Below are 70,841 nucleotides of genomic sequence, written 5' to 3' on the forward strand. Positions count from 1 at the left end.
ACGTCACATTTTATATGTGCTGATGAGGCTATTCTTACATGGCGTGGATCTGATTTATGGTGTTGCATAATAAGTTACCCTCAGTGAATCTTCACCTCACACTTACTTATATAAATATAAATACTTCCACTACTACATAATCACAGCACTGAGAAATAAACCTAGTCACAGACTTCCTTTGACACGTGACATTTTCATCCCAGAGACTTGTTTTGTGATGTCAGCCATAAAACTGCATTTTTCAGTGTAAAAAAGGCGACTACAAAAGAAACAAAACCTATCCCCCATGTAGCTTGTTGTAGAAATCTGAAACTTGATGTAGAAAGGAGTACTGGAAGTCCTCGCTTCCTCCCCCTTGGCTGGTCAGTCACTCGTCACTCTTCTAGAGGAGATGTCTGACTATGAGGTCTAACTCTGTCGAACTTTCCAGCCTTATGGAAAAACTAATTTTATTACTGTGATCACATGACCAAACAGACACAAACTAGTTATTGTAGATAAACCTCAGAAACAGAGATCACTCTGCTTCCCCTCCATCTCTCAGTGCAGCTGTAGCACTTTCATGTGTTAACCTAAGCATGATGGGATGTCACTCGCTTCGTTGTTTGGTTTGCTATTTGTTTTGCTTATTTTTTATTCACCTGGTTCAGATAAAAAATACATTTCATAAACAAACCAACTAGAAGCAGTTAAGTGCAACATGTATTAAGATGTATATATATATATTAAGCCTCTTTCTGATGATCAGAGTACAACCCCCCGTGTCATTTTTAGGTCAGTCTGTGCCTCAGTTGATCAGTTGTCAGTCACATCCGACACAGGCAAGCAAATACACAACACCATCATGGCGCAAGACCAATACACAGCACACATACTTGGCAATACAGAACATACTGACTGCTTTTATACAATTAGCCGGATGTATTTCTACAATAGATAACAGGATAGAAGACTGTAAATCAAACAAAGGTGAAAGTGACATACTTCTTTATGCACCAAGACTGCACTGCATTCATGTCGCACAAAACACACTTCCTGTCTATCAGTCTTATGAAATATTTTGCGATTTTCCTTTATTATGTAACTTTAATGTCACAACAACTGAAAATGTCCAAAAGTTGGTGTTATAGTCTGGTGAAGGGGGGTGTTCTTAACAATTAGAGGAAATTCTGGTGTTGTGAACACTCACGGAGATAACTCCTGAGAAAATGGTGCTTCTAAGAAATTACAGCCACTGAATTTGAAATGTGAAATGAGTAGTTTCATTGTAGTCTGCTGACGGTAAAAGGCATCACTGACATTTTTTACTTTTTAAGCAGCAGTTGACCAAAACAATCCTAAGCTGACAGACTTATTATTCTTCTCAGAATAATTAGAACCTCTACTCATGAAACTTTATGTGCTAATGAGTTCAGTGTGATCCGGTCACTGCTACCCCGTCTGTTTCCATTTGCATTTCATTTTCATTGAGAAACACCATCAGGTATGGTAGTCAACTTAAGGTCACTAACAGGCTAACTAATGGAAATATTGAATATTGAATATTTCATAATACATATCAGGAACAATTGCAGATTAACAAAAGCACAAGTCCACCTCAGTGAAGTCACATCAATGACAGTTCAAACTGGTAAGCTTGATAAAATAATCTGAATTGTTCATCTCAGTTATGTTTCATCACAGGTTTTTGTAAAACTTGTAAATACAGTCGTGGCACATTTCTTATTTCTAGCCAGGCACCCATCATAAGCTCTTTGGGCTTGGAAGCGATGCAAACTTACACCTGTAGGGAGTAAACTAGTTAGCCAGGAATGATAATATCAGTAGCTTGGATTACATATTAATACAGTTTGTGCAATTATTAAACCTTTTCTACCTGATTTTAGAAATAGTTAATATTTTACTATATAAATTCAACTAAATAAAAGACAGTTCGCCCTCTTGGTAACGTTATGTAGACATTATGTAGATCAGTGAACACGTCCACAGTGAATTGATCATGATGATGATGATGATGCTGTGAATGCTGACTTACCCGAGATACATTTACATACTGTGAATTTTCTCAGGTTCCTGTTCAAAGTACTATTCAATCAAGCATGCAATATTATGGGTGTTGGCCATTAACCTTACACGTGCAGCTGCTCAGCTACTGTCATTCTAGTGTGGAAAGTTTTGAAATAAATCCACTTCCACATTCTTTTAACCACAATCATACCCACTTTATACAACAGTGAGACCCCCCAAGAGACTCCCTCCCCCACCCACACACAAGCACTGGTTCATATGAAATATTCATTTAATTCTGTGCCATCGGGCACTGCATTGTACCTCTTAATGCAAGAAGAGGAACTAGTGCATGCTTAGTTGACTGAAATGAAAAGAATGTGTGTGTAAAACTCCAAATGAGAGTCATAAATATTTGACAGTAAACATTAATGGACGTTCTTAGTATTACAGGAGTGCAGTTTTTAAGAAATGTCATTTGCTTGGTTTAGTGCGGAGAAGCTTCTCAACTAATTTCCTGCTTAATGCTGCTACATGCACAGTCCTCATGTGAGTCAGTGCGTGTTTTCATTTTTGTGTGCATGTTTATTGAGTGAGTTTTTCAGTTGATTGTTCTCCTTACACTAGGTGACACTGAAAATATAGTCTGACACTTGAGCAGAATGAAGTTTTCTTCACCTGAATCAATCTAAATCTCAAGGTATTTTATTTAGCCCCTATTTCTCAGCTGCTTCTTTCCCCTAATTCTCTTTTCGCTGGTTTAAGCCATAAGTCAGTCAGTGGCTTCCAGCGCATCCAAGATGCTGCTGCTATTTTTACAACAAACAAATAAAACAAGACCATATCACTTGCATTCTTTCCAAAATAGTAACATCTCTAAGATAAGACTGAGACTATTCTTTCATTTTTGTTTCCAAGTAGTTTTTAGTTCAGTAGCTTATACCTCCTTTATGCTCCTTTAACTGTTTCATTGCTAATTAAGTACCAAAAAAATCATGACAGTATCCATAGCTGATACACCCACAGATGTTCACAAGCATCTCGCTGGAAATCAGAAATATGAGCACTAATGTTATTGTGGAGTTTTGTCATAACATTTAACATTAATCAGTGTCGAGTGAATCATCCAGACTTTTACCCTCCATTTACTGCCCCTATGGAATCTCCACATACCGACATGTGACATGAATACACATAGCATGCATAACAGAAAAGACAACATTTTTTCCACAAATCAGGGTCTGACTCACAGCTAAGAATTCTTTCTTCTGTGGAAAATGCTTGAGTCAGTAAAAGCAGTCGATTGTATGCTTTTCCAAATGGCATTTAGATACCTGCACCAGCAGGCCCACCACGTCATCAGTGCTACACCTTTCCTGCCTGGTAAAGATGAGCACACAAGGGAATGGTACTTTTTACAGACACCACAGCAGACGGTTGGACTCCTCAGAGAACATTGACAGGGATGTTAAAATGCCAAAGCTTTTGTTTTCAAAGATTCGGTTTTATGAAATTAGGGATTTTATGCAAAACGTGAAGCGGTCCAGAAGGTAAGCCAGAGAGACTAACGATACTGAGTAGTGATTCGTGTAAGGTAGATGGTCTTAAGTTTAGTTTTTACACGGTTAAAATGTGAAACTTTACATTAATTTGGACAAAAACAATTTATTTTGTAGAACTGATATTGTTAATCAAAAGAGGCTTAAGAGGGACATCCAGGGTCTCATGGTACAAAAAGTAAATGATGAGAAAACTCCTTCAAAAGTCAGGTAGTGTATGGTACAATAATCTTCCAGCTGTTCATTACAGTCACAGTTACAGCTGATACTCAAATCTCTTTTTATTACAGTTGGGAGACTGACCATAAACTCCACCCGACTCTGGAAAACTTGCTACGAGATAAAAGTAAGAAATATACTTTTCTCTTCACCCGAACAGTGCTTATTTTCAGATAGAGAAACACCATGAAATAAAAAAACAATCTGTTCCAAATCCTATTTTAAATTTGTTTTAGTGTGCAACAAATCTCCCCACATGATCACTCTGGTGACATATATCATATGGTTTTTAAATCTCTCCTTCTCTGCAGAATATTTAGCAGCGTTTCGCACATTTCTGCAGTCTGAGTTCAGTGAAGAAAACATTGAGTTCTGGCTCGCATGTGAGGAGTTTAGGTCAAACACCCCACAAGACAAACTTCGCTGGAAAGCACAGGAGATCTACCAGGAGTTCATCCAGCCTGCAGCCAGCAGAGAGGTCAGTCTGTCAGTCACACCGGGGCTGATGGGTCGTGGTACAAAGCGGTACAAATAGCCAGCAGACAGCAATAATAAACTCTGTTGGGTTTTTTCCTCTTTTACCAAATGCAAACTACATTTTCCCCAAATTTTCCCACGCTAGGGAAAGGTCTTATACTCGACATTAGCTTTCCCTGAAGTGCCAAATTCTCTAAAGTTCAGCAAAAAATATCATTTCTGATGCACCAACGTTACAATTCTGTGAATGCTGCTCTCCAGACTGAGGTTTACAGAGATTAGGGAAATTCTAAGTCTAGAGTCATCTATGACTATAATCATTTCTCTACTTTAAGTAGAACAAGCAAATCATTCATTTGTGTGCAAGGAATAAAATGATGGAGAAAGGCAGCAGTCCTGTGGATCCCCAATATTAACTGTAAGTGGCTTACAAAGAAAATGATTTTAACCACTTTCTTCCTGTCTTGCAAGAGGTCAAGACCCTGCCCTGAGTTTTTGAAAAGGTTTCTCTGGAAGTATGTTGCTAAAAGCAGAACTGTAATCAACAAACAATGTGCATACATATGAGGAAGGAGACTCCAGATATTCTAACGCAGTGAGCCAGGCTGCATACAGACCTCTCTTTGTTATTCCAGATGAAACACAGCACGGACGTCTTCAACGAGAGTCACATTTTCAAACATCCCCTTTCAGTTATCTGACCAATTAAAACGAACCAATACATGACTGCTCTTTAAATTGAACCGATATTGAGTTTGTGTTTGTTTCTGCCTCAGATCAATGTAGACCACCATATCAGAGAGAAGATCAAGAAGTCGTTGGAGAACCCGAGCCTCTCCTGCTTTGACGAGGCCCAGAAACAAGTTTACCTCCTGATGGAAAGAGACTCTTGCCCCAGATTCCTGAACTCAGATGCCTACCTGAGTTTAAAGCACAAATCCAGGACTCTGTGGTACATTTAGCTGAGAAGGAATGCTATTGTTCCCATTAAAGCCACATTCCTTTTTTATTCCTCCTATTTTGGCTTTTTACTATTTGGCCTCATTGAAAAGTTATTTCACACTGTGTGAGAGGATCGAAATTGTTTCTGGGCATCTCTAACAGCCTCTAAACCAAAAGAGAAACCACCTTTTTCGCCCTATGGTGCAAGATGATATATTGATTTAATTCTGTTATCACTAATAAAACACAAGAGAAAAGAGAAGGAGCGGTAATGGCATGTGACTGTACAGATGATTAGAGTTTGATGCAGAGGTTAGAGTTGTGGGAAATAATGGATGTATTGACTGAAAGTCTCAGTAAGTGTCAGTGTGTGCAGTAAGTGTGTTCTGTAAGTGTCAGTGTGCAGTGAGTGTGTTCTGTAAGTGTCAGTGTGCAGTGAGTGTGTTCTGTAAGTGTATGAAAGTATGAAAAAGAAGAAATAAATGGTTTCTGATGTGTGGACTGAAATTCAATTTTAAAGAGGCTAATAAAAAGGCATTTAGCTGGGAACTTCACAAAATCAACACTTCTTGATAAACTTTGGATACATTTTGTCAGATGACTGGGGTCATTCCCACTTACTGTCTATAACTATTCTTAATATTCTGACAGTTTCCATATAGTCAGAACTGTGGAACAAAGGTTTATATTTATCTGACTGACTGACTGACTAACATCTGGCGGAGGATGGGCATGAGTTTCCAGAGCTCAGTCAGCAAGGAGATTCTGTTTTTGGCCACATGTCGAATTAGGTGCAGAGATGACTCCACACAGCAGCAATAGGGTTTACCAAACTGGAAAAAAGTAACCCTGCAGTAACCCTTGATCCTACTCTGTTCTGTAAATGGTCTTATTCTTAAAAATTGTGCCTTAAAAAGGAGTAGCGAGGCAGCTAATAATAACTCAGGGGCTTAAACGACAACACTGGAGTCATCAGACAACCTGATGCGTAACAGCTCAGCCTGAATGTGCTGCCTTGTTAGGGGAATAATCTCATCAGCCACAGACAACGATGGTAGAGATGCATAAAAGCTTTACTTAGAGAAATAACCTCAAAGAGTCAGACTTTAGCAAAAGATCATAACGTCACAACAGTTCTCATATTTCACTTTAGTAAAGCTTTGTTTGGGTGTGTTGCTGATCTACACAAGCCTTATCGAACCTTTTCTATTTTTCTATCTTTTTTTGCTTTTTGCCATCTCACCTGCATGTTAACATCAAGCCATAACCCACAGTACATGTCCTGAAGCTTAGAGTAATGCACAGTGTACAAGTGAGAGAATTTTATAAAGACCAGCTAATATTAGATATAAAAAAAAAAACATTGCTTGCTGGCTGCCAGTTTCCAAAACTTTTCTCTTTTCTCCAGTGTTTTGAAAAATGAGTGAAGTGGGAAAAAGAAGAGCTAATGAGCTAACTAACAGTCAGTCAGTGCATTAGCCTGTTAGCTTAGCTAACAGGACACAAGTCAAACAGTATATTCCAAACAGCCGTTTGTACCATGAAAAGTTCAAAGTTAAATGTACAACACAACAAATGTGCTGCAGTAGCTTCCTCCTCACTGCTCTCCAGCCTGTTCGCACTATGTGAAGGGACTTTGGAGGCACAGATGTGAAACATGAGACGCACAAGAAGTTTGTTTTCTACCTAAATTTGACCAGCTAGTTTTTATTTTTAAACATCACCATGTAGATTTTTTTTTTCCTAAACCTTTGCACTTAACCATGAAGTTGAAACCTCGTATCTATGTGAGGTCAAAGGGTACCTGCCAAAGCGTTAGTGTTTGATGCCCCTGGATGACAAAGTGTTTCTAACCCTTCAAAGGTCAACACAATCAAGACCAACAGGTCCTCTAACCAGAACGATCTCATTTGTCTTTACTGTGGATATGAACCTGTAGCATATTCATATAAATATACTTTGCTTCTGTGACTAGATCGTCTGGACTTTGACATTACAGACGATGGTTTGAATCCTGAGAGTGACCTGAGATTGTGGTTTGTTAATAAACTAAAAAAATATGGTTCCTGTTTCAAGTCACTGTTGAATTTTCCAACATTAACCTTGATCACTATCTTTTCCTAACCTCACCCAGGTTCTGTAAATGTTTAGACGTTAAACTGAAAGACGGACACTAGTCACTAGTTATTTACATGTATTTGCATGTATGTAACTGCTCACCTTTTAGCAAAGATATTAAGGGAATTGTTGAGAAACACTTGGATGTTCTTAGAGGAGACCCTATCTGTAAGGAACTGTTCTTTAACTAACTAAGGAATGTCAGGGATTATCTTGTACAGTACCTGCAGTCTTTTCTAGTCTCTCTGTCTGCACACAGAGACATGTAGACAAAATGTTCAGCCCGTCTCATTCTCGTACAGTAAATTATCACCCACAAATCTGTGGGAGTTATTTACCTTCGCCCATTGCCCATGTGAGCTCCAGTACTTGTTAAAACAAGGAGGCCTGGTAAATCATGCGTCTTGGAGGACATACAGAAATTATTTGTGAGATATTTCAAAGAAGCTGGACATTCAGTCTCAACTTCATCATTCTTTGCCGTTCAGCGGATTTTAAAAGCACAAAGAGGCGGCAACAGATAAAAATCCACAGACCAAAATATAAAATATATGTGAATTATCCCTGTTTTGACAGGTTACTGTTGTCCTTTTGTTTTTTTGTTTTTTTGTCCTTGTGTGTAGTATGTATATATGTATATGTATAAATGAGTGCATGTTAGGTTTGCAGGTTGTATAATGACAATTACTCAGTGTGAATATTCCAGCCCTTCCTGCATGTTTTGTGATTTGTGTGATCAGACCCAGGTGGTTAATGAGTTCATGTGGATCACCTTGTGGTCCTGGCTTCTCCTCTGCTGATTGGTCTTTGCCGATCAGCTGATAGTCTATATAGGCCTGTAGATGGACAGGGCCTGTAGGTTCTGCTGGTGATGGTCTTTTGACAGGACTGTTTTGTTCACTTTCTATTAGTTCCTGCACATGGAGGAGGTTTTTTTTGCTGGTTTTGTTGTTTTGTTTGTGAGCAAGCAGCTGCACTATAGTGGCACTATAGTTGGTACAAGCAGATAATGTGTTGTAAGACTGCATATTAAATCTGTTGTCAGTAAGCCTTTTGTGTATTTTATGTGACATTTGTGTTTTTTAACAAAGCTCATTGTTGAATGATGTAATCTAGGCATTAACACTTCTTACAAATTGCATTCACAGTTGTACATTATTACTGTAATTTGGGATTGGTCTGTGGGCTGAAACTGGTATATGAATAAATAAACAGCTTTGTTGGCTTTTTAATATTTGGAGCAGGTCAGCTATTTCAGTGTCAAACGTCAGTGACTCTGAGCTCACTGGCGTGTCAGGGGGTGTTCCTGTTAAATGACATAGGTCTCACATCTCCCTGCATCACATGGCGCACTGCGCTTCACACACAATCTGCCACTGTTTTTTCAAAGCCCAGCACCGTTACCATGGTAACGGCAAGGAAGTGAGTACTGTTGATGGCACGTTGTTAGTCAAGACAGTCGGACTTGGGGAACTTCACGACCAGATCTTGATGCTACAGACTTTTGTACTGCGTGTTATTGTGTATGCACTGTTGTGTCCATCCATACTTTGAGTGCAGACACAGAATAAAATGTAAAGATGGTGAGTGCTGGGAACACGTGCAGCTGAAAGGACAGCTTTCAGTGCAGTGTTTGGTGATTCTTCGTAATGCTTCAATACTTGTAACCATGTTTGGGCAAAATGAAAGCAGGAGTTAAGCCAAGCTAAAGGGCATATTGTTACAGGGCGGCCTGTGGCAACAGGTGGTGAGTTCAAAAGCAAAACTCACAGGAGCTCCCACCTCATGGTGCTCCTCAGTCCTTTTCCTTTCTTCTTCTTTTCCTTTCAAAATTCTCTTCCTGTTCTCTAAATCTATAACTTTTATTGGTGAGGTCATTTAAGAGAATGGAAACTAAATTGGTAGCACTAAACTGAATTCACTTTTCTTACTCTGGAAAGCCAAATAGCTTTTTGTGTATATGTTCAAATCAGTCAACACTGTTGCCTCACAGCAAGAAGGTTCCTTGTTTGAAACCCAGCAGGGGCCTTTCTGTGTGGAGTTTGCATGTTCTCCCTGTGCTTGTGTGGGTTTTCTCCAGGTACTCTGGTTTCCTCCCTCAGTCCAAAAACATGTATGTCAGGTTGATTGGTGACTCTAAATTGCCCATAGGAGTGAGTGTGAGTGTGTGAGGTTGTTTGTCTCTATGTGGCCCTGTGATGGACTGGGGACCTGTCCAGGGTGGACCCCTGCCTTTCACCCAAAGAGAGCTGGGATAGACTCCAGCAGATCCCTGGGACCCTGGTTAGGACTAAGGGGGTACAGATGATGGATGGATGGATTTAAATCAGGTACAAGTCAGATGTTGGATAGCTTTAAGCACTGACCTAGAAACTGTCTGAGTGTGAATTATTTTCATCAGATCCACATGGTTGTGCTGATAAATGTTCTAATTTATTCATAAAACCTAATATTATCCATCGAAGGCAGACGGTGACAGCATTCTTGTCTGGTGTTGTCTGCCTACATAATCCCTTGCTTGTCAATCAAAAGTGGCTCTCACTTTGAAAACAAATGCTGCGTTAAGTGGCCACGAACAACCAGAATAATACTGTAGCATCTATTCTTTGGTACACCTAAAGTCAGATGCAGATGGTGAGACACTGTCCAGTCACACTTCTAATCACAGCCTGAGGGGCTTAAGATGTCTTTCTTCAACTTAACAAAGCAGCTTTATCCCTTTAACATTCAGATCAACCATTTGATAGAGCACATTCTTGTTGAGAAAATGTGTTGAACACAGGACCCATACAAACAGACTGTGGGGTCTAAAAATAGAAAAAATAATAAAAAACTTTTTGTTGTTGTTTTTACTGATTGTTATTGCCCTATGGAGATTAAAAAAAAACATTGTTTTTTCTTAGTGGGGATGTTGAAGGGTTATATATGATGTTTACACCCAGGGAAAGTACCTCTTTAGGAATACCAGTGTGGCAATCCTGAGCTGATTTGAACAGTATGGCTTTCAGTTTTGCAAAAACAGGGTTAGTATTTCTAATATTAGTGCTTTTGTACTTGGAGATGGCTCGTTTGGTTGTTTGGTGGATGCTCAGTTGTTTCAGTGGTGATCTGAGTAATTGTCTGATATCTCCCGACACCTTTCCTGTCTTTCAACTTGGGAATGGGGGCTGGTTTTGACATTTGTTCTGACATCTAATAATCACTAAACATTCACAGCACTGCACCCAGCAGCTAGCTGGCTAGGTGTGCAGAGGTGTGAGAGGTGGCTGGGTTTGAACTTCTCTCTCAGGTTTTTAAAAAAAATTCTTCACACTTCTGTTCACTGTTCCAAGAATGACTAACGAGCTGAAATGTAAAGTGTCTGGTCCATCATCCATGTACCAGCCAGTGCTGACATTTGCAGTGGGATCCCTGTTCGATACTCCTTGGCCATCTCTCTCTTACGTGATTTGATGATGCAGTTTCTTCAGTTTGAAACAAATTAGTCTTATGGTCTAGATTTCAGTATGAGTGTACAGATATTTTTTCAGGAAATCCTGTTTATGTCATTTCCTATAATACTGAATAAATCCCCTGGTGTTTTTGTTCAGTAACTTCACTCCTTGATGTTGTGATGGTTAATAAAACATTTTCCAAGGCTTTTCTGAGAGTTTTCATTTTCTACCCTTCATAAAATGACTTCTGTCTACAGTTTTACCATGTGGGTAGATTTTTGATGATATGGTAATAACTTTGCGGGTGAAAGCAGAGTGGCCATGATGTAACATTGTGATAATCTTTCTAAGTTCCTTTTGCCTTGCCTGAGTCTCTGTTGCAATAAATTTGTTGTTTCCTCTTTCTCACAAATCATGTTGCATGACTTTCCCTTTGTGGGATCAATAAATGTTTAGGTTTATGTTTTTCTTTTTGGCAAAGATAGAAAACCAAAGAAAATCCATTTGTCTTCTGTTCACTTTTCAGTATCATTTGAGAGGACTACCAAAACACACAGCATCATAGGTCACAATTTGCCTATCCCAGTCACTGTTGCTGTCATTTGCATCTGTGGTGCCTGACTAAAAATAATGTGAACACAGCATGCTTTCAGCGACGGCTGACTGTTTGTCTCATCCAGTTAGGAGGAGGGAAGGATCTGCAATAGTGAAAAGAATTGAAAGGAAGAAGAGGCATAATAGGGAGTACAGCATCAAGAGGAGGGAGGCATAAATGCAGTAGTGTGAGTATGTGTTGTTTCTAACAGTGAGGAGGAGGAGAGGAGGAACAGGAGAAGGAGGAGGAGGAGGAGGAGGAAAGGGTGCTTCCTCTTCAGTCTGGGCTGAGCTGCTGATGTATGCCAGCAGCCCCACACTAAGCCACAGGAAACCTTGGTATATAAAGCGGTATTGCAGGGAAACCCTCCTAAGTGTCTCAGCCACAGCATGACCAGGACCGAGAGCCTGAGAGTGTGGACTTAAAACAATGCCCAGCCTAATCATCGAACCACTTAACACTCAGCGCTTCATCATGGACAGTGATGACAGGAAGAGAAACAAGAACATGTGAGTGAAACTTTGCTCGAGCTGGAGCTTCCAGTAAATATGTTCACTGTGTATTTAATGAAATTATTTTTACTTCATGTATTTATTTCATGATGGATGATGTATCCACAAGGGGATGTTTTTTTTTTTCTTCTTCTTAAGTTCTCACAAACAAACCTTTCAGCACAAGAGCATTTATGAAAACAGTTTAAAGCAAACGGTTTTAACTTCACTCCAGCACATGCTTTCTTCTGTTATTGCTAACATGGGCAAAATGCTTTGACAGGTTCACTCAAAGCTAAAGATCATAAATCAAACAAGAATATATTCATGTATTGCTTATCTCTACACAGTGGAAAGAACTTTATGTGCCGACTCCAGTGCATGTTCTCACACTCGTCAAGCTCTGAGAGGTAAGAAGACTTATGGAGTGTTTTGCATACATTTCAGTTTTAAAATAGCCAGCCTGCTTCAATCAGTTCCATCTATGGCATTATGTAAGGATCCAAATCAACTAGAGACACCATGTTTGCTTTGGCACAGCACACGCACACCAAGAAATCCCATCGTTTGACATTTTTGTGTGGTTTTGAAAAGCACATCTGCTATGCTTTCTTGATTAGTCTGTGTTTGTGTCCACGCAGCCCTCCCAGTTTATTCTGGATTTATTTTACCCCAATTTGATTCTGGTTAAGTAATCTAACTTGCATTCTCTCCCAGCAGGCTAAGTTTAGAAGATACCCAACAATGGTCACAGTCACTGGAAAGGCTTCTAGAGTCTAAATGTAAGTTGCTATTTCCCCGAGGACAAGAATACTGCAAGAACGGTCAAATATTCTTGAGAATCAGAGTTTAAAGAGGATAACTGGTTTGTAAAAAATGGGGGTGTTATCTGTGCTTCATGCATGCTGTGTTTTCTATGGGTCCCTTAGATGGACTGGCTACCTTTCGCAACTTTCTCAAATCTGAGTACAGCGATGAGAATATTGAGTTCTGGCTCACCTGTGAGGACTACAAGAAGATCAAGTCTTCATTCAGAATGTCCTCAAGAGCCAAGAAGATATACGAGCAGTTCATCAAAGCAGAATCTCCTAAGGAGGTAAATCCAAATGAGAAATGTCTTTACATTTGCACACAGACATGCTGTCTGTGACTGTGTCTGTGCAATCATCTTTACATAGTTTATTCAATTTAACAATGAAGCACTGACAAGTATAAAGTAAAAAATGAAAAGTGCCTGTTCACATCCCTCACTCTTGGGTCAAATCCCCTCATTCCTGTCTGTGTGCCTCATTCCAGATCAACATCGACTATCACACCCGAGAGCAGATCAAAAGGAACGTCAAGACTCCCACCATGCACTGCTTTGATGATGCACAGAAGATAGTTTACGGGTTGATGGAAAGAGACTCATATCCGCGGTTCCTCCGCTCAGACGTTTATAGAACTCTCCTGGAAAACCTTGCAGCTGATGCCACGAAGGGATAAAAACAGGCAAGGGGAGAGAGAAAGGACCTTCAACCCATAACTGGAATGTTTGCGCTCCTTTGGGAGGGAGTAAGGTGGACCCACAAAGCACATGGACACATACAGAGGCCTCAAACCTTGCCGTCCTCACTAGACCCAGAAATAAACTGTGCCTTTGTCCCATCGTGGGAGGATCCCGACACTGAGCGTCACACGGCTGAAGACTGTGTATCAAGAAGAAACGTGGCTGGCCTCTGACAATGACCCCTGTAGCATGTTTTCACACCGAACATAGAGGTGAACTCAGCAGCTTAACTTTGACTCATCAGGACGTCTGCTCTGACTATGGAGCTGCGTAAGCAAACCATGCAACAGACCTCCTCCGGCCTTTTTTGCAGAGGTGTTTCCTGTGCAGATTAAGATAGAGGATGTAAGATGCAACAGTCACATTTGATTAGTTGTGTGTGTGTGTGTGTCAGTGTGTGTGTAAGGGAGTATTTAGCTGTAGCATTTAACGGCCACTTACACAGAATAAGCTGTCACCTAAAAGCGTTGGCCAATTATCGAATGACAGCCTTAGGACAACAAATCCATAGAAGGGAGAAGACTCAATAGTGATATGCCATCCTTAGTAAAAGGTTGCAGAAGGCCGCTTAGTTCTGCAAGAGCTATTCTGGGATATTTTAAAAGGAGGTTTTCTCTTTATCTCTCTTCTTTTTGTAGATTAGAACAATATGGGGGTTAAAAAAAACTGATTCTGATATTTAATTTAGATTTAGGCTGCTTAAGGTGTCAATCTTTTTTTTTGAGGTTGATCATGGTCAAACAGCAAATAAGTGTTTTGTTTTTTTTTCAATAAAAACACAAGGTAATTATGTTTTAATGACAACAAATGAATCAATGAATCATTTTGTGTAGAATCTGAACCAAATTCTGCACAGCAGCAACTAAGAGCTACCGATTTACAGCAAGTGACATCTAATTTAATTCCTCATTACTGCTGGCCAAGGTCTAACCCAAATTCCTACAGCACTGAAGTGTCAAGAGTTTTGATTCTGTGTAATAAACAATTTGAGTGGAAACATAATAGAAATAGAAATTTTCACTTTGCATGTGTACCCTAACAATAAGCCTTGTTACTGCTTTCTAAAGCGTGTTTGAATGTGTTCTTAGGGAGTTTAAGTTAACTTAAATGTTAAACATGGTGTTATTTATTGTTAGTTGTCACCATTTGAGTACAAAGTTTGTTGCAGTGTTAAAATGCTTGTTAAAATGTTAGAGATTTGAATAATATTAAATTATTTAAATTTCCTACTTGGGAGTAAGTGAACTTTTTTAGGATCACACAACACTACAGTTTAGTTTCAACTCACTCAGGGCTTTTTTGCAGCTTTTAGTGCTTTGTGCTCTGTTTTCAGTCCTCTGGTTTGTTTAAACAACATTGCATTAAAAAATGAATAGGATATTTGCATAATGGTTGTCTATTCTATGTTTGAAAGCAGCTTTATCACACTCTGTGTCATGTTTTGGTGGCCCGAAGGCTTTTTTCACTGGTTTGGAGATACATTACACGCCATCCTATGAAGTGAGAAGGTGTATAAGTGCCTTTACACTTTCTTGGCATCTTTTTTTCTGTTAACTTGAAAATTAAGATGTTAAGTGATGTGCACTCTTTTAAAAACAGGAAGACCTAGACTTTCAGTTTCTTATGAAATCACTGCCAGAAATGAGTTTTTCCACACAACATAATGAAATACTGTACTATTTAACAGAAGTAATGAGAAGCTTTGTTTATTGTTTATTTACCTTACAGTCATTCCAACATAAGAGATGTTAAGGTTATTGATTAGTTCAGGCAGGGCACATTATGAATCACTCTGCCTGCAGACAAAACATAAGAAATTGAAATTGTACTTTTGAGTAGTCAAAATGCAAATGTCTCAAAGCAGTACTGGCAATCTCATTCTACTTTTCCCATTTTTAATAATTTGACTTTGAACAGCACGGAGCTTTGGGGTTCTTCACGGGTGAGAAGAATAACACCAGACAGTAATGAGTGCTTGAACAGAACTAAAACATTGTTTGGTCTCACTCCGTAACACACAAACACACATTCACTTCACATATTAGTGAACGTGCCTGCAATATCACAAACAGTAAAACATCCATATGACATGACTGCAGGAAGCAATAGGTTACTGGAAAAGCCTTTACTTGCTCTGTGAATCTTGCAGCATCTTCTTGTTCTGCTGTCCTTCTGGTAAACTGCCTTCGTACACTGCCCACCCTTCATCTAATAAAGAATGACAGAGACAGGTATCTCAGGTGACCCAGCAGTGATTACCTTTTAAGGCAAAAGAAGAGGCAACAAGCACATAACAAAAGAGGAAGCTGAGCTACTATATATAGCAAACATATTGAAATATTCTGAGGGCACAAAGCCTACGGAATAATAATGATGGCACAACAAGTGGTCATGGGACAAGTCACAGTGTCACGTGTGTGAAGACACAAGAGGCACCTGCTGGTGTGTGTGCCCTATTGTGTAAACTACAGGAAATGTAGCTAATTTGCAGATTACTTGCTGATGATCTGTGTTGTTGGTATTTTGAGAAATATGTGCTTACTTTCCTGCCAAGAGTCAGATGAGATGATTGAAAGAGGTGCCAAAGTTTTAAAAATAGAACCTGCCCAGCACCTGTAAACCTTCCAACTTAATGCAATACATCTAGTTTCAAACCAAAAGCGGAGAAAATAAGTTACGAGTTTATGAGGAACATTGTACTGTAACAACATGGTGACAAGAAAGGCTAACTGTTCCGCGGAGCCTTGACCCTTACTACACCGGGCTGATCGTCTTAGGGTTCTGCTGCAGCTTCACCTTTTGCTTTCTTGCTGAGAGTGAGTTGACAGAATGGAGACATCTATACATAATGTCTGTGCTGTGCAGCCAGAATTTCAGAGTTTACTGTCGTAAGATGGAAGAATACTGCCTGAATACACAAATAAATAATGACGTACACACACTGCCAACTTTCCGCTGCGCAGCAACATGTTGAAATTTGCATGTTTTCTTCAGGCTTCCACAGACATTTTCCACCTTCATAGAAGACATGACATGACATGATTTTGCTTCCACTAAATCAGTGATTATGGGGCCAAGTATAGTGGGCCCTACTTTATTAGCTTGTGCTAACGTTGTTGTCATTATCACCAAAACCTCTAAACACACTGACTATATCTGGAAAAGTGGCAAATGCCAGATACCTGTAGTGTGCTCTGTGACAGCAACACAACAGAACATGTATCTGTCTCCATGGAGATGCTGTTGGCATTTCGAGCATTGCCCGGGGCAGGAAGATATTATCTGCTGTGCCTGTTTCAACCTGCTCGACAATGTAAGATACAGGAAAAGAAGGGCACAGAACGTCACAACACACAACCTTTCGCCACTGTTCTACATGTACAGTCATTCTAATGAGAACACGGGTCAATGCTCTTCTCGCCTTATTGTACAGTTTACACTTCCTTTAGCTGCATGAGGAGGTACACGTCCTGTGTCCTAATTCCACACTACAGCCTAATGCAATAGTGTGTAGTGTGTACCACAACTACAGCTTTTGCAATTTATGCACAACTTTATGTACTTTGGCGTTTTGTACTAACAGGGAACGATAGAGGCATCAGTGAAACTCCAACTTCGGAATAACATGGCCAATTAGAAAAAGAATGCGACTTCAAAGTCTTCTTTATTTGGTTTCTGTGATCTTCCTGGAAGGCTCCCTGCTGTCTCAAAATAGCCTTGATCAAATTATCTCGATAACAAGATCAATCAAAAGCACAATAAAAGCACGGACTGTTCTCAAACTTAAAACAACCATGGAAGTGCACAGTACAACTGGAACCTAGTTTGCAAGATCACCTTGTCTTGTACCAATTTCTGCTGTATTCCAGTGGGTTTGTAAATGGGAGACATTAGAAGTTAATGGAGCATGAAGAAAATGTCATGTAGCAAAACACTGTGCCTACTTCTATGCCCAGTGCCAGATAAAGCAACACGTCTGAATAGCCAGTAAAAGAATGGAGCCTAGTAGCACTACTATTATTCGCTGTGCTCTTTCTCTCTTTCTCTATATATAGTCTACTCTATTGATTCATTGTAATTAACCTAAAACATTCAAACAAAAAGCCTTGCCAGTGATGACTATGTAATAAGTATAATAAGAAGCATGCTAAAAGATGTTTGCAGAATGTGCACACAGAAATCAGATGCAGCTGTAATGCTGGTTTTATCCCACATTTATTAGTAACTTTAATCATGAGCCACAGACTTTGGTGTCAAAATGAAAAGCCTGTTTCTATAGTAGTTACAATCCACTGGTTTTCTTTGATTTCCTTTCACCTGTTAATTTTGCATGAGTGATGTGCAGCAGCTGTAGATCACATGAGTAATATAAGTCTGTAATATATACACTGGTTGTGTTGGTTGTCCATTCTGCAAATTCTGTATGTTCACATTTGAAAATTGATGCATATGGTTTTTAACATCCTTCATACTGTGCACGTTTTTGCTTAAGCTTAAGCTTTATGCTAAAAACAAGCCCAGGAATGGGTCAAGAGTGCAGCTGGACCTTATGAGAACCAAAACTTCCAAATGCACAAACTCTACAAGCCTGTGCTGGGAATCACCTTCTGCGTAAGGCCCTGGACAGACCTCGTGCCTCATTGGAAACTTGGATCTGCTCTTCATCCACTTCTTAACAGACGGCTGCTTACACACAGTCTGCACATCATAATAAACACATGAGGCGAACACCATGTTTTCACCCAGGAGATCTCCAAACTGGTGCAGCAGAGAGACGGAGGCCAGTGTTAATCACAACACAACGCAGCAGGTGACGCAGATGTGTTACAATCTAGAACTAGATGTGATTATTCTTTACATATGCATGTCCTGTTCCTCAACAGAGATGCCCTTTTAGTGTTTCTGGGATTTGATGACAATGTCATTCCATATTGTTACTGGAATAAAAACTTCACTTTACTTACTGTAACTTCCTCAAGCAGAAAATTAATTTCAAAACTGTTCTCAATATTGCACAGTTTTTAGATTGCAGCATGATGCATTCATCACATGTTGGAAATGTGTCTATGTTTTTATCCTAGTCTTTATTTGGCAATCTGCTAAAATCATCATACTGTATTCTCCCCTCCCCTCTTCCTCAACAGAAAGTGTATTACTGTTGATTATTGCATTTATTTTTCCACTGAAGTGTCACACTACGAACTCTATTTACAACAATTAATTGGAAACATGGCAGGGACAGTGCCAAGAGGAGGGTTATTTATGTGCTGTCCATAAAAATACGGATCTACAGGTTTAGCTGAACAGCTATTGCACATTTGATTTATCTGACATCCTGATGCGTCTGCAAAAATAGGAAGAAGCTCAATATACAAGTGCTTGTACCTGTGTAGTTGGCATCTGGCATGTTGATTCACCCCCTGAGCTTTAATCAATGATCATTCCAAAACTATATTTCACATCGATATTTGCTGCCAAAGACTGAGCATTAGGGTCCTATTAGCCGAATAGCTACATGAAGCTACATAGTGATCATCTATATCACTGTGTAGTTATATGTCCAACAATAAGTGCAAGCACTCACATATAGTGAAGAACCCACAAAGAAACACCTCATCCTGCAGCTCCATGAAAAAAAACTCATTCAACAAAGCGTCCACATGGCCCAGCAGCACAGTGAGGTTAGCACTGGTCAGGGATGTATTTAATAAACCGACAGGCAACCAACCACCAGAGTGAATTTTGGGCTTTCGTCTACGTCTAACCCTGAATGCTACCGTTGCTCCATGTCTGTATTTCAACCAGCTTTGATAAGTTGTGCTGGGTAAATGTTCCAGCTTACTGTGGAGACTGTGGGCTCACAAGTTAAAATGCTTTAAACTGCCGAAATATATTGAGTCATCAAGTGAAACCAATCTTGAGTTTAATTATATATTTATGTGATATTTATATAATATATTTTATATTATATATTAATTATGTATTTAGGTGAGATGTCAGTTCATGCTTCACAGTCTAATCAGTCAGTCATCAGCTGTCCGGCTATTGTTCCCCCAACCACCCATTACCCAGGTTCTTTAAGAACGTCCTGAAGAAGCAAAGCTGTTTCCACTAAATCGACCTGGGTAAATAAATCTGTAAGTGTCTCTGACTGAACAACATTTCAAGTAAAGCAGGTTCCAACTTCCCTCTAAAACACAGACATTTACTTGCATTGAAATAAGTCAAACACATCAATATGTCTAAAAATCTTTTCGCCTGCAAAACACCACTAGATGCAGGTACCACTGACTTGACTTGACTTGACTTGACTTGTTAATTCTGTCAGTGCTATTTATGGCCTGATGTTGAAAATGCAAGGATCACTCAGCAAAGCCCATGATTCAGTATTTAAACAATCTAGATCTTACAAACATAGTTGTTCCAGCCGGGCATATGTGGGCATTTCATCATGACAACACATCATGGATCTACATCCTGTGTGAGTAATTTAGTAAATATGAGTGTAGTATGTGTAGTATGCAGGTTGTGTTTCAAAGTGCCAATGAATCAGTTGTACCTGAGAGCTGGTTACGTGTACTACAACAGGCCAAACAGGCTGTGTCTGGTGGGTGTTGCCTTTTCGTATTTTTTTCCACTTCCGAACAGACTTAGTTTACAAACTATAAACTAGGTGCAAAGTAAAAGTATTGATGACCTGAATACTTGTCAAAGTGTCTAAATGCAAATGACAGTGTGGGTAAATACTTTCAAAATGTAGATGAAAAACTTTCCACAACAGAAATATATTTTAAGAATAGAAGCCTTGAGTCTATGTACGTCACATCTTGACCTTACACTTAAACTGGAAGTCTGCAGGATACTCGGGGAGGGAATGTTATGCAGTGACTGCCTATCACTGCCTCAGGCCCTGAGAGTCATACCGGGACAAGTCGACGTTTACACAGCAAGAGCCAATCATGTTAAAGACCTGTCACTGTGGGGCCGCCTCTCCCCTGTCACGTTCTGGATCACAGCTGAAGAGAAACTATAAAGTTTCCTGACAAGTCAAGAGGGAGAGGGAGAGGAGATTAAACCATGAGAGAGAACCTTGATAGTGTGTCATCCCAGAGTATGGCGTTCACAGACTGCATGAGTTCCACTGACCTGTTGGCAGAGAACAAGGGGATGAAGTAAGTTAATGTGGTTTAAATAAGGATTTTTTTTTTAGTCATGATGATCTTGTAAAAGTTGTTTCTCAGAATAACACTGCCATAAAGCGCTAATGAGTGAACTACTTTTTAAAGGAGGAAAAACTGGAGAAACAAATTAGGATTTCTCTTGAAGACAAAATCTTCCCATACAAAAATGCATCCTACGAAAAACAGGTCCTACAGGTAAGGCGCTTCCTTTTTCGAATATGCATAAGATCTCACTTTTGGCACATGCACTGTGTTGTTTGCACTTCATGCTGAATATAATCTATTTAGTATGAGGTGTGAAATGTCATCTCAAGTACAGTTATCTCTAATTATTTATTTCAGGAGAAAACCACTAGGACCACTATGATGTCTCAAATAAATCTGGCAAAACTTAAATTCCCAAGAGTCTGTGATACCATGGAATATCATGTAGAACATTATATCTGCAAATTGCCTATATAAATCAACTATGCAGTTCATTTAATTAAAAAATTACCTCTTAATTTCACAGTATAGTGGAGTGTGTTGTTTCCGATGAATACCAGTCTATGATCATCAATTTAAAGATTCTGCAGTGTTATTTTAAACTTGATTTTTAAGGTAGCAGTTTCCTCTGCTATAATTATCTCTTGTATAATCTTTATCCCTTAGGCCAACAGCTGATGACGTGAATCTATGGGCGCAGTCACTTGACAAACTACTGAGTCATAAATGTAAGTACTGTATCATCCACCGGTGCCCGATTACATTGAAAAGGCTCAAAGGTCACATGGTAACTGTGTGCTGAATGAAGGCAGTTTACTGACCTCAATAAAACCAAACCTGTAATGGTCTTACATTTACTCTACTCTACTTTCAAAGGCAAACAGCATGTGGATGTGTCTGACAGATTATTCTACAAGTCTTGCCTTTAACGCTTATCCATCTCCTCCATCTCACAGATGGCAAAGTTGCGTTTCGTATCTTCTCGAAGTCTGAGTTCTGCGAGGAGAACATTGAGTTTTGGACAGCCTGTGAGGATTTCAGGACACTCACGTCGCACAAAGATCTGGTGTCCAAGGCCAACAGCATTTATGAGGAGTTCATTAAAAGTGAAGCTCCCAAAGAGGTAACAGCTAATGCCTTTAGAGTTTGCTGTAATTCCAAATAAATTAGCTGACTAGTTTTTGCAATCTGATTTTAATTAGATATTTTAATTTTTGCACCCTCAAGTTTTACAAATATATTTTTTATTAAAAATGGATGTCAAAGGCTCATCTTGGATGTTTGTGTTTGGTCACAGATAAACTTGGATTACCACACTAAAGATGCTATAGCCCAGAGCCTCCACAAGCCCACTGCAACCAGCTTCCTAGCAGCTCAGAGGAAAATCTACAGCCTGATGGAGAACAACTCCTACCCGAGGTTTATCCACTCTGACCTCTACAAAGAACTGTACACGAGGGCACTAAGTTCGGGTCAAACTAGACCCTGACCCCTGAAGTCATTTGTTTACCACTGTGACTGTGTGAATAGACAACTGATAGACCTATTTATTTCAGGCACTGCCTGAGGATAATAGACCCAAATGCAAATCCTGAGCATGAACATTAACTGTGGAAAATGCAAAACTCAAAAGCCATTTTTAGTCCACCTGCTGAATAACCATTCCAGCAGTGATGTTCGGGTTGCATGCTACATGATGCTGCAGGCAAAGCATTTCAGCCAAATGGGATTAAGGTCTCCTTCACTGAGCTGTTACCTGCAATGCTATTCTTTGCAATGCTATTACAGTTTGGTGGTTTGAGCAATGATGCAGTTCAAGAAAATGCTGTTGTGGAGCAGCTATGCTGATGTCTATCAAAACACTTCACACCTAACTCTGTATCTCTTACCATCAGTGCTGTCACAATGGGGTTTTTTTCTGTGATATATACTTAAAGACGGTGCAGCTGCAACACAGGACTTCCAGTGTGACCCTGCTTTTTATAGTTGTTTTCACAATAGTTTGCACTATTAATGTAGTGTAATTTAAATGTAATATAACATTAGCAATTTCCACTAACTGCATTTAGCCTGGGATTACTGTGACAGGGCTATATATCAATAGAATTGTAATATTGCATGAGAATGTTGAATGTGAATGTGAAAGTTTGGGGCAGCTGGACTGCTCAAGAAATAAAATGTGTTCTTTAATGCACAAATGTTTCCTATTTGTTTCTTTCCACATTTGATAGAAAAGCAGCTGAGCTCTTTTGATGATGGGACCTGTAGAAACGTGCATAACCAAAATGAATTCAGCTCAAAGACCTGCTGTATTGTTTTCCATTCTCCCACACCTACCAGTCTATATTTAGCAAACCAGTTCTTGATTCCATCAAAGACACAACATCTAATTACTGCTAATTCACTGTTCAGAGGTCTACCTTATGGCTTATTTTAATACCTTAGCACTAATGTACTTCAGATACTTCATTTACTTGAACCCATATTAACTGATATTTTGGCAGCTGGGGCAGAAACAAGCTGCAAACACTGAATGTGACTCACCACCTCTAAAGCTGCCAGGGTGAACATGTAAGCGAACAGCAGTTGACGATGCGTTTTAACTCAGCTATACTTTTCACTTGATATTTATGTGCTATGTCAAAACAAATGCTTGAAAAATAAATGCAATGCATTTTGGGTATTGGTTTAACAACATTTTCAGACACAATATCCTGGGCATTGCAAAAACATACACATTCCCCATCTTCTTAAATTCCTTTGAGCAGCTGATGGCCACTTCATCCCAGCAGAGTTCCCAAACCGTAACACTGGTCCAGGTTTAGAAGAAGTAAGAAGACCTTGACTGACGGCAGAGACAGTTGTCCTCTGCAGGCTGCACTGTAGGTCTGCTCTCTGACACAGGCATTTTGCAGCAGTGAACCCACAGATGGGACTGACAGTGCCCAGACACCCGGACATAGGTCTTGACAGGCTGACAGCTCTGGCTCTCAGCTCAGACCTGTGTCCTGCTGTCATGTTATAATGAGATTGCATCTTATACCAGCAGCCGGCGTACAGGTTAGAGGAGTAGATATGTGATCTGAACGTGAATGACTGGAAACCCACACTCCCTGGGAAAACGTGTGCTATTGTATTAATGAAGACATATTTTATTTAGTATTGAGATTATTATTTTAAGCCTCCCTGGCAGCATGGCCCTGTGGATGTTGGTAGATCCACCACTTCGGTCCAGCTAGAAATAAATTTTGGACTGACTGCCATGTTATTTTCTACAGGCATTACTGATCCCCAGATAACTGTAGCGACTCCCTGACTTTATTGCAAACCCATCATGAGCTTGACATTTGTATGTCAAGTGAAAAAAACAAAACATAAATAAACATACAAAAAACATACATATTCTCTTTACAGTTAACCTTAAAAACTGTGGTGCAACTTTAAACTTCCCATAGTGCACCATTATAAATTTCACTTTGTTCAATGCCAGTAAAACAAATGGCACCTTTACAGCCACCTGTACTTTGTGCCTAATGCTAATTAGCAAATGTTAGCATGCTAGATTGCTAATTAAAAATGTTGGTGTGAGCTGAGTAACTTTAGAACTATGCTCAAAATACAGGAGCCTCTCACAGCTGCTAACATGCTAACTAACTTTATTTTGGATGATAAAGCCCTAATTGCCTCATTTTATATGAACTGCCTACACTTTTTCAGTTTTGTAAAAGCAAGTTTTCGCAGAGTTTTACGTCGAGCAGTTGATAAAAACCTAGTGATGGTCCTTATCAAGCAAAAAATGCCTGGTTCCAGCTTTTGCAAATTTTCAGTTTAGTATTTGAAACACTGTTAAACCAAACAATAAATTAATAAAAATAAATCAGGCCATTAAGCTTTCTTTTCCTGATATTTTTAATAGGTTGAAAAACTAACAATAAAACAATTGGTTGCAGTCCTAATGATAATATTTCATGTACTTTTCCTCCTCCAGCTAGGAAACTACTGCTTTTATGGGCCCTAAAGCCCTTTCAGACACTGTATTTGATAATAGTCTGAACAAATAAACTTTCCTTGAACTTCAAAACTATGTCTGTGCAGCACACATTCCACTGTGCAGCACTCTTATGACTATTTTTAAGCCTTTTTGAGGCATCTGCACCACATCATATTTTCTGTGTTGTTAGATCTCAGGCAAATACTAAGGACACATTAGTGATGGAAAGACCTTGTGATAATTAGTACACTCAATAGTAAAGCACATATAGTGAGGTAGTGAAGGTATTCCTGAACCCACTGCAGACTTGGAACACTACCAGTAAATACTTTGTGCTTGCTCATTCACATGGTCTGACATCTGATGGGATAATAAAGTAGACAAACTGTTCTCTCGCTTTGAACTGATAGTAAAACTTCTGGTTTTCATTTGTTGCCATGAAGGATTTTGGCAACAAACGACTGGGATCAGATCCACAGACCACTTAAGGTGTGTATGTAAACAGTAAAGCCCAAAATAGAAGGGCCACATTCTACTTTGGTCAGCAGGCTGCAGATACGTCAGACTGTGTGCTCTTCAGACGCCCATTGGGTTCAAGCACAACTTGTTAGTCAGCCAAGTATGGCTTCTCTGTATAGTACAAGCCAGATGTCTGACTTAAAGGAGACATCACGAGGCCACTGCAGAAGCTCATGTTCAAAACATCAACTAACTGCTACAGAAAGCTCCACAAAAAACACAGGCGTTGCTAAATTTGTCCCAGTTGTTTCTCAATGGATTTTTAAGGACTTGGCAAATGGTCTAATACACAGATGAAAATTTTAGACTGCTGAGTAGGTTCTAAAAATATTTGGCATTTCTTACTAAAGAGCTAAGTAGCCTCATTAACTGATTTATGATGCTCAAAGCATATTTAGCAGATGGCTTTTTGTGATGCATTAAAAATAGTCTGTAATTCACCTGCTAAAACAGCAGGTGGTGGCAAATCTCTACCACTAAGTCTGACAATTGAGTAGTTTTTATCTGAGTAACTGCCTTTTTTTTTAGAAAATATCCAGGAACAAGCGCATATTTGACTGATATATTAGAAACTTCTTTGTTTTGAAAATCTGTCCATTCAACCAAACATTCACAAACATCTAAATATTTTATTATGAAAATAAGAGAACATAATTTGAGCACAACTTTCCTTCTATCATGCATTAGAGCTGATGGACACAAATGGAGAGTATTTTGCCAGACAGTCTCTCTGCTACACCTGCAGTGCAGTTCTTGGTGGTTCACAGGATGCCACAGTGAGGAAGTGCTGTAGACCATCCACGGTCATTACTATGAATATGACAGATGATGTACAGTATCTGTACGTTGCTCACAGATGAAAGATCGGCTGCAGGTTTCTGGATGTGTTTGTGCAATTAGAGGCTTCTCTGTGTGCTGTTGTTCACTTGGTCTCCTGGGCTTTTTTGGCATTCTGCTTCTCCTTTGCCTGGTGAGACAAACCCACAAACTGTGATTAATGTCCAGAATAGTTGTTATCCCTAGGTCTGGGCACTATACAACCATTCCGCATTAAATTTCCACCTTTTATTAAAACAAAAATAACTTAACACATATTTCAGAATTCAGCGTGACATTCTAATCTGACATTAGTTTGCCCCCTAGTGAAGAGAATAAACACTGCAACGCTGCTTTTTTTCTCCCTCTACACACCTTTTATATTGAAAAATGCCCCTAAATGTCCCTAACAACTACTAGTTAGGGGCACCCAAATATCTGATTAAAAATAATGTGCAGGTTTAATGGTGGGCCACCCAACAACGTTTCAAAATGTCAAGGTACTTTAGTCTACACACACACTCGTGCACGGAAATTTAATAGTGTTGTAGAAGGTCAAAGGGAAAAAAATTACCTTCTCCACCAAAGGTATTAACTGCTGGTACTCTGCCAGCGTCTTCAGTAGCTCCATGATGAAAGGAAGGTAGTTGTGCTTTCGTCGAATGTTCTCGATCTGTAACAGCACACATAAATCCAATGAAGGAAAGGAAAGTAAGAACTGTGCAAAACTAATGTGGTTAAAGTACATGCATCACTCATGTATGTGTCAGCAATTACAGCATGTAACTGTAAGGAATGAAGTGTTGAGAAGAAACCCACCTTATATCTTTTAAGTTTCTGATTTTCCTCCTCAATAAGGAGCTGGTACTTTGCAATCTCTGACTGGATGGAGCTGAGAAATGTGCTGCTCTGGTCTGTGTCCATTGGTTCTTCCTGGGAGCAAAAATGATAACAGGTCTATGTATTAGGGTTGGGCTGATCGCTGACAGGCATCACAATGCTGAGCTTGCTTCAAATGTAGTAAGGTTAGTATCCTGCTCTGCACCAAGTGGTTACAGGCTTAAAACACAGAAACTCTGTAACAACTCACCCAGTCCTACACAGCTCAACATGCGAACAAGAGATTCAGGGGAAACATGAAAAGCTGTGTAATGAGATGTGTGTCAAGGAGTGCAGAAACGCAGTTGCTGAAACGCTGCTAGATGTTAAATCAAGAGATGAACCGTGAGCTTAAGTACTGTGTTCTTCCATAATTAATTCTGACACACAAATCTTAGGAAGCTTTGCATTATGAATATTTTTGGTTATTCTAAGTTATAGAAACCCTAACAATTTTGAACCAACACAAGGCCAATGAATCAAGATACTCTTTTCCCGTCTATTAAGGGTTAAACGGATGTGATGCACAGATGCACACTGCTGGGATGAGGGACATCTGGACTAAGTTGCTTAGCCTGCTGCCACCACAACCTGAAAATAGGTAGATGGGATTTTTTTTTTAATTCCTGGGATAGTGCAGGTGTATCTCAGTCACCACTCCTTCCATATGGAATCATTGCACTTGGTTTCATCACAAAACCAAAGCTGTAGCTGACACGTCATGTTTTACCAAAGATAATGTGAGAAACACAGTTAAACAAAACAGCACTGTGCGTTTTTAACTTATACACACCGTGTCTCTGAAACTTTTAAACACTGGCAAATAACTAATTTCACAGATAAACTCCCAGCTAAATAGCAAAAGACTAATATATTCTCTAATGTCTGTGCTTCATTCAGCTTTTTTTGCTGCCCCTCACCTCGGCAAGCTGAGTCTGAAGCTCTGTGATTTTCCTTTCATATATCATCTTTCTGTCTGATACAATGGCCATTAAGTTGAATCGGATCTCTCCTTCACTGTACCTGAAGTAAGAAACAAAAGCACAGTGAATATAGAGTCAAACACTGCTGTCAAACATCAGTGACTAAGTATGTACAGATAGAAAAATAACACTGCATTATAAGCTTTAAAACTACTCCAATACCAATGAATCACAATAAATGGATGAATGAGCAACATCACAGAGAGACAGCTGTATTTTACATTCATGTAATTATGGTGTCTAAATCCACAGTGAACATACAGACAGTGTTACTCTGTGTAAGATAAAGATAAAATTACAGCATATTCTTCTCATGTACATCTGGTTAAGTTAAAACTGGTCTGTAATAAATGTACAAAGATATTCACTTCTGTATTCTTTTCTCAATCACTGGGCGAACTGCGCTGATCCAGTCATCCTGGCTGCATGCACCTGGTGAAAAACAGACACAGGAATAAATAACAATAAATAATGTCGGTTGCCTTCAGGTTTTCACAGTAGATCATCAAAAAAACAAAAAAAAAAAAAACAGGTGGTTATAGCAGGAATGGACATGACTAACAAGACAGAATTAAGCTGTCCACCACAGGGCCCCACCCTCCAAAAATCTTTACACATTTACAGCCAAACAAGAAAATACATTTTGTTGCTTACCCAAGTCAATTGGTCCCTCTCGAAGTCCATCCAGCTCGTACAGTCTGCCGTTTACAGGAACGTAGCTCACAAAGTGAAAGGCGTCCTCATCTTTTGCTGATGACTTTGCATCGAATTCAAACATTTGCTGTCTGCAAATGTAAAACACACAACAAAATTGAGATAAAAAAATCAGATTTGTGTTAAAATTGCATTCCTAGTTCCTACCAATGGACAAAACACTAAGTTAATAAATGAATGTGAGGTGCAGGTATTAATTTATTTATTCGTATTATTAAGACTCAGCACTGAGAATATTTTGGGTTGACCCACTGATGAACCACACTATCATGCGCGTGTTCAGATTGGTGCATTATCAACAAATGGGCCAGTCATTTTTTCACCAAGTTAGAATGAGAAGTTAAAAATAACATGAGGCCATTCACACAGAGCTCCTCCAGATCCAGCAGGACCTTACCTGGCAAAGCCGTTGTGAACTTGTCGGATCACTTCAGAGTTGCTAAGAGCCAAACCTTTCATCTGAGAAGAGCAGGAGATGCAGGATTACAATGCTGACTGTTTAACTTTGTCATACACAAGCATCAATGTTATCAAGGGCTGTATGGAAGAAATAAAGTATATCTTTTCCTAACAAAGTCAGCATACAAACAGTACTCAGTATTAGTTAGCAATTAAAATCAATGACTTACATCTGCATCTACATCATGCCTATGAGTATGGTGTCCCATATGCAACAAGCTCAGCTTAATTTTCATAATTAGTTCTTGGATTGTTCGATTCAAAATGTGGTTATAAGGTAAATAAGAAGATGGCAGCTTGTTATGCATTATAGAATATTCTCCCTAGGGAAATAAATTTAAATTTGTATAACACTGGCATATTTCTTTACCCAAGGAATCCTGTAGCTGTGCATTTTCATTAATTCAAACACCATCCATCTACATTAACATAGACAAGAATTTGAGACAGGATCTGAAAAAGCCTTAAAGGGTGGGAGACAATTATTGTTTTGTTTTCAAATACAAAGGTGATGTACATTTTCTACATTGTAACTAAGGATCTGAATTTAGACTTTGACCTTAAACCTTTTTATAACATTTTTACTCATAATTTTGTTGTTGTCATTTTTACCATATTTTTTGCTTAAAGAAACATTTTGTAGACAATTCACTTCCTGCTTCACGTGATTGAGTTGAGTATCAGAAAGTGTGGTCCAGCTTTGTTCTGATTGGTCCTTCCTAGCAGTAGACTCTTAATCATTCAGACCAGAATCACCTGAGTGATGCATTTGTCTGTATCTACAGAGGTTTTTTTCTTTCTTGTCACACCTGTGGTCTAATTAAACTAACAGGAGCTTAGTGCAGTGTGGAGATGTTTTTTTAGTACTTGCCATTGCTAATCAACACAAAATAATCTAGGTTGAAGTTTGTTCAAAACAAAGGAAAAGCTGAGCTTCTTAGGAGTACCAGACATTTGTGGGAGGGAAAACAGTCATCACAGTTTTGAAGGTAAGAGGATGAAACTGTGTGTTAGGAAAGAAAGTGTTAAGAGAGAAAGTGTTAAGAAAGGAAGCAGAAATTACTGCTGTGAGCTGTGTAATGTTCCAAGGAGAAAATTAGTATGGATTTTATTTTTACAAGACATAATGAATATTGCATTACTTATTTTACTTATGGCCTTAAGTTAACTGCACACAAGTTAACTTAAATGAGAAGCTCCGTAATATACATATAACAACATAAGAAAATTACTAATCTAAAGCACACAAAATTCAAATCAGAAATAAACATGGTTTTATGGATTGTGGGGCTCTGCAATTAATCAAATTCTGATTTCGGGTCTCAACGGTCATAAAAACTATGTAATGGAGAAAAAATGATTATTCCATTTTTCTGGATATTTTGGCCTGCGTTCTTAATGACTCTCAGCCTATATTGTCAGGGAAACAAGTCACGTATGTAGTATCTGGTGGCATTAGAAAATCAGCATGAGTGGAGATGGCGGAAAGAGAGCAGCCACATATGTCTTTGGTCAACAAAAGAGGTAGAAGCAATTCTGTTGTTTGGGAACAGTTTAGATTCGAAGAAGCGGACGTGGATCAAAAACATTATGTGCAAGATTTGCTACGCGGTGGTGTCGGCACCGCTTGGTTAACACCACAAATCTCACATTTTATTTTTTACACTACTTATACATTTGAATATATTTTATATTATTTGTTTGAAGGAGAATTGTTTTGTTCAATAAATGCAACATATTTACAATGTCAATAAGTAATTGTGTAAAATAACTGTGATTTCAATAATGACCAAAATCATAATAATAATCGAGCAGCCCTAATGGATTAAATACAAAAATGCCATGAACCTACAGCAGCGTCAAAACTCTGTGAGAACTCTCTGAATTCTGTCAGTGTGTCTCCCAGTAACATGTCAGGATGCGAGCAGTTGAGCAGAACACTGACTATCGCTTGGGTGGCACAGGCATTATTAATGACCTAAAAAAAAACAAACAAACAGAAAATATGCAAACAGTTAAGCAAATACAATGGAACCCCATTATACAGTAAATACTGCATGGTATGAATTGAAAAACAAGCATGGATTCATTGTAAATCAAATTATCAGAAAGGGGCAGCAGACAGCAATAACATGAATTGCAAGGTTGCATATCTGTTTGAAGGCAAATAAGCTTCAAATTTGTTTATACCTATGACCATTATGACAAAGATCTTCCACAGCATATAAGCTGAGAAAAACAAAATCCTCTCAATAGAGTAAAGACATTTTTCACACAGTCCAACTGTCCAATTTGGCCCAACAACTCTGCAGTCCTGATGTGATGCAATTACTCTATTGTTCTGGTAGTGCAGATGCGCCATGGAAAGGAGGAAAAAAAATGTATTCATTAGAGCTGAAGGAATCAGTCAGGTAATTGATTAGCTGACTGATGAAAAGATTATGCATTACCTCATCATTTGCCTTTCTTTGTCCGATTCTGTAGAAACTGCAAACTAGTTTAACCTAAAATCCCACATCCTTTTTAAGAAGCATACTTTTGCAGTATGATGCTGACTCCAATCCATCAGGAAAGACACATGCATAAATGAATACGCCAAATTTAAAATACCACATACAGAAGAAAATATCTTTTAGCCATAGATTGCTCAGTGTTGATGACAGAAAATACAACATAATCTAAGGTCTTGTTCCATGTTGCAAAAAAAAAAATAAAAAGAATCAACCTACTTGTTTTGCAAAGAAGATGTGATCAAGTCTTGAATCCTGCACAATTGATCCTGCTGGCTCTTCACCTGGCTGCCACTTGAACAAGAAAATCAAGCCGTGCACTGGCCTGGAACAGAGCAGGTGAATTAAAAGGCCCGTCTTTAGAGGATGCATGCAAGACAATAAGGTTTTAAGTACCAACATACTTCAAGTTGTCAAAGTTCTCTGGCTCCATACTCCATATCTCCTCAACCTGGGCTCCTTTGCAGCCTGACGACGACATGTAAAGCATCAATCACGTTGTTAATAAAAGCTGAGTGTTATCAAACGGTAACCGAGTGAGAAGGTTTCTGTTACCGTTTAACAGCAGAGCAAAAACACAACAAACATGCTCGTTCATTATTTAAAGGTTTTGTTTTGAACGCTGAGTAATGCTAGCCAGTTAGCTTGACTAATCGAATTAGCTACGGCCACCCGGTTATTTCACGCAGCCTCTTGGATAATGCGATGTGCGTTTTAAAACGCTTTCCCCTCCTAAAGTATTTGGTCCCATCATCACAGCAAAGGAAATGAACGGAGCAGCAAAATTAGCAGTCACCGTTAGCTAAACAGCAGCTAGTTAGCTAGGTGTCGGGATAGCCACGTTACATTGAATGAGCAGCTAACTAACGGTATAGCTAACGTCAAGCTACGAGCCACCCACCGAAACCTTTTATCAGCTCCGTGAACACTCCGGGGTCACTCTCCATTAGACACCACTCTCCTGCGCTTCCAGACATTCTTCTAAATGTTTTTTTACTCAGCCTACTGTGTGCATAAACACGATGTTAACTCCTAGCTTAGCAGAATACCCGCTAGTCAGGCTAATTTCACTGGAGTGACCTCACCGTGATGCGGTGCAATGTAGGCACTGTGGGTGCGCTCCGTTTTTTTCACAGCGTACACCGTCGGCAGGGAGCAGACGTTTGACAAATAAAATATTAAAATACACTTGAAATATACATGAGTCTGCAAAGACGGCTAAAAACGTTATCATTATTATTATAGTAAAACTCGCTTGCTTTTGAATTCTAATCAGTATCCGCCCTCCTACAACAAGCAGGGCACAAAATGAAGTACTCCTCGATAAAGACGCAAAAAAGACGTGAAAAGCTGAGGAGAACTTTCATATTTTTAATATTTGTAATTCTAAATGTACATTAAAATCTTTAGGATGGCTCTGAGTTTGTCCATACGCTTATTAATCTATACATATACAACTCTAAGCAGCATCATGGTGCCTTATCTATTATTTTGTCTAGCACCTAAACAAATCAAAAAATATAGCTGATAAAAAATGCTGATGTAAAATATAAAAATACAAAATCACCATATTTTTATATATGTAAATAAGATATATAATGTTCATGCTAAACATACAAATAAAATCTGTAGTTCTTTGAATCTTACAATTTAATATAACCCGAATTTAAAGAAACTGAGTACTAAGACTTCAATACAGTGATGTTCAGGTTGACAATGCTTGATTCTTACAGAGATCATGCTTTTAATGACTACAATACAAAAAAATGCAGAACTATGCAAATGAGAAGTATCAACAGTAGTTCCACCATTTGAGATGACAGCTTTAATAACACTGCTTTACATGCTTGTATGAAAATATACATCGCTTGAATATCAAGTATTCAATGCAGTTCGGTAAATAAAAAACATTCCCATGCTCAAGCAATATACAACTTGTAGCATGACATCAATAAAACATTTATTAAATACAGGATTGAAAAAAAACTACAAGAACGGTTAGTCATTTAGTGGACTCAAACTGCCCACTGCCCGAGCCTTCGGAGCTGGTTGCAGCACAGCAGGGGGCACACTCTTTGATCATGGGCAGCAGCTTGCCCTCTTGATGGAGCTGCTTAGTGTCAGAACCGCCCCCAATGCAGTTTCCATTAATGAAGACTCTTGGCACCTGAACACAAATTGTATCACATTATCCCAGTGTGAATCAGTAGTACAAGAACTTAAAGCTGTTTCATACTGGAGCTTTTGAAAAGTGACTTTTTTTTCCCTGTAGATTTGTATTATTAAATGATTTATTTGGCTCTGATCTTTCTCAGATTGTTTTGACTGCTGTTAACGTTAACGTAGACCTTACAAATGTTAAATCGTAACCAAAAATAAATCTGAAATATATGTGCAGCTGTTAAAAGTAGTGTGTAAATGTGCAGACCATATGAAAAATGCAGGTTTTAACTCTGATCTAAAAACAATTTGCATACAATATATTATATACTGTTTACTGTATGTACAAGTGACCCTTCTCCAAACATACAATTCTATCTGCATATGTATATTTTCACAACTATAGTATTTTGTAATGTAAAATAACATTTTAAATATGCAAAATGAAAAGAAAATGCAATATTCATTGGTCCTTATTTCAACCCAAGTTCAGCTATTTTGAATCAAGACAAAGACCAAAATCTTGGCTGCAACTCTAACAATAACGCCACCAGTCAATCTAAATTTAACTGGAAAGCAGAGCTGCCAGAACAAACAAGGTGTCAGACATTCTTGTTTTGACTCCTTTTTAGTAGATACTAAAATAACAGGCTGTGAAGTTTCTCAACATTCCAGTCCTAAAATACAGCATGTTGTTCTTACCGTTCTGGCACCAGTCATCTGAGCTAAGACCTCCTGTAGTCTCCTCCCATCATTGTGCTCATCCAGTTCAATCACTTTGTAGGTTGCGCCAATTTCATTGAACACATTCTTTGCCATTTTGCAGTAAGGACAGGTGGTCTTGGAAAATATCACAACACAGTTCTGTGACACCACCTCCTGAAAGGTCATTGAAAAATGAGATTTAATTAAACATCAGTAGAGCTCAGAAATGGCCTCAGCGCATCACCTAACAAAAGTTGGGTAAACTAATCATTTAGCATGTAAACTAATCATTTAGCATGTAATGCCCAGTTTATCTGAAACTAAAACTACATTTCAGATCTCCAGTACCATATCAGACCAAAGATGGTTTGCACGTTTCTTACCTGAACATACTCTACACAGGCTGTACTCGACAGACCCCCAGTAGTAGAGGATGTAAAATTCCCCATTCTGAAAAAGACATCACAATATTGGAGCATTGGTCAATTGTTGGAATATAACTGGCATACACAAGTATTAACACGAAAAATATCCAGAATCATGTAATAACCTTAGAAACGTGAAGATGTGAGAGGAAGAGGTGTGCTGAAGGCTAATCATTACCATCAAAATAATACCCAACTGGAATATACCTGCTGGTCTTAAAATACACATTATGAATTCAGTCTCAAGTGATTCTTAAAGGGCGATATTTTGCTTCTTGTAACGCTTTGTATACAACTCCAGTAAGGTTTACGTGCTGGGTAATCCAGGATTAGGACGACGCAAGATTCACTGTCACAGCCAATTAGCTCAGATGTGATGTGAGTAGGCGATACGCCAAACTTCGCTAAAGATTATCCGATATAAAGACGGCACGCTAATGTAAAAGCAAATAACTCTTCGTAAAACATGGCAGATAAGGCCTAATAAAACACTGAGATCTTATTGTACATTCGGTATACATTTAATAAACCTTTTAGTACTGGGTTCTGTTGAATTAAAAATGTTCTGCTTCGCTGCCGCCAACAGCAAGGCACTAGCATAACAAAGGTAACGTCAGCTAACGTTGACAATAACAGACATGCTAATTATAAAAGCTTGTTTTCCAATCAAACTATATGTTATTAGTGGATCACATTTATGCCGAATTTGCCACAGGATCCCACCGAATCATAAAAGTAAGAAGCCATGTATCCCTGTCGACGAGCAAAGTACTTTTAATCAAATCAAACGTCTAATTGTACGTGAAACATAGCTGTTCAGTTAGCACGCGACAGTGAATGGAGTAGCCTTAGCTTCTAGGACCAGAACACGTCAACCACATGTTATTATTGATTAAGGTTAACCGTACAATTAATTATAACGCCTTATTGATTAGCTAGCTAGGTTTTATTGGAACTACTGAATGACCTTCGGCAGCCGCTCCATGCCACCTTATGGAAACGCCCTGCTCGAGAAAACGAGGAGAAAAAAGAACAAACAGCCACAAAAAGATCGAGATGTTGACGTGGGCGCAACATGCTGTTCGTGTGCCAGCAGCTCTGAGGTTACACAACACACTGCCTGCTACTGTGCGCTTGCTTTCCTCGGTTATTTGCACTATGTCTGCAGCCTACCTGGCCAGACGACCGGAAGTAGTTTCTGGCGTCAGCTGAAGCTTGAACGTAACGTCAGTGACGTCACAACCGCAAACGCGTCAGGTCGTAGTTAATTTTATTTAAGATGTAATGCTAGCTGCTATTAGCTTATATCACATGTACGAATGCATTTCATTTAATTGGCTGTTTGAAGTTAAAATGTTGACGTGCACACAATACTGTGCTAACTAAAGCTTTAGGCACAAAGTGAAGATGCACCAGCTCCTTGGTAGCTTAACTGTGCACACTTCTCAATGTACTTGGCCAATAGGTTGATTTTGGCTTACAGTTCTGAGGATTTTACTGTCTTATGTCTCTTCATGGATCAGACACTGACTCCATGAGGTTCAGATCAGGACTCTGTGGGTGCTAGACCATCTGTTGTTCCTTGTTCTTAACACTGAGGATGGTACTTCTTTGTATCTTCCGGCCCGTTGTTTTGGACCAATCAGATCCCTCGCTCAGTTCCGTGTTTAATTCACTCCCTGATGTCCTGATTCCTTTATCTATGCATATGTTCTTAAAAATAAACACAAGTGTGTTTGAGGTCTAGGAAACCAGTGGAGCTCCAGCTGAGAGTACAGATGACATCCTTCTGTCATCATACTCACAGCAATAGCACCAAAACTGGTAAAATACAGATTATTTCTTCCCTTATGCGTCTGCTTCCTGTTCAAATGTAAATGGAACAGCATTACACAGTCTAATCTAATGATATCTGATAATGATGTCCAGGACCACTCCACTAGAAATGCCTTTTTTTTTTTTTCTCCTTTTCTTTTTTTAAGCCAAGGGAGAAATGTGTCATCTCAGAATGGATTCACACCATCAGAGGTCTTCAGTTTTGCCCTGGAGTGGGTAATATCCTGACACAAAGTCAGAAATGTTATGAAAGACTGGAGAAAAGAGTTAGAGATGAGCTACCTGCTCCGAGCATCGATATGTGTGATAACAGCCAAGACGGACAGGATTAAGCTGTCTGAATGTCCAGCTGAGCTCTACCACCTCAGTCGATTTTGTCAGGCCAGATGGAGCTTCAACATCAAACTGGAGTCTTTGCCTGCATGGCTAGATTTTTAGATTTAAAACCTTTTTGTTCGTGGGGAAAGTCAGTACTTCTTTTTGGTAGAAGGCATCATTCATTTCCTCATGTTTAATTAAGCATAGAGCCACTTAATTTCACTTAATTTGGATTTAGAAAACTGCCATGTAATGTTATTTCAAATACACCTATGGAGTGCAAAAATTGTTTTGCTGCTGCAGAGGATATGATTATCAACTAAAAGCTTTAAAAGTGACAAGAATTTTAAAAAGCACATTTCATGTCCCATTTCAGGCACAGTCAGGAAAATGTGTCCATCCCCTCTCATGTAAAACAGGTTGGTAATGAGGCATAGAAGAAAAACATTTCAAGCTGCAATGAAATTCTGACATGTGGAGTTGGCATTTCTTGAGAAATTGTTGGTCGAGGTATTTGCTCTACTGAGCGTTGCAGACGCATCTAATTTATTATTTATGTGATGGAAATGCTATCAAAGCATCTATACAGACTCCTGGCATCAATTTATCTGATGTATACAAATGTACACAGACATGTTTAATTTGCCTATCCTCGTAAAATCTAATTGGCTGAGAGTGGCCAAATAACACAAGACTGTTATATTCATATAATAAAAGACATTCATGCACAATGATTAGTCACTATATCAGAAGAAATGGATAATTTAACGTAGAAACCAGAACATTTTTCAGAAAATGGACTTGTTTTCTGTGGATAATTTGTCTTTGGAGAAGATTTAGCAGCCATTTGTGTGATCGGTATTACACATATCACTGCCATTAGGTCTGATGCTTCACTTTGACAAACTAGGCAGCACAGGGTGAGTTGTTGACACTGACGTTTGTCGTTTACCATTTGTTTGTGATACGAATCTGAGCTGGACATTCATAATGCCTTCATAGACTTCCTTTATTTATGTCATATTTGTCCTGGTCGGGGTCACATGATGGAGCCTATTCCAGCAGTATATTGTGCACCATGATGTTTGTTTGTTTGCTGTCTATCAAAGTGTTAGGAAAAAAATGCCATGCATTCAGTAGTTCAGAGCCTCTAATCCACCTATGTCACATTAAATTGATGGAAGAAACCAACAGAAACACCAGGTACATGTTCTCCACAAACAGGCCACAAAGAGTGTTATTGGGTTGTGTCCAAAAACACCAGGAGGCATAAAAAAAGTATGTACATCTTTGGAAAAAATAATTTGTCAATAGTATTGACAAATAGAGTGTGTTTCAGTGAATTCCTAATGTCTTTACTGAACATATCCATTAAACATTCAGAGTGCTGGTGGAAAAGGTAAGTGCACCCTTGAATTTAATAACTGGTCAAACCACCTTTGGCAGCAGTAACCTCAAATAAGTGCCTCTGGTACCTGGGGATCACCCCCCTGCATAATTTCAGGAGAACATTTGGGCTATTTCCTCTCACAGAGCTGCTCAGTTGTCTGCCGCTGTCTTTAGAACTATGACAGGATTGGACAAACTGCAGTGATTCCAAGTTTTACATTTTTGATGTAACCGACACTACTACACTACAAACACAGTTCTAACAATTTAGAACTAAAGCCCTGGAAAATCAGTTGTAAATAACAGAATTGTACTTATAACAGTAACAGCAATTGGACCCAAATGGATTTGGATACTTGGCAAAACAGAGACACAGACTTGTCCACCTGAAAACATGGATGATTTTGGGAATTATTTTGATTTGAGTAGTTCATCAGGATTTCTGCTGACCGGAAAACGAGGCTTATAAACCTCTGAGTGTAGCTCAGTGTTTCATTTTGATGCATGTTCTAGATTGGATATGGATCGGGCGTCTTGTTTTGGTGGCAGTGTTTGCAGTTGTGCTGAACTGCTGAAGAGAGATGTTTATGTTGGTTAAAAGATGTGATGAAGTGAATTAATGCACAGGATGTTTGCTGCGAGGATTTGACTAGAATTTATATTTTGCCACTTTTATTATAATAAGATAGCCTATTATAAGCTGTTCCTATAATTTGATGATTTTAAGGCTGTTGATCAAACATTGATTTATCATCAAATAGGCAATAATGAAAGATGGTTTACCTTTGATCACATTCTTACATAATTCACTTTTCTTTGCAAAATACTTGTATTTTGATTTAATTGTGAATTGCCAGCTATGACAAATATAATAAAAATGAATAGTCCTCAGCTTTTATTTTTTAACATGCATTGTTGTGTCTTCTCAGTGGTTTGCTGCCTTAGATTCTGTGCACATGATTGTATTGTCTCAACAGTTAGCAGCTGCTTCAGACAAAGCAGCCTGATACTCAAGAAAAATCACAATTGTAGTCTCCATTGATCAAAGCGTAGCTCGTGGCTGTAGCTTGATTGAGAGCTTTGGAGTTTCTGCTTAACAGGCAATTGGCAAAATGCATAATAGCTCATTTTTAGTCAGTTCATCAATAAACTAACACTAAAATCTATAGCACTTAACATTTGGATAAATAAAGTGTGTGTCATTGTGATTTTCCACTCCCTGTGAGCTTCAGTCAGGAATGGAGCTGTAGCCAGACTCCTTATTTTTGTGTGTTGAGAAAACTGTCAGTCAGGGCTTGCTGCAGTCCTGCTTGCTTGATGGCCTGGGTTGATTTCAAGTCTGTTTAATACCAGGTCCTAAGGTGTTGACAGAGCCAACACCATGGCCAGAGAAAATCAGAACCCTTACTCAGGTATATAAATAACAGATATTGTAAAATCTCTGTGGGATATATTTTTATTTCCAAATGTAAAGATACTATTCTATTAAATTAAATAATATTTTTAATAGTAAGCTTCATTCAAATGACTCTAGAATCCCCCTGCAGCCCATTGATTTTGTTTTATGGACACAATTTTTACTCTATAGTGCAATTAGTTCTAGTAGAAACAGTGGGATATATCCACTTCTTGCCACTTCTTGTTAAGTTAGCAGCTAGTTGGCAAAATTAACAAACATTTACCAGCTCAAAGCTAGATATTTTTCTCAGGAATCAATGACGACGAAGACTTGCTGGTAAATAAATATTGGACTAACATTATGTGCTGGCCCAGGTTCACCTGAATACTATTTCTTCATGTCTGCTGGAAACTCTATAAACATAACTTTATAAGCCATTAAACCTTATGTGTGGCTGTGTATTTCTCATCTTTATGTGTTTCTAGTGGCCAAAAATCAATTCATGCACTTTTAGCAAATGTTGATATTTCTGCATGCAACTAAATATTTGTTTTACAGATATCTTTAAAATGCTTTATGGATAGAAACAAGAATCCCATTAAATGCCAAAAAATAGTATGACTGAAAGGTAGAGCCTAAGCCCCATATCAACAATTTAAAAACTGAAGTAGGTTTTAAAGAATACATAACTTCTCCTTATTCATTCATACATTAAATTGTCTGTAATGGGATGTCATTAAGTACATTACTGCAAGATCCGGTTAGAAAAACTTTGAACAGTGACTCAGATCATGACAAGTTATGGTCAAATAAACACAAGACTGACAAGTGAAAGATGTCAGAACACAGTCAGGGGACAAGACTCAACTACATCTGTAGCCCTGTAGTGAACTAAAAATAGAAATCCCATAGAGCTGCCAGACTTCCTCTGATTTGTTTGGTCTCAGACAGCTTAATTTCACATCAAAAAGCTTAAGAAAATCTGGCCATGGCAAGTGACAGTCAGTTTTGATGGATCAGGCCTTGCTCTGCTATAGGGTGGGGGTATTTTTCTATATCTGCACTCTGCTTATCCAACCTGCCCTCAAAGGCAGAGTGGTCTCCCAGTGCAAAACAACAGATACTATGGCTGCAATATATTTCTCAGACAGAACAATTTATGGCACCATCACTATTAATCATTGCTGTAGAAAGGAAGATTGCCTAACTCATCCGGAGTACCCATCGAAATGTAATTCTCCCACTGCCTTGAGTACTTATAGTGTGAGTTGCAGATGCATTTTGCCCACGCTCAGGCTTGCTCCTGCACCGGCATGGCAATAACCTGTGTTGATTTAATATCCGTTTGCCACATGCATTTTCTTGGACGTGTAATCAGTCCACAAGGTTCTGCAAGAGGCACCCATGAATCTTTTTGGCTGTGCTGTTACCCCCCGCCTCCCCAACCCCACCTCCTTCAGTGGACAATCAACGTCTCGCCAGCAGGACATGGCAGATCCAGCAGCCACTCCTGATTACACTCATGACTCAGGGTGCCGATTGGGTGACAGGCTGCATAGACTTTGTTTTCTTTTCTATGGATTTCTTCGTCTTCAGATGTTTTGTCAAAATGATTGAGAATAAGGTTTTGATTCATGTCCCATGCACCAAAAGTGAGAACAACCCTGAATACTGCATGTTTTCTATTCCAAGAAGAAAGATGCTGAAAAGAAGGAGAAATACCAACACTTAAGGGACAGGCAGTGGTTTTGGTCAGATATGGATTTAAAGGGATCTGTCTTGACCCTCAGAAGCCTGAAGCGTTCATGTAAGTGAAGCTTGTGTCGTTGCCGATGTGTTTGCACATAATTTACACAGTCGGCTTCAAGTAGGCAGTTATTTTCTCACATCATCACTCTGGCACCTGACAAACAGCTTAGTTTCACAAAACGATGTTTCCATGCATCATTGTTCAGGTCCAGGATTGTTTGATATAGTTATATTGTAAAGAACTGGGAGGCCACTGATCACAATTAACAATTTCTGTCATTTTGTTTGAAGTTTATTAGTAGTAGTAGAAAACGCTTTTTTTTAAATGGAGGAATGAAAATACAATTTGTTGTCCCTCATGTTGCTGCTCCTTCTTTTTACATACTACTCTACACTGATTATTTTTCAAATTCAAGCATAACCACAGTCTTTACCTAAAATGTACAACACCACCTGAGCTGATGTAACTTGCAGATTAGATCAAATTGATAATTGTTCAATCATTTGCATTAATATTCAAGCAGTTTGGGATTTGGACAGATAAAATGACTGTACCCATGAAGATACCACCTAAATCAGTGTGGACGTTATTACAGACATTTTATTGACAAAAAAATTATTCTTTGAGAAAATGTTTGCCATAAGAGCTCTGTTTACAGGGTACATCAATCTTAACTCTTGCTAAAGGCCCTACACACACACACACACACACACACACACACATTTCCATCATCCTGTCTCATTAGACCTCTGCTCAGGTCAAAGTTGGGTGGGACTATGCTGGGAATTACATGAAGTCACCAAAGTTAATGTACCAATAAGAATGATTTATGAAGCCTTATGACAGGTGCCAAAAAGCTAACAGTAAAGTGAGGGGGCTGTCAATCAAACACATGCTGAACAGACCCACAGTGTATTGGGAAGAGTTGTAATCAGTCACAGTAATGCCTGTGTGGGTTTACCTACTGCATGTTTGCCCGTACACAGCCCTTTCATTTCCTGAACCTATTAATAAGCAAAACATAAAACCTGCTGACAGCCTGCTTAGTGTGTACTTATTTTAAGGTCAAGTCGTAACTGACGTCAAATCAGCAAGACTGCCCTCTTATACCATCCTAATACAGTCTGCTGTAGACCATATATATATATGTCGGGGCATATGGAGGTGTTCTTCAACTCTAAGAAGAAGACCTTTGTCTCATTAGTTATGAATAACATTTCATAACCTTAAAACTGAGACAAAGTGACTTTAGTCCAAAAAGTTGCTTCATCCTAGTACTGCTTTGTAAAAATATGTGTGTATATTTATGTGCTGTGTACTGGAGGGCTGCAGTGGACTCTCTGTGACCCTCAGTGACCTTCATGTTGCTTGAATAAGATATGAAAACATGAGTTTGAGGCTGCACTCTATAGTATAATGCTTTTCCTTTATTTATGAGAAACTTTCTTGGTTCAACACAGGCTGTTTATTTTTTCAAATATACATTATCAGAAAACCAAAAGCCCCCAATACATAAACTGCCTCTTTTTCACAATACGGCATCAAAATATCAGCACAAGGCAAAGAAAATAATGTGGACAACTTGTTCAAGATAACAGTACAAAGTTCAATAAAAGCAGAAAATGTTTTTTTTTTTTTTTTTATCTTATAGAAATCCACCAAGTTGTCATCTAGATGAAGAATAACAATGAATAAAATACGAAACATGCGTCCACAATTCCATTTGAAGGGTTAAATGAATTCTGTGCTCCTCTCTGGCTCATGTATCATCTTACGTTTTTGAATGCCTCTGTTGAAAGATGGGACACGGCTCGTGTCAGCTCAGATGCTCACATACTATTGACAATGACATTTGTTTTAGGGAAGGTTACGACAATGTGTCAAGTAAATATTCTCCTGACTGCTGTCAATGCGAATCGCTGCTTTTGTTGTTGTTGAGGGGACAGGTGGACGCTGGCAGTTGACACAAATTGGATTGGTGGCATGTCAGGTTAGTGTTTAGAAGTCTTGAAAGAACAGGTCCCAATTCTTTTGACTTTGTTTATGTGTGTGTGTGAGTGAGAGAGAGAGAGTAAGAGGGTGTTGTCTCCTTGTTATTCAGGATGGACTCTGGCCAGTCTGTGTTTCTGTAATAGAAGAGGCGGACACCAGTAGTTTCAGTGGCTGGAGGTATCGGAGAGATTTCACAGCTCTTTGAGCACAGTAATCCTGGAGCTCTTGATACAAGATGGCAAATAAAATGTCCCCCAGGAAGATGCTGAAACACTTACTGAACCCCACTTCCACTGATCTATATCTCTCCACAATGTGTAGCACACTTGTCCCTTACAAATACGGTCAACAACACCCTGCTTTATAGTGTTATTTCCTCTGAACTTGTTCAAAGCCTGTGTGTATTTTAATCACACACTGGAAACTGCACATTAAAACGGCAACGCACGAATGCAATAATTGAATGTTCGAATGTACTTGATGTGCAGGACATCTAATTCAAGGTTTAGTTGTGCTTGATATTTGACGGGCATATAAACTGAAGTGCCGGGTGTTCAAAAGCACATTATTCATTGTATTATTAAGTCTCGGATACATTATAGGTTAAGGTGAGTCATGTCATTAAAATTTATTTAACTATTACAACATTTTTCCTTTCACACTTGATTGCTATTTTAAAGGCACAATGTGCAGACCAAGACATAAATATATTATAAAAATGCTAATGGTTTGGATAATTAATTAGCTATTCTGATTTATCACACACTCCTTCAGCATATTAAACGTGGGAAGAACTTTACACCCTATTTTATTTATTTATTTTTTTAGGGTGTAACCATTTTTTTTTTACACCTGAACTCGTTCACATCTGAGATCTGGTGTGTGTAGTTTAACCTTTTTACTGAAGAGGGCAGAGTTGCTTTATTGAATTGCTCAGCAGCAGAAATGCAGTGACAAAACCCTTCACTGAATATTCAGGTGTTAAAGAGGATTTAATCAAGTGAGAACAAGAAAACTTTGCAGCACACAAAACTGACACTTTTGATACTGTACCTGTAGAAAACTCTTCTGTTCATTGCAGTCAACAATAGTTTGCTTTAGTTTTAATATTAACTGTCACATGAATTTTTCTAATTTAACCGTAGACTTGAATATAAAGTAAGGATAAACAGTGCCCAGTAGAAGCACACACCAGCAGGAAGATTCAGCATTTATCTCTAATAATCCTCGACCCCTGAGGCTCAGTAGGCCAAGCTAGATAAGTAAACGGCCTGTCGCTGCTGGTGTCCCTGTGTGGGTGGCCTGCAGCAATCACAGATGACATCCAGTTGGCTGTGGAAGCTGGTGATCCATCTTCCCCCAGCTCTCCCTTCTTCTTCTTCTTCTTCTTCTTCCTCTTTTCTCTCTCTTATCCTTTTTAAAAATCCTTTCCCCAGTGCAGTTTTATCAGTTGACTTCAGAGCCCCCAAGCAGAGCGCCAGGTCTCTGTGTGTAGCTTTATCTGGAGTAGGAATTACGTTGACCTTGCAGCAACTTAAACACTTTATCAGAAGCACAATAATCTTCTTCACAGGAATGGAATCAGCAGAAAAAATAAAAAATAAACGAGTTACGGGCCAGTGGGTCTCAGCGTTGGTACTGTGGGGTTACAGTGCTGCTGGCCTGAAGTCAAAGACAGGGAGGTTTCAGCATGCTAAGTCTCATTGTCTTCAAAGATAGAAAATGGAGAAATATGCTCTTTATAGCAGCAGTTGTATTCATCTATAATTGCTTGCAGAGGAAGAAACGCATTAATAATTAATGTGAAGAAATCAGGTGCTGGAAAATAAGTGTTCTGTCATTATTATGAATATTATTTATTCCTTTTGAAATGAAAATGTGTGACTGACAGAGAAGCCTTTCATGTCGCCCCAGAATTGTGTCTGTGTTATTTTTAGGATTGTAAGTGTTTGATCAGATAAATGGCCCACAGTGTCTGTTCCTATACAGAACCTGCCCTCAACTGATTTTTTTTTTTTTTAGTTGTCTACATAGATTTGGCATGTTAGTCCTCTCTAATTCTCTAATAATCAGCTGCTCCCTAATCAACCTATGTCATTCCTATGAAGAGAAACATCTGTCTACTTGTCACTTTCTTCCTGGTGGCCATGTGTGTGTATATATATATATATATATACTTTTCTAATCTGCAGAAAAGTATATTTTATATTGTATATTGTTGTCCTATCACACTATTATGTAGACTGTGTTCACACTGCATAAAAATGTACCAGCTCCTCACAGGGGGGACATGTGTTGTTGCAGGGCTTCAAAGATACAGAATGTGCTGCGTGTATGAATCCTCACACAAATCTCTCTGGATGATTCAGCCTCGAAGACACGATAGCGAAAAACAAACTGCCTATTTCAGCTTCACAGTGGAGACTATTGGTAAAACAATGAGTTAATAATATGATTGCCCTGTTAAATAAAATTTCTAAAATAAAAACTATGCCTTCATCTTTTATTTATTTTTTTTTAATCACTTCCTTTTTTTTTACCTGCTAAAAGTGTCTGTAGGTGTAGGGGACAGCAGGAACTCTACTGGAATCAATCATTTTCTTTTTTCTTCAGAACAATAATTTTTTTTTCAAATTCCATCTAATTCTTCACATAATGTAAAGTAGAAAACAGCCACACACTGGCAGAGCAGTCTGGGGAATTTGCATATTTCTGGGATTCTTCTTCAGTAGAAAGACAGGTCAGTGTAAGTGATACTCAAGCTTCCTGCAGCTCATGGAAAGGCAGTCCTCACTGTGTTAACCCAGGGGGATGCTTGCTGCAATAATTAACTGATAGTAAAAACACAAACTGTGCTGCAGAAAGCAAAGGAAAACAAGAACTCCCAAAGAAAATCGATGCCTTCAGTAGTACAATAGTGAGAAATATAGTAATGATTCCAGCCACCGTTTCCTATTATTGCAATAACCATCATTATAGTAATAAATGTTTACGGTTGGAGGGTTGTGCGTTGGAGTCTGTGCCACCTTGTCTTTTTTTTTTTTCTTCAACTGGACATTATTTTCTTTAGAAAAATGAACAGGAACAGCTTTACTGCATGTTTATGTATATTTAAAGAAGCATTCCAGCAAATTAGTATTGAACTTGCATAAAGTTAGGAGATTTGCAAAGACATAGATTTGAAAAAATTAAACAGATTTGTTGCAGCAGAGGGGAAGATTAGTTTGACTCAGAACCCAAAATGTCCTATAGGCTATTTACAATACAAGTTGTTAACATCTCTTTTTTAGACCTTCCCATCCTGGTACCGATCCATGACTTTTGAAATTAAAGCATTTCAGGTCAGTGTATTACAGTACAGTGTACTAATAAAGTATCAGAGGACAAGGCAAGACAACAATGTGAAAGGAGTCACATGTTTATGAGCCTCCACAAAATTATCACCTGAAAACCTGCACTGTGTTGTACATGAATAGGATTTACTTCTGTGGTGGTAAGCACAACATGTGACAAACACTCACATTCTTCTTTATTGTGAAAAGCTGACAAACACTGACCACAATAAACGTCAGGGCTATGACCGTGTGCTAGCGCTCGACCACACACACACTGAAGAGCCTTTAGTGAAGATGCAACACGGGTGTGATTCAGTGACTCTCTCAAAGGGGCATAAATGTGCTTCTAATGACTATCAAGGCTCCACCAGACTCCTTATGCATCCAGCAGTCACAGAGAGCAGACGTCAAGAAGCCTTATTCATTTTCATGACCAGTAAACAGATCTTGACTGTAAAATCAGTGGAGCACTTTTTAAAGGTACATTAAGGAAGTTTTTACATACTGTCTGATAAACCAAATGAAAAAGTACAGGGACACAGTGTCCCTGAGCTACACAACCACTTTTACGACCTCTGGGCTACCTGCCGTTATTCCAGCTACTCTACCCTGTGTTGTCATTGTATGGTCTATAATTTTGTCACATAGATACAGTCTAGGTTAAGGATATTTTTTTAAAATCACATCTATGTACGCTCACTTCACACAGGATGAACACAATCACACACTCATTCAGTCAGCAGTGCGCAGGGGTTTAAATCTGAGCATGAACCGTACAGTGGGACAGTCTCGCCTCTTAGATGCGGCCAAACACAAATTATTCTGCACGCTGTGTTTTTTTCCCTTCCCTCGGTATATTAGTGTGAGCCTCTCTGTGTGTATTAGCTGTTTTCTCGCCCACTGTGCTGTCATTTTTCAACTTCTGCTGCTGCGTCTTCTCCATCATTAATACTCTGTCTCTCACTGCATAACTCAGGGGATCAATCACCAGTTGCCATGGCAATGGTACCACCCATGCAGGTAGATGTATTAGCCTGACTCTTCCACCGTCTGTGTGTAGTTGTATACTGACTGTATCTGCTTCTCACCAGTCAGAGCGCTGAGGCCTCCACTGGCGGTGCTCTCCTGCACTGCCCTTGCATTCAGAGTGGCTTTGACAGCTGTCTAGTCGAGATGCTCTCACCTGCCACACTTGGCTTACTCTCGGCTCTGTGCAGAATAATGACCAAATTCAAAGGAAAAAAAATACATACAGTGCTGTCAGGTTTGTTTTGTTTTGTTCTAGTTAGACATTCTTTCTGTGATGGCTATTTACTGAAACATCTCGAAAATGCTAGCAAGGTTTGAATGACATCTGCTCAGCAGAGGAGGCAACTGCATCGTAAAAGGTTGTTCTCTTTGACGCCATTTCTGTTAATTTTTGGAGTCTAAGTAGAACTCTAAAAAAGCAACATGGAGGTTATATATCTGTCTATCAGAGGTACACAGGTAATTGTAATCACACAGTTCCTGTGTGGCCAGGATGTTTGAAGAGAATAATCCATTTTTTCTGCAGAACCGGTGCAGTTTAGGAGAAATTGGATTCTTAAACTATTTTCTGTTTTTGTCATCCATCCTCTCTCTTTCATCCCTTCACCCAGCTCGCTCTCCTCCCCTTGCCATATCTTCCTCTAAATTTCACACCTGCTCTATACCTTTCTCTCTCTCTTCCTGCATCCTTTTCTCCTGTAGACTTTGTCACTTTCTGCAAACCATCCACCCCCCTTCACTTCTCTTTTTGTCCTTCCCAGCTCCTTGATTTTTCTGCTTTCCCCCTTTCAACTTTCCTGGATATGACTGATCCAGTGTATTCACAGAAAGACAGACTTGTTCATTTGAATAAACCAAGGAGGACGGTGCTCTTCCAAACAGCTGACTTTATCATCTCTCCAGAGTGGGAATGGTGAACTGTAGGTATTGTACATCACATGCAAACGTTGACCTTGTGAAGGTAAGGTTGCTGTGCATGGTAATGAGAATGAGTGTACAGTGAGAAGGAAAGGGCTGGCAGAGACAGACTGCATCATATTCATCAGGACTCAGGATGTACTACTCTGGCTGGGTTCCAAGTAAATTAATTATGTTTTGCAATTGTAGGGAGCGCCAGAGGATGGTGGTCAACAAGCGGTCACAGGGATGTCAGAGAAGGAAGAAGACCAATGTAAAAAAATACAAGCTCAACATAAACTTACAGCAGGAGCTGATGTGACTGAAACCAAAGTGGGAGGCATCATGACCTCTCTTAATCAGTGTAATCTTTGAGAAAATGAAGCATCTTGTTGCTCAAAAAGTCAGATAAAAATCACATGAATTAATTAAAAGAATCCTCATTTGTTCCTCTGCATCTTTAAAATTCTGCACAACAAAAGATTCAAAGAAAGGTTGATATTAACCCCACCCCCTCCACCACCAACAACAACAACAACAACAACAACAAAAACAACAACAAAAACACAAGATACACGTAGTCTTCGTTCAGAGGGAATGTTTAGTTTTGTTTACTATAAATATTAAAAAGATTTTACGAAGAAATATTTTCATGTGTTTTGCAACTATCCATACAAATAAAAGTGAGAGGAGGCAGTTTGGGAAGGAAAGGGTGCAGAAAAAAGAGAAATATAAATAAATAAAAATAAAAACTCCCTGCCTGCAGACACAGGCTTTTGCTCCTCCAGACAAGCAAGATTGATGCCCCTTCCCTCCAGAGGGTAATATTGTTCAAACCAGAAACCAGCCAACCTTGAATTCCTGCATCACTTTTGAAAGTTGTGCCTTTGGTGCAGCAGAAGCAGCAGCTGCAGTTGCACTTCATAAAATCTTACAGTGGATGGACAGCCAGTGAAGGATGCACTGAATAAAGAGTCTTTAGAGGTTAAACAGGCTCTTTGGTGGCACATCGGAACCTCTCAAAACTCTCAGCCAATGAGCGCAAAGTGTTTGGTCAGTTTACCCAAATGCTGTGTCATTTATTTCCTGGCAAAGCTCTCATATGTGTTTCAAATAGTAACATAGACAATAATGCTACTTCACTGTTTTAGTATGAAAATAGGATTTTAGTTTAAACCTTTGAAAAAATGCAATTTTGAAGTGCAGCTCTCTCCACTAAGATAACAGCACTTGCTCAAGTCATCTCTCATCAAAAAAGCTGCAGATATGAATCACAAGTATCTGGGGCTTATATTAATTTAATATTAAGATGTAGTGCATTCTAGTGTTTTGTGTGTTGCATTACTTCTACTCTGTCTCTGAACTTACAATTTTCTTATTTTTACCCTGATGGTTTATTCCTGACCTCTGATAAGGTTCATGTGGTCCACTTTCAGACCTCTCAACCACATCTTATGGTCTTCATTTAATCAAAGGTTGTGAGTAGGAACATTATGCCTTTGCCATTACAGCGGTTAAACATAATGATCATATATTTAAGAGATTAAGCATTAAGAGAGCTAATTATCTCAATTTAAGCTTTCATTACCGATTATCATGTTTATTGATTGTGTTTATTGATTAATCACCTGCTCAGGTCTTAGTATAAAAAGTAAATAAATCTTGTCACAGGCCCCAAAATAACATCTTGTTTTTGTCAGACATCTGTCTAACCACCAAGGATCTTCAGTTCACAGTAAAATAATACTACCATATAATAATACCAGTCATGACGTGAGAAGAGGAAGGTACTCTTTATTAAGTTACTGAAATGATTCATCACTCTTCTAAATCTGCATTGTGAAGATGAAAGTCCTGCTCAGTAACAAGACAATGCTAAACAGACATTACCTGGATCTAAATCTTGTTCTATGATGATGATATTAGCTGTCACTCTATCTAGCAACCCAACACATGCAAACTTACATGAATAAAGCAGTGTGGCAATATTTCTATCTGACACTGAAACAACTGCCATCCTTTCATACATTTAAAGTTTATGGCTGCAACAGGTAATTTGCATTGCAAATGAAATTGAGAAGAAGCCATGAAATTTCCATCCTCATTAACCAGAAATGATATGAGGTGATGTCAGTAAACTGCACACAGCGGCACACAGATAATTATTAACGCAGCTGGTCTGTGACACTTGATGCTGTGAGGATAACATATGTATGATTACTGAAAGATCCAGTGTTGCAGGCTGCATTTTCTTTGCTGTCACCTTCAAGGAGAAAATTTTGTTTCATTGTTTCCTTTACTGAAAGACGAGGCTTTTTCCTGCCAGTCATTTTGTACACTGTTTTAATTAGTCAGCATGGACAATCTACTCAAATGCAGCTGCACTTTGAATGTATGGAAAGCAGGGAGTGACATTGCAGGCTTGCCTGGAGTAGGAAGGTCACTCGACCATCAGGGGGCCAGGTGGAATAGGTTGAGTGATATTCAGGCCACCACGGGGAAGAGGAGCTGCCAGTTATAACAGAGTGTGTTGGTGTATGAAGTTCCACTGAAACCTGACAATATAAGGTTACACTTCCATTAGCACCAGGGTTTTGAATTTGATATGAGCAGGCACAGGGAACTGGCAGAAAGAGCAGATGAAGGAATTATACAGTAGGCTACAGGAAACACTCAGGCTTGCACTTTGATTGCATGTTAGGATTTATTCTTGCAGCAGCCATTTTGTGGACTTACAATCAGAAATGTAATGTACTTTGGTACAACTGTAAAAAGATTAAGGTTAAACTAGCATTTCCCAGTATCTAAAAAATATATATATAAAATACCTGTAATAGGATGCTATTGTTCTGTAGCCAGTAAAGATGTTTTGTCTTCTTATAGTGTGCTATTCTTTGTACTTAGTAAGGACAGACCTGAGCCACCGCTGTCAGAACTGTTCGAAGCTAGCCACGATGATAATGTAGAATAAAATATATCAATTATAGCTAGTTTAAAAATTAAGTTCAGTTTGTTTTACTGTGTTGTCTAATGTTGATTTAATGTTTTTTTTTTTTTTTTTTGATGATGAGATACATTTCCTACGTCTGACACAGCACAGGGCAGTTGAGTATCTGTTATTACACATCCATTCATATAGGAAAACTATGACGGTTATCCACACTTCCTTTGACCAGTGAAATAAAAAGTTATTGTCATGCAGTTACGTAGACACTCATACATTGTCTTTCACAAATTTTTCCAGTCCATGAATCAGTATGAATCGGGCTGCTGAAAGTGCATTAGCATTAGTTTCCAAGGAAAACAAGGGCAAGAAAGCTTCTTTATCACTGACAGCTGGTCTGCCTAGCACAATGAGTCCTTGACACCATGAAAGTATTATCTACAATCAACAGCTTTTTAGAGGACATTCTCTCATATGTATCCCAGTGCATTTCTTATTATCCATCATTTAATTTGTTGCTGTCGAGTCAGATGGGTCTCACCACTGCTGAATGTTCTCTTGTAGGGATTGCTCCTATTATGCTTAAAATATGAAAAATAGAATGAAAAATTGTAATTAGAGAATGTTCCAGTTACCTTTAAAACACAAACCAACACTGCTCTTTGGTCTGAATGCAGAAGTCAGAGCTCATCTCTTCATCTGTGATCACCCTCTGCATTTCCATGTACTGTACTTGTTTTTCTATAAGCTGAACTATACTGATTCCTTTGGTGTGTGTGACAATGAAAAATGCAGGTTCTCCAAGGTTGTATTCACACTAGGCACAGGCACAGGCCCGAGCATGTTTGCTCCCTCCCCACTCCCTTGCTGGCCCGCATTCACACTGCACTTGAAACGATCTGGGCCAGAGCACACTGACATCAACATGATAGAGCTGAAGAGTAACACTGACATGCATGGTGTTCTGTGCCCGGGCACAGTTAGTAATCCCACTGTGCGTACTGTCTCAAAGTCCAGCTGAACTGTGCCGAAGGTGGAAAATACCAATTCACTTTGTCTTCCCCAACTCCACCTTCATCCGAGATGGTTTCTTCCAGCTTCTTAGTGACTGAACACACCTGATCCAGGTAATCTGCAGCGGGTAGGACAGGCAAAGCTGAAAAACAACTAGAGTTGCCCACCCCTGGTTTACAGTTTGAAGAAAACTGTAAGAGCACAGATACAGTGTACAGTTGGGTTTGTTTGTTGAGGGCAACATGTTATCACAGGACATGCTGAGGTCTACAAGCCTGACTCAAGTTTTGAGAAGTCAACAGCGCAGCAGGCTGACACTAGATTGAACCTGTGCAGTGCTCCAGCAACTGCAATTTGGCTCCAGGCTACACATTCAGTACAGGCACTGTTCCTCTTGTAGTGTTTTTTATATAGCCGTCTGAAAAATGTTGTGGGAAGAAAGCCTAGCCTCCATGCTGATGCCATGAATAATGAGAATGTTGACTTTTCTTTTATCATCTCCTTGACAAGAGGGAAAGACCTCGATCTGGCATTATAGAAGAGGCAACAGCACTAATACAACAACAAAAACAATGAAAGTATTAAAATTAGACTCATAATGACTGAGGTGGACTCTTCATCTGTAGTCGTTGGTAATGCTGAGAAATAATTTGTTTATTAGTTTTGTTGATGAGATGTTTTTGGCTGGTTTTTTCATGTAGCATTTTGTGTTTGTTCATGCATTTAAACCTTTTGAATGCACAAGTACCACTTCCATTTACCCAGCAGGTCTCATGGGGTCGACTAATCCAATAGCTTGTCCAAACATGTCTTTATTTATGTAATACACAACAGTCCAGTGGCTTAGTCAGGTTCCTCATTTATTTGCATGCTGCGCTTCCAATATAAAAAATTTAATTGTGTGTGTTTTGACCTCAGTCCGCCCTCCCCTGAGCCTAATCAAGCTCAATTATCTCCTGAAAATTTCTGCTTTCTGCTTTTAAGACTCAGTCAGATAAAAATAGACCTTTCTCGCTTTAGAAACCTTGACCTGTCAAACAGGTGTAGTAAATAGCATTAAAGTTGGTGCTGTGAGGTGGTGTGATTATGAGTAACAATCAAATATTTAAGGGAATATTTAATAAGAGATATTGTCATTAAGCTTCAGCTCCTCTGTTTTTAATGTTAGTTTATTTCTCATTGTACTTCTTTAGTGCCACAATTTCAATAATGTTAAATTAGACATTACCAGGAAAGGTGCTTAGACCGCCAATGATTTTGGTGCTTGACTGTTAAGGTTCTATCCCATAGGCATGCAAAAACTTTCCTAAGTGATAATCCATCCATCCCATCCATTAGTTATCCGCTTATCCTGTAAAGAGTTGCAGGGGGACTGGAGCTGATCCCAGATGAATTTAGGCGAGAGGTGAGACACTGCTTTTTTTAAATCTCTTATAAAGTAACTTTAAATGTATAAACAAATTTCAGCAGAGTGAGTTCTATGTTCATCATTTAATATGTTTTACTGTTTAAATGACTAATTTAAATTTTAATTTTACATAATTTTTTGATATTGATCTCTGATTGGTCAGTTTGGTGTGACGGTGTTATTACGTCATGAGCTTTCTCTGGCGTCCTGTTGCGTGAACAATCAAATTTAAACAGTCCTGCTGATGGAAGCTAGCAGGTATGACCAGAGCACTCAAAAACGGCTCAGAAAGAAACAGAAAAGTAACTTAACCAAAGCACAAAATGTGAAGTAACTTAACCAAAGCACAAACTAAGTTTTTTTTCATAAGTTCTCAAAACAACAAAGAGGCAGAAACGAGCCACACGACTTAGCTGTGGTGGCTAGCGCTAATGTTAGCACGAAGACACGTCACCAGGACAACCACTGGAAGACAACAGGTAACTTAACAGGTAACTTTAGGGGCACCCGATCTTCAAGACCACCTGAGGACAGGACAGTCACAATGAGGTAAGTCAGTGTTTAACTTTAACGCGTGTTATTCTGCCTTTAAAACTTTTCTAGACTAGAGCAGACTGGTCGTTAGTTAAATGCATCAGGTGTTGTCTGTTGTTCGTTTTGGTGAGATGTTTGCGTTACTTAAAAGATGTGATGAATCATAAATGAGTTACTGCACGTTTGTTGTGGCGTCAGGGCCAGTTGGTTGTTTGTGGTGTCAAAGGGGTGACACACTTAGCTAGTCAAGTCCGTGGGCCTATGACAGGGTTAAATCGTCCCACATATGTGTGTAGGTATTTGTGTGACACATCTATGATACAATACATGTCATTTATATCATGTCATATATCATAATTCTGTATTATATGGATGTATGTGTATCTGTGACGCTATCTGCAAATGTTTATAGCTGTCTATATTATAATGAACATGCCTGTAATGCTTTTCAGCCTATTGTAGTCACTTTGACCTTAAAACTCTGTTGTGCTGTGTGTATGATTTTGCTCATTTTATCTATACAACTCTGAACACTTCATATGTAGTCAGGATTGTGATGTGAAGATGATGTGTTCACTAAAAGCTGCTATATGTGTCACATTTCCAACTTAGCTGACTAACAAACATTTAAAATCACTCAGCTCCCTTCACTTTAGCAGTTTTCCAGAACATTAAACAGTTTCAAGGTTGTTTTACTATGAAAATTCAACATTGTGCACGGCAATATGAACAAAACCTCCAGTAAGATGAAATCTGAACACAGTGCAGTTCTGCAGCACAGCTGAATGCAGCAGGGCTCAGTCCTTCTGAGCACTCTTCAGACTCCAGATGGTTTCCTTGTCCAAATGAAGCCTATTCTTTAATTTGCTCTTGATACCAGTGTATCATGTTACCATGCTTTGCACTCTTGTAGCCTTAATGGTGTTCAACACACAGTCCTCAGAATCCTGAAGTACTGGGAACACTTGATATGTTTGGGTCTGCACCTGCTATGCACCTAGGGAAACTAACATTCTGCCTTTAATTAAACCAAGACACTGAACATATTGTGGGCAGGCATCAGAAGGTATCTGTGGAATACGCACACTCGGACACTCACAACAGCTCTATTGTGAAGCATCAGCTCTAGTTGTGCTTAAATGCTGCTGCTATTTCTGCAAGTCAGAGACATCGGTTACATTACTAATCAGGTTCAATCTGCAATGGTTAAACAACAGTGAATCCATACTTAATATTAAATCCTTCAATTGTTCTTGTAAGTGCTCTACATTACTTGTATTTTACTCACACAGATAAAATACTGATTTCAGTGATTAGCACAAAATTCAACTAGAGCAGAAACGAAAAAGAAAAAGCACCTGCTGCTGATGCTTCTTCTACTTTTCCAGGACTTACCTATAAAAAAGATTATGATAGAACGGCTGTGCAAAGCTTATTATAACCCATACAATGTGTTTATTCATATGTGGATATGTGATTATAATTTTATTCGAATCACAGCAGATAAAAGCTAAAAATGTGTGTTGTGTGCCATATGTGTTAGTTTACGCCTTTGAATTGTCATATGTGGAAAGGAATTCTTTGCATTTTCAACATTATAGTGAGGTGGCTTTGTTTGCAGCTTAAAATAAATAAGCTGTGATTCTGATCCTCTTAATGGGTTTTTCTAATGCCTGTGCATATGGGAATACCTCTGGTGCTGGTCCATTTATCCGTATTCGTAGACATGCAGTCAGGTGCTCCCCTTTCAGTCTGTTCCTCAGGTCAGGTTTGAGCTGACAAACTTGAAAAACACTGGTCTAAGTTAAGTATATCTGAACTTTGATTTTTGTTTGAAAACACTAGTGCATAAAGTTAAATTTCACTTACCCTGTTCATTGCTGAAAAAACTCTCTAGCAGTTGACACTACACACAGGCATGACCAGCGTTGCCGCAGTCAGAATGCAGAGGTTTGGGAATATTTCTGCCCATTCATCATTTTCACTGGCCAGGAGCTGCATGACCTGAGCTTGTGTCTTGTCCTTCAGAGATTAGCCAAATACACAATGCACTGAAATAATTACAAATGTCAAAACAAAATTCGAGCTGCCAAGACAGATGAGACAGAAATCAATTCAGGTAATTAACCCACCTTAGAGATTGTAAATAATTCTTGGTAAGGTAGAGCCAGCACTTGAAGTTTATGATTTAGAGCCAGACTGGGTTCCATTCTTAGTTGTAATGCTAGAAATCTATAAATTCTGCATCTGTAATACAGTATTTAAACTAATTTATAGTTCTCCTTGACTGCTACTGTAACTTCACCTCAAATTAACTGAAAACATTCACTGTGCAGAGGTTTGTGTTTTCTTTGCAGAGCACTGCGACTGCCAGTAAGCCCTTCATCTCCTTTTTACAGCAGCTGGCATCCATTGCATTAACTGCCCCTCAGTACACCTCTCTCATCGTAGCAGGCGAAACAGGTACATGAGAGGTAGAGCGAGCGAGAACTGTCCTTCACTAGTTAATCGATTGCATCACATCGTTCGTTCTGCAAATATATTTGGGCGGCCTGCCAAAGTATATTCTGTGTGTGCGAAACACTGCCATTGCATAATTAGCAGTGTGGTGACAAACATAGCTGTCACCCCCTGTTATAAGCTGCATGTCTGTGTGTTGAGCAATATAAGGATTGTCCCGCTTTGTGTTTCATTTCATAGTTGTAGGGGGAAAGCCTTCCGCATTTCACAATGAAACAGCAATGATGGGAAAAGCATGAAAACAATAATGTTTGTCCTTTTTTTTGTTTTATTTTCTTGTTAATCATTTTGTGACATCTTACATTAATATTAAGAACATCAGGGGGGCCTGATTCCTACATTGGCAATCACTGACTACATAGGAGGTTTATGGTCGGGGACTAAAAGTCACAGGTGACATGGAGGATTGGTGTTACTCACAAACTCACATACTCTGTTTATCAGCAGTAACAGGTTATTTCAATGGTCATGGATGAATCGCTACAATTGATCATTCCAATCTTTCTGCACTCAAACCGTCCAGCCATGATCAGTGTGACCTTTCCTCACTAACTTATCATACTAAGCTGATTCCAGACAGAAAGTGAGAAAAGCCTTGGCCATGTTGTTTGTCTCAAATTGTTCATTTTAGGAAGTGAGAACTGGAACTTATTTCTGCTTCAATTTCAAGGCTGCCACTTTTATTTAGACCCCCTGTGCCGTTATCTTGATTCCTGTGTTTTATTTTAATGAAACGCTGGATGTTACAAGTTAGTGCACAGCATCAATCAACTCAATTAGGCAAGCGGGAGCTTGGGTTATAGTCTGTGCATCCTTTATTCCTCTGTGTGCATACGGGCTGCAAAGAGATTCTTTTAAAATAAATGAACTTTAAAGTACTCTACACCTTGGTGTCCTATATTCAGTCCTTTAGCATGTATATTTACAGCTCCATAGCTTATACACTTCCAAATATTGGAGCTGCTAAATTTGGCTGTCTGGATGCTGTCACTGTAATCTTTGCTATAATTTTTCTCTTAGCTCATCACACATTTTTTTTTCTTCTTTCCTTTCTCTTTTGCTGCTATTAACCAAAACCATTCAGCAGATAGGAACACGGTGTGAAATTGTCAGACTTGTCGGCCATCTGTAAAGAGCCTTGTCACAATCTCTTCTCTCAGCCATCTATCTGGCACGCCTGCAAATGGCTGTATCCTCCATCCACCTTTTGGTATCCACCAACAAGGTCTCGTGAAGGTCTCGTGAAGGTGACAACAGCAATTCTGCAGTACAGTTTGTGGATGGAACATGAGAGAGAGAAAGGATTGGTGTGTGTGTGTGTGTAATGTTTGTGTTAACATTTAATCTAGCAGCTACTGACAGTGATGGCTGCCACCACATCTGATCACTGGATCATTTGACATAAATAAGGTATATGGTATTATAAATATATGTTTGAAAGGTGGTTCAAGCAGACTTTTCGATCTGTTATTTTAATCCTGGTTTATATTGCCATGTTGTAACATCATATATTCCTGCTGAGAGTTGGATAAGAAAATTGATACCACTCTTACGCATGTGAGTTGAATATGATTCTGGAGCCAGGAGGTGGTCAGTGTTTAATTTACGGCAACAATCTGTCTTCCTGCCTGATTCATCTTTACAATACTGAAGTGTATATTGAATGACTGTGGTCTGTGAAAGATTGCAAAACAATCAGTGGACCGTTACATTTCATGTACAGATATCACACTGGATTCAATATTCTAGTCGAACTCTCAGGGAGAAAGAGAATAAGCACATTTTCCAAAATGTCCTTTAGACCCACATGATCAGTGATAATTTCGGTGTCTCTCAACTACTGTTTTAGAGTACTGGTTTTCTTGTTATGAATCGTATTTCCACTCTGGAAGTCCTTTGCCCAAAATTTGACATGAAAATATTGTTTTTTTTTTTTTTTTTTTTTTTTGCTTGCACCCATTTTTGGTACAGCTATCATTGTTATTGGTGAGGTAGGATAGATGGTGACCTCACATAATTTTCAGATTTAGGGATTTTTTTCATAGCCTTTGCCTTGCCACTTTGCCCTGAGTAGATTTTTACTTATAATAGTGAAATTAATTAAAATATGTTATCTACATTTTTTATTGGTAATAATTGATCAGATGTCTGGGATACATGTTATAGCAATGAACTCAGAAGAATTATGATTGACTCTGCTGTTCCTTTCAACTCTATGGGATGTTTGAGTGGTTTTGAGCTTGTTTGGGCGTCGTAGTCCACAGCTTTAGTGTTTGTTGAGACTCACTGCTCTCAGCAGTATTTATCAGCCAGCTGTAGCATGGAGTTTTTATTTATTTATTTATTGCAAGAAAACCTCTGATAAATCCACTCTGTTCAACTTGCTCAGCACACAAAGTGGAGCATTTAGCTGCTAAACAGGAGCTCAAAACAGAGAACAAATGAGAGAGAAAAAAGTTTAAGCAAACTTATGAATGCAATTTTACATTGATTACAACCACCATGAGTTGAAGACCTATTTTATCGCTGGTTTTAAGACATTTTTTTGCCTCTGTCTTCTCATATGTTGCTGCTTTGAATACAAAAATATGGTAAGTAGTTTATGATAAATTTCACTAGAGACCTAGTTGCATGGCTTGAGGTATTATACACTAGAACAAAGTATATTCAGCAATAGACTGGTAATTTGAGTCATAGGTCACTGCACAAGATGGATTGACCCACCACAGCTCATAACGTATGTTTTTTGACCTTGGGTCCCATGGTGGCACTACCTCCGTTCCATCCTATACTATGCACTATGTATTAATCTGCTTATGTTATAGCAGTTAAAGCCTCTGCAAGGCACTACTACTGTTTGCCATATTTACAGGAAATATTTTAGATGTTAATCAAACTGTGATTTTGGAGTATCACTGGCAGAGTGAAAATTGGAAGGTAAAAGAAAGCACCCCCTGTGAAATGTGATTTTAAATCATTCTTTTCCAGCTGGGACTTGGCTTTGCATTTTCTTGTGCCCATCTATGCACACTCAGTAACTAGGTATATTTTAGAAGCACAGTGACATTTCTGAGATTTAATTCAAACCAGATTTGGGGTATGCTGTAGAACACTGGGACACATCTACTGAGTCTCATGGAGCCTCACTGTTAGATCCCCTAATTGAAATGGGTACCATGCCACAGTTCCCAAACGTGTATCACCAGACATTTGCCTGAAGCACCAAGAATGATTGTTGCAAAGCAGGAGCTCTGTTTTCCACTTTGCTAGATGACACCTCTGAGATTCTCCAGGAAAAACCATTTTGTCAGGCTTATATTTTACCGGCACAAAACCCAATAACCCTACTAATGCACTCTTGGTCTGTGATTTGTTCTCGTTTGTCATCACAGAAAGTGCAAGGGTAAACACTGCCAGGCAGAGGTGGAGGAGCAGCACCGGCTGCATGGCCTCCAGTCAGGGAGAAGGTGGACAGGCCTGAGGAGAAATAATTAGCTCCAACCTCATTGATTTCTGTAGATTAATATACTTTTTTTTTTTTTTTTTTCCAAAGCCTAGTTTCTGTTTTTGTTTGCCAGTAATGGCACATCGTTTCTAATTTTTCAAGCATAAATCTCTGGTATCAACTAGTAAAACTGGCCAGCAGGATATATTTCACTGATATTAGTGCACCCAGATCCTTCAGATGCTTTTCTAAGCTGAGATATGTACATGGATGAACCTGTGTAATTTTTCTATGGTAATACTGCCCTTGAACGTTTTCTTTCTGTTGTCACCATCTGTGGTGTGAGTCACTTTTTGCTGTGGTGTCTCTGCACTGCTCCTGGTATTCAGAGACCTGCCAATCACTGTAGCAGCTACTGTGACCTCTCTTTTCTGAAGTTTCATGTTCTGTTCCTGACACTCTTGTTTTAACTAAATGGAAACAGACAGTTTTGTATTCAGTACAGTATTTCCCATACCATCTTTACTTTCTGCTTGTTTATGGTTCACGCTTAATCCACTTATTATTAGACTATTAATCCATATAATTGAGATAATTTGACATGGCCAGTCAAGAAATTTCATGCGTAGAAAAGACATGGTTCACATTTTCAGTGCATTCGGGATCTGAGTAAAGTTTAACAGTAGCATTTTGGTTAGTACATAGTCAGTGTTGTGCTGTCAGTACCCTAACATTAACGTTAAAAACATTAAGTTTTTGTTTATACTAAATGCTGCAGGTTGATACCTTAGTAAATATTTTTAGTTAAATTTGTTTTCTGGATGTGCTTATGCTTTCCCAACACTGGAGAAAATATGAATCACCACACTGCATGGCTTTAACTGTTCTTCTTGTGAAACTCAGTCTGTGTACAGGTTCAGGACCATTATATAACTTTGGATCTGTGTGGCTAAGGGCCAGTGTGCCATACAAACAGCACCACACATCATCAGAGGTTCCTTCATAGTACTAATAGGGTTGGATTTGTTTATCTGGGTCCTGGCAGGTTGGATGTCCAGCAGTTCTCTTGCATTGTGGAGTGTCACTGTCAAATTACATTTATAAATAGATTTTGGCTCAATGCTGGCACCACTCCATTGTTGAGTCCTTGAGTCTTGGCTGGAATCTGCCATCTGTCTTAAAGCGTTAGGGAGTTGAGCCTCTGTCAGCAGGGCACAAAACATGTTGCCTGCTCCCAGTAGTAATGACTATAATGGATTTGTGTGGAAGTTGATGCTAAAACTGCAGTACTAGAGATTAATTCTTTAATAATATATATATATATATATTATATAATAATATATGTTTATTTCTTCAGTCTTCATTTTCTTCACATAAACTGAGCTCATATATAGCATATAGTGCAGTTCAGAGCGAGAAAAGGGTTTAAGGTTTTTGACTTGACAAACTATGTCTTAGTTTAGATTTGGATGCTTTAACCTGCAGATTAGTACTACACTACTATACTGTACTCTACTGTAACTAATACCTGAAACTACATTTTCACTTTGGACAATATTACATAGAAAAAAGGGGTTAATCTATACTGTATGTAATGCATGCTTTATGATTTCAGCTTGCACAAAGTTATGCTAATATGTGTGTTAATGCACATAAAGTCAGAGGCTATTAGTTATTGCTCTGCTTTGCTAGGCTAGTTAGCTTTAGCATGACTTACAAATAAAACAAAATTAGCAACATATTTCTCTTGCTTTGCAATTCTTTTGTACAATCAGTTTCTCCTCTTATTGTGTCATTTTGAGTTTGTAAGGCAGGACTTATTATCATACAGAGACATTTTCTCTGCTTTGAAATGTTTATTTCCCTGCTGCAGAACTGAGCTAATGGTTTTTGAGGTATAGGTGACATTTATCATATTCCTTGTCAAATTTGGTTTGGCTGTTCTTCACCTGAATCTTCCATTAGTATTTGTCAGTCACGCCCACAGAAAGGTATTAGTCAGATTCCAGGCCAGGCTGTTATGGAAAGGTCAGGAGATTTGTCTCTTCCTCAAGTGTATTTTCTCTTCTCTGGTTTCTCAGGAACAGTGACCTATGATGTTAAAGCTGGGCCACAGCCTCCACTCCATCACAGCAGACATCTCAATCCATTTCCACTGTTAGCCCTTTATACCACATTTACAGCAGCACAGGTTTTCAATACTGATCAGTCACTGCTCCTTTTCCCTTCATTCATCACTACCTCCTTCCCGCTATTTTTCTCTTTCCTCCTCATCCTTTCCTCTTTTATGTGTATAGTCGTCTGCCTTCACTCCTTACTTTCCTGCACTTCATCCTGTAATGCATCTTCCCCTCCCCAGAAGCAGACCAGTCTATTGGTCTCTGCTGCAGCTTTTCTTCTCACTTCTTTTTTTCCTCTTCTTTCCCAATCCCTTTCCCCTCCCCTTGCTCTCCTTCATTTCACCATTTGTTGAACGGTTGAGTGTGGCCGGATGCTGGTAATCTGCTGGGCTGATTGCATGGGACATGCATGAATGATATCAAACCTTGTTCCCAATATCCTCTTGCTTTGAGCCATGACTTTAATCATTACTAATGGAGGGTGATGAAAACCTGAGTTGACTGTTTCATGAATTGCACCGTGCTGGAATGACAGGGACTTTAAAAGGGACCTTTCTGTGTAGTCACTCTATAGGACATTTTTACTATGTGGTACGGCAGGGTATGGTTTAATGAAAGACCCAAAGGCTGGCCAGTCCATTCTCTGTGGTACATTAATATTTACGTTTTTATAAATTACCTCTTATAACTGCTTTCAATCAGCACTTGAAGCAGCAAATTGGTTTTATTGTTGACAAATTATTCTCAACAAAATTTTAGTTCTCTGTCATTATCAAATTAATGGAAGAAAAACTGACTGAAATATGTGTTTCTGCTGAAATGAAAGACATCATGAATGAAGGTTAAAGACATTTTGTATGGTAGTAAATGTAGAGATGAAATTTAAAACAGTTACAGTGCATGGACATTTGGAAAGAAATGCTAATTTTAGTTCCTTTTGCAGCAGATGTTCTTTTTTACTCCTTTTCACATCCAAATCAAAGCAAAATATGTACTTTGACTAGCATTGGCAAAACATTTGCATACAGCTGGATATGGTATACAAGATGGAAACTTGACCACATTGGGTAAAGTAGAAACAGTTAAAGATTTACTTAAATGAACTGGACTATATTTGTCAGACTCACCTATAGAAAACTCATGGAGTATAGAGTATGAGCCCATAGGTATGGTGGTAAAAATTTGACTTAAACCTTGTTAAAGTAACTGTTGCAGCCTATATGTCCACAGGAATGGGGCTATATCAGTGCTTATTATGACTGGGCAAAGCACAACCGGAATAAAACTTATTGCCTATTTTTGTGTTTTATCTGCAAACCTGATTTGTGACAGTGGAATATATAGAAGATGCTTCCTGAGTAACCTGTTTTTTTTATGCAGAATCTGAAATTAACATATTAGAGACTGAACAGACTTTTCTGTGCATTTTTTTTTTTTTTTTATCTTTGCAAAGATGTCAGCAGTCAATCCAGAGTCTAAGACAGTCTGTCAAGAGTGTGACAAAAGAAAGTACAGGTGTATTTATATATTGTATTATCAGAATGAGTACAGATGCTGCCAGAATAAGTTCAGACCTGTCCCTGACAGCAGGCACAGTAACTGAGGAGCAGGCTGATAAGTAAATTCTCAGTCCAGGTGTTTTAGACAAAATGCAAAACAAACGGGTGCTCCAGCAACAGTCTTCACAAAGGTCATGGAGAACAAAAATCTGCATGAAATTCATAAAGAGAAAATCTTCCATTGCAGGATGAACTTGGATTAAAACATGCAAAATTATGATTGAATTATTGGGTTCAACTGTACTTGGTTATACTGATGGGTTATGTGAGCTCACAGGGAAAAACTGCTTTCATGATGATATGAAAGGGTCAAGAGAAGTTGACTGGTTGCACCTCAAACCCATGGTGGTTCATGATGATATTGTATATGATCACATTTCCAGGATGTTAAATAAGTTCTACTCAGTTAAGTTCTGTTTTTGGATATGAAAAATGTGCATGAAGCATAATCCAAACCCACAAAAATGGTGTAGAATCAAATAATTGAGTCAGTGATAGCAACTTCAGCCATAGCATGTAGCTGTGTTACATTTCACAAGTTTATTTAGCTAAAGAGCTCTCCTAAAGTAAATCTTACATTGAGTCTGTCACCAGCAGGACATCAAGTTCAAGTTGTTGAACAATGCCCAGCGCCCTCAAAGAGCTGGCGTGAATCGTCGTCTAGAAGCAGTTGATAGCAGACACTGGCTCTTTTTACCTTAATGTGCTTTTACACAGACACTGCCAGAAATTCATATTGTCAACACAACTGCAGTCAGCTCAGTTAATTTTAGAACCTACTAATATCAAATCTAACTTGAGGTAACCATTGTATGTATAAAATAATTGCACCATATACTGCCAGACTATACTTTGCATCGTGCTGTGAAAGGGGGGTACCTGCTTCTGCTGCCCAGTATGTGTGTGCTTGTGCACATCTATGAAAATTGTAGACTGAATAATAATAATTGAAGAGAATACTTCTCCTGTTTCTCTGTTTGTCTGTGTACCACAGTAGGTCCAGGCTGATAGTTCCAAGTAACCAGGAGAAACTATATACTAAATACTACAGGGATTTCATTCAGGAATTTTTCTGACACTTAAAGAATGAGCTTCTTGCCACAAGAACTGAAGATACTAAGGATCATGTCATTGAGAAAGAATATACAGTCATAGGTGATGTATAACTCGGTCCTTTACATGTTTCCAGAGATAATCTGAAAGCAAGCAAAACATTGACTGTCATTTTCCTATTGTATGACAATTAACAGTTTGCAACATCAATGTATGTGAAACAGACTGGTTGTAAATATAGAAATGTGTGCTGAGAGACTTTGCTTTGTTTTGAGATAATTATATATTTTATACCTAAAAATATTCCGAAACTGTTACAGTTACTGTCGAACTGAGGTTGAAATAATGGCAGAAACTCTGGTGACATGAGAACGTGCAAAGTAACCTGTAAAGCTGTTGTGTCTTGCTTAAGCGTTAAATAATTCCTTGTTATGGTAGCATTTATCTGAGATCAACATCTTGATATTTTCTCTTTTTCGAGTCTTCACCTTCTCAGCTTCCTTCCCTTCAGTGATTAGTGGCTGAGATTCCTGCGTGAACTTTACCCATTTTACAGCTCCCTAAACAGAATCACTCGAACGTATAGGTGATTAAACCAGACTGACAGATATGTAGTGAAGTCTGTGGAAAAAGTGCAGGAGTGTCTGCTCTCCATTAGTTTAATTAGATTACTTTAATTTAGCTATTTCAACTCATCACCCAATTTTATATGCTCTCTTTTTTTGGTGGCCCTGAGCACTGGAGTGTGCATTTATTTATGCCTCCCTTCATCCCAACATGCACATACATTCGTAAATACTCGTGTGCACAGGCTAAATGTTTCAAAATCATATGCATTCATTTTTAATTTAAATCTAAACGTAGGTGTTTTTCTGCAGAATATGTTATATTCCCTGGGGATGTAGAAGATGTTTATGGTCCACTGAATACAATATTACCTTTTATTAATGATCAGCAGTTGTGTCTTTAGAAAAATACACATTATTTGCCTGGTTCATTTGGAATTATGTTTTTCGATCGTATGATTGCACCGCTGCAAACCACCAGTTGTCATACAGGGGGAAACAACAAATATGAAGACAATGGGGCTATCACATTAAGATGAAATGATGTGAAATTCTTTTTATTGCAACTTTCAGTGATGTAAAGGAGCCTGAACTGGACTACACACTGGATGCTCATTTGTCCCTCCTGCACTTCAGGACTGACTTACTAATTCGTATTAGCTGACTCTTCAACCTTAACTAAATCCAAACTAAAACAGTGTGATCAATTACCTAGTCACAGCTAGTTCAGTTCCAGCTGTCAAGTGTTACACCCAGCCTTTACACAGCGTAAAGAATAAGAACAACCTGCTAATATCTCTCAAGTTCAGGCATTTTAAATTAGTGATAGGTAAAATTCCACTGATGCCTCAGTTGTAGCTGAACTATAGATTATCTGCTGTAAATGAACAGTAAACAGCGTTAATAAAGTAAAGATGAAGGATTGCAGAGAAAATACACAACTACAAACTGACTTCATTACATTTAATTAATTGATTCAAGTGCAGAGTTATACTCAATGTAAAGCTTTAAAAAATACAATCTCAGTCATCTCTGATGTGATTCTGAGTGTTTTCATGTAGATTTTTTTTGAAAATAAAATACAGTATATGACAGATAAACCATCTCTTTAGGCTTATGTTCTTTGATAAATCTGTAAAGTAAGCACTGAGAAACAGGGCAGCATAACTGGTCAACGTCTGATACTTTCATTCATATTTAGGTAGTGTAACTCTCGACAGAATACATGAACATTTCCCTTTATTTGCGTAAACACAATTGTCTTTTTTTCATTTTAGATTTGTAGAGTGTGACATAAGGTACTATTCCTTTAAGTAGAATCCTTATATTAACTGTAGCATGAATTAATACCTTTCTGTTGGCACCTGAATTTTCATAAACACTCTTGAGTTGCAGCACTTCTGTGCATGCTCCACATTACAGACATGTCCTCTGAACTCCCTTTTAGAAATAGCTCAATAGGTTTACAATATTTAACATTTTTTTTCTCAAATTAAAAAAATAGTTTCGATCATAGACTGTACACAATACCAAAAACAATGTGCTTTTTTTCTTGTAGTGTATAGTGCTGAGCTCAACCTGCCCTCCATTTCCTCTAGTTACAGTGCACCCCTTTCTTTTTTTGCGGAGGGTGGTAGTCACAGGATACATCACGGAGGCCTCTCTCCGTGAAACTTTCGGTGTCTGTACCTGCCGTTCTTTTCCTTGGTCATGTTGATACAGGCATTGTGCTTGTTGCTCTGCAAGTGATTCCAGTACTTGATGAGTTCATTGGGGTGAAACTGATGTGAGGTGATCAGGTGACTGTACTTACAACTGGAGTAAGACACCCGCCAGTGGTTGAAGAGGAACTCGTTGGGAGGCGGCACTGGGTCGATGCGCAGCTTCGCCAGGCAGATACCCACATAAACGTCCTCCAAGTGCAGCCTGCGTATGCTGAGAGAGGCCTGGTAGATCAGCTCGGCCATATCCCCTGAGAACACGTACCCTGTGCCTGAGCAAAATATTGGGTAGCGCTCACTTGGGTATAGTTCCGGTGGCATGTACCACTTGCTGTCCTTGTTTCGGTTTGGCGCATAGCCCCTCATCAGGTAGCCAGTAAAGTACCTCTGCTTGGGAGGCAGCTCGGGCTTCAGCAGCTTTTGGATGAGATATTCAGTATTGACAAACATATCGCTGTCTGTCTTCATCACATATGAAGCATGTGGGCAATAGGTGGCCACCCAGTTCATGCCCATCAGGGTTTTGATGGTCAGGTTGTAGTAAGTGTCCTGATAGTCCTGTTGGATGATGTCGTGGTAAAGATGGCTCTCTTCTTCGATGCTGCTCTGGAGAAGAGTGTCTGAGCTCTTTCCTGTGCCAAGAAGGAAAAGACGGACAAACCCAAGACCCATTGCTATGCTCTCATTCCCCCACGTCTGGCGAATGGCGTTGCGGGCATCAGCTTGTCCGGGTTCTGCAGCAATAAGGAGGATGAGAAAGGGCATGCTGTCCCTACACTTGAAGGGCTCATTCAGGATGTAGCGGTATGGCTGTGCGCTGAGCCTTCCGCCTACACCCATCTCCTTCTGTAAGCTGTTATTGGTGCTCATAGAGTCTCCAAGCCCCATCACGCCCATCCGTGCTCCTCCTCCAACAGCCCCTCCCCCTGCCTCTCCTGCTGCCCCCTCTGCCTGCTGAGAGCTGAGGTTTAGCAGAGGTTTTGGTGCTACATACCCAGTCTCCCTCCATAGGCTCCTCAGGGAGCTGCTCTGGTTGACTTCTCCCTTGGGACTGCGGAAGCCTCTGATGGTGTAGGTTAGCGGGTTTTCCCGAGGCCCACTGCGTCCGGGGAGCCAGTCTTGGTGGCTAAAAAATAAGAAGAGGGTGAAGAGCAGAGCCAGCGAGAGGAGGCCGGCTACATGGGTCCGAAATAGCGAGCGCTTCACGGTCCAGGTCATCTTGATGGGACAGCAGTGCCGCCGTCTCCACTGCATGGTACAGATTGAGGTCGCAGGAGGCTGCTGCTGCTCGGGAATGGGCGGCGGCGGTCACATACAGTCACCTCAAACATGTGGTTTCCAACAATCAGAGGGTTATCTGAGCTGGCAGATGGGTTGGAGTGAGCCTCCTGGTGGAGTCAGGGGAACATTTGAGCCCCCCAGCGCAGCTCGGTGCAGGGTTAAAAGGTCTCCGGGTGGAGATGGAAAGGCAATGACTCTCTGGCTCTTCTTTGGCACTGTAGACAAACACCGGGTCATGCTCTATGTCTCGTCTCCTTCAGGATATGATAAGGGTCACCTCCTCTGTGTTTGCTCTCTCTAATCTGAAAAGAGAAAAAAGAAACAGAAAAACATTCTTGGCACTGATTCAAAAAGCAACTCATATTCCCTGGCACTGAGCCACCTGTCTGTTGTGTGAATTGCTGATGTGAGTTCTACTTGTGGGGAGCAGAGCTTATTTCTTAATCATTTTATTTACAGTTGATTTTGACACACAGCAATTCTGAATTAATTTCTTCCAGATGCAAAAGCCCCAATTAGAGCTTTCTGTCAATGCAGTGGCCGCTATGGTAAATGGCTCTGTCGGTAAGCTGACCTAACATTTTGAAAGGGGAAAAGTTGAATCAATATGACAGTGTGGTATCATCTTTGATTGGACAGGGATGTAGAACACAGCAGCCTCTGGGGATGTGGCTCTCTGGGCAAAGAAAATGGGAGATTTAGAGAATACCGTTGTGACCATGTCAACAACAGAAGGGGAGATTGCTGTTGCAAAAATTATTGTGCACGGTTGAAAAAAGGTGCATCCAGAAGTGTGCCTTGTTCAACTACAGCATAACACACATTTTCATGATAATTCAATCTCACAGTCAACACAGCTGTATAAATGAGCACATTTCCTATTGCTTCCTGGGAACATTTCCTAGATCATCACAAACCCATCTCACAGTAAAGACCACCTAAAAATAGGGCAGAATAGAAAACGTTCTATAAAGTTCTTTGTGGAAACTAGAAACTGGTGCTAGCATGGTGTGACAGTAGTTGCCTCTTGCATATCATTATTCAGCTTAATGCCTGAAGCAGAAGTATAAATTGCAGGTTCGCACAACATGGTGCCGGCTAACGGTACTGTGAGCTGCTTGGGCGAAGGAGTGTCATCAGCCCCCCACCGTACGTTGACAGCTAGGGAGGAGATGCATCTGTCAAAATGAGTTTTCAGGGTCCAGCAGGCAATGGTGCCGAAGCCCGAGTTGGCCCCTGGCGATAACAGCCTTTACCTTGCACCATCAGCTTATCAATGCTGCCTGCAGTTAATACTGAGACCACACAGGCTGCCTGATCTTCTGACACAAGCAGACACAGATACATACAAGAACGCATGCATATAACTGTACACATGCAATCATACAAACATGCCACAATGCAGATGCGAATGATTGCATCTGTTGTCCACTGGGATTTGTGCACCAAGGGAGGCACAAGGGCGATCATATATTCACACATTGATTCTCTGACTTGGAAGGTAAACAACAATTTGCATAAACACAAAATTTACTGTGCATTATATATAATCATATGCACTCCGAGCACTGCACACGTAATTATATATTTTTGTGTTCACAGGCACAAAATATAATGCAGATACACAAAAAACACAGTAGAAACATAGGTCATTGTTGCTGTGCATGTTAACTCATCGCCAGAGAAAACAGAATATGCCAGTAGAAACTTTCGGGCTGTATGTACTAGACTCCAGTGATTACTAACGTAGCAGCAGTGCAAACCTTGAATCTTTTCTTCCTGAGCGTGTTAATTTACTGATTGCCTGTTCTGCCATTTTGTTTGCTTCCTTTTTAATAAATTTGAAAGCTACCAAACAACAGAGCATTGTTTTCTGCAAATGCTAAATCCAGCTTTGTGTGGCTTTCTAAACTTCCAATTTTCATTTCCTCCTATGTTTGCTCATTCATCATGACAACTGGCAAGGAACACGATAACCTTTTCAGGCGAGTGTGCTCACCCAGCGCAAGCAAT

At 39.2% G+C, this 70,841-nt stretch overlaps 6 protein-coding genes across 13 annotated transcripts in view; 3 read left to right on the plus strand and 3 right to left on the minus strand.

Moving 5' to 3' along the window:
• The first annotated feature begins 2,823 nt into the window (after nt 1-2,823).
• LOC113139845 (regulator of G-protein signaling 21-like) lies at nt 2,824-5,653 on the plus strand. 2 transcript variants are annotated; one of them, XM_026323427.1, is made up of 5 exons: nt 2,824-3,557; nt 3,684-3,776; nt 3,857-3,912; nt 4,097-4,263; nt 5,039-5,653. In XM_026323427.1, the coding sequence occupies exons 1-5, from the start codon at nt 3,397-3,399 to the stop codon at nt 5,222-5,224; spliced, it is 663 nt and encodes a 220-aa protein (XP_026179212.1). In that variant the 5' UTR covers nt 2,824-3,396; the 3' UTR covers nt 5,225-5,653. The 2 variants fall into 2 exon arrangements, with proteins under 2 accessions (XP_026179212.1, XP_026179213.1); XM_026323428.2 differs by lacking the exon at nt 3,684-3,776 and having other exon boundaries at nt 2,830-3,557.
• A 5,957-nt stretch (nt 5,654-11,610) lies between these two features.
• Nucleotides 11,611-14,769, plus strand: LOC113139988 (regulator of G-protein signaling 21-like). Of its 2 annotated transcripts, none has more exons than XM_026323672.2 (5): nt 11,611-11,860; nt 12,193-12,252; nt 12,563-12,624; nt 12,772-12,938; nt 13,139-14,769. In XM_026323672.2, exons 1-5 carry the CDS (start codon nt 11,781-11,783, stop codon nt 13,325-13,327), a joined length of 558 nt encoding a protein of 185 aa, XP_026179457.1. In that variant the 5' UTR covers nt 11,611-11,780; the 3' UTR covers nt 13,328-14,769. The 2 variants fall into 2 exon arrangements, with proteins under 2 accessions (XP_026179457.1, XP_026179456.1); XM_026323671.2 differs by having other exon boundaries at nt 11,614-11,860; nt 12,560-12,624.
• Nucleotides 14,770-20,425: 5,656 nt separating this feature from the next.
• On the plus strand, nt 20,426-22,700 carry LOC113139856 (regulator of G-protein signaling 21-like). The gene is made up of 5 exons (XM_026323454.2): nt 20,426-20,563; nt 20,678-20,767; nt 21,224-21,285; nt 21,514-21,680; nt 21,855-22,700. Exons 1-5 carry the CDS (start codon nt 20,469-20,471, stop codon nt 22,044-22,046), a joined length of 606 nt encoding a protein of 201 aa, XP_026179239.1. The 5' UTR covers nt 20,426-20,468; the 3' UTR covers nt 22,047-22,700.
• A 2,980-nt stretch (nt 22,701-25,680) lies between these two features.
• On the minus strand, nt 25,681-32,528 carry uchl5 (ubiquitin carboxyl-terminal hydrolase L5). Its single transcript, XM_026323725.1, has 11 exons — nt 32,330-32,528; nt 31,833-31,896; nt 31,648-31,753; nt 30,771-30,896; nt 28,857-28,918; nt 28,400-28,530; nt 28,114-28,177; nt 27,683-27,785; nt 26,703-26,816; nt 26,458-26,556; nt 25,681-26,034 (listed from the first exon to the last, which is right to left on the minus strand). The coding sequence occupies exons 1-11, from the start codon at nt 32,403-32,405 to the stop codon at nt 25,990-25,992; spliced, it is 990 nt and encodes a 329-aa protein (XP_026179510.1). The 5' UTR covers nt 32,406-32,528; the 3' UTR covers nt 25,681-25,989.
• A 248-nt stretch (nt 32,529-32,776) lies between these two features.
• glrx2 (glutaredoxin 2) lies at nt 32,777-35,938 on the minus strand. 3 transcript variants are annotated; one of them, XM_026323492.2, is made up of 4 exons: nt 35,892-35,938; nt 34,677-34,743; nt 34,291-34,467; nt 32,777-33,595 (listed from the first exon to the last, which is right to left on the minus strand). In XM_026323492.2, exons 2-4 carry the CDS (start codon nt 34,740-34,742, stop codon nt 33,431-33,433), a joined length of 408 nt encoding a protein of 135 aa, XP_026179277.1. In that variant the 5' UTR covers nt 34,743; nt 35,892-35,938; the 3' UTR covers nt 32,777-33,430. The 3 variants fall into 3 exon arrangements, with proteins under 3 accessions (XP_026179277.1, XP_026179275.1, XP_026179276.1); XM_026323490.2 differs by lacking the exon at nt 35,892-35,938 and adding an exon at nt 35,686-35,885; XM_026323491.2 differs by lacking the exon at nt 35,892-35,938 and adding an exon at nt 34,844-35,679.
• A 30,837-nt stretch (nt 35,939-66,775) lies between these two features.
• The window catches only part of b3galt2 (UDP-Gal:betaGlcNAc beta 1,3-galactosyltransferase, polypeptide 2), an 8,759-nt gene continuing 4,693 nt past the window's right edge, over nt 66,776-70,841 (minus strand). For all 4 annotated transcript variants that reach the window (XM_026323571.1, XM_026323574.1, XM_026323573.1 and 1 more), the window contains one exon: nt 66,776-69,130. In XM_026323571.1, coding sequence (XP_026179356.1) covers nt 67,476-68,801 — 1,326 coding nt within the window. In that variant the 5' untranslated portion in view covers nt 68,802-69,130 and the 3' untranslated portion in view covers nt 66,776-67,475. The remainder of the gene's footprint in view (nt 69,131-70,841) is intronic.

Source organism: Mastacembelus armatus, chromosome 4 (assembly GCF_900324485.2).
Source record: "Mastacembelus armatus chromosome 4, fMasArm1.2, whole genome shotgun sequence".
Classification (NCBI taxonomy): domain Eukaryota; kingdom Metazoa; phylum Chordata; class Actinopteri; order Synbranchiformes; family Mastacembelidae; genus Mastacembelus; species Mastacembelus armatus.

Coding starts and splice junctions, on each gene's coding strand:
- LOC113139856 (XM_026323454.2), top strand. CDS start 20,469: ATGAGAGAGAACCTTGATAGTGTGTCATCCCAGAGTATGGCGTTCACA. Junction 20,768..21,223: donor ACGAAAAACAGGTCCTACAG/GTAAGGCGCTTC, acceptor TTTATCCCTTAG/GCCAACAGCTGATGACGTGA. Junction 21,681..21,854: donor AAAGTGAAGCTCCCAAAGAG/GTAACAGCTAAT, acceptor GTTTGGTCACAG/ATAAACTTGGATTACCACAC.
- glrx2 (XM_026323490.2), bottom strand. CDS start 35,795: ATGTTGCGCCCACGTCAACATCTCGATCTTTTTGTGGCTGTTTGTTCT. Junction 34,744..35,685: donor GCATGGAGCGGCTGCCGAAG/GTCATTCAGTAG, acceptor TGTCTTTTTCAG/AATGGGGAATTTTACATCCT. Junction 33,596..34,290: donor AGATGACTGGTGCCAGAACG/GTAAGAACAACA, acceptor ATTTGTGTTCAG/GTGCCAAGAGTCTTCATTAA.
- uchl5 (XM_026323725.1), bottom strand. CDS start 32,405: ATGTCTGGAAGCGCAGGAGAGTGGTGTCTAATGGAGAGTGACCCCGGA. Junction 31,897..32,329: donor GGAGCTGATAAAAGGTTTCG/GTGGGTGGCTCG, acceptor TGTCGTCGTCAG/GCTGCAAAGGAGCCCAGGTT. Junction 28,178..28,399: donor AGAGGGACCAATTGACTTGG/GTAAGCAACAAA, acceptor GTTTTTCACCAG/GTGCATGCAGCCAGGATGAC.
- LOC113139988 (XM_026323671.2), top strand. CDS start 11,781: ATGCCCAGCCTAATCATCGAACCACTTAACACTCAGCGCTTCATCATG. Junction 12,253..12,559: donor CACTCGTCAAGCTCTGAGAG/GTAAGAAGACTT, acceptor ATTCTCTCCCAG/CAGGCTAAGTTTAGAAGATA. Junction 12,939..13,138: donor AAGCAGAATCTCCTAAGGAG/GTAAATCCAAAT, acceptor GCCTCATTCCAG/ATCAACATCGACTATCACAC.
- LOC113139845 (XM_026323427.1), top strand. CDS start 3,397: ATGAGCACACAAGGGAATGGTACTTTTTACAGACACCACAGCAGACGG. Junction 3,558..3,683: donor AACGTGAAGCGGTCCAGAAG/GTAAGCCAGAGA, acceptor TTTATTTTGTAG/AACTGATATTGTTAATCAAA. Junction 3,777..3,856: donor AAAACTCCTTCAAAAGTCAG/GTAGTGTATGGT, acceptor TTTTTATTACAG/TTGGGAGACTGACCATAAAC.